At 35.5% G+C, this 51901-nt stretch overlaps 1 protein-coding gene across 2 annotated transcripts; it reads right to left on the reverse strand.

Moving 5' to 3' along the window:
* Positions 1-2018: 2018 nt before the first annotated feature.
* LOC136031512 (chitobiosyldiphosphodolichol beta-mannosyltransferase-like) lies at positions 2019-38505 on the reverse strand. 2 transcript variants are annotated; one of them, XM_065711191.1, is made up of 7 exons: positions 38264-38505; positions 30978-31275; positions 28071-28419; positions 20068-20318; positions 13856-14029; positions 4611-4725; positions 2019-4256 (listed from the first exon to the last, which is right to left on the reverse strand). In XM_065711191.1, the coding sequence occupies exons 2-7, from the start codon at positions 31246-31248 to the stop codon at positions 4037-4039; spliced, it is 1380 nt and encodes a 459-aa protein (XP_065567263.1). In that variant the 5' UTR covers positions 31249-31275; positions 38264-38505; the 3' UTR covers positions 2019-4036. The 2 variants fall into 2 exon arrangements, with proteins under 2 accessions (XP_065567263.1, XP_065567255.1); XM_065711183.1 differs by lacking the exons at positions 2019-4256; positions 4611-4725 and adding exons at positions 7502-9907; positions 10261-10375.
* Between the last annotated feature and the right edge of the window lie 13396 nt (positions 38506-51901).

Consider the following 51901-nt stretch of genomic DNA (forward strand, 5'->3'; position numbering starts at 1 on the left):
CGAAAATTAAAAGTTGTAGTACCGTTTTCCCCCATATCACCGTTTACCCATCCCAGACGTGCGATCAAAATTTTGATAAGGCTTTCTGATTCAAAATATTTTAAAAATCTAATAACTATGCCTTTGATGATGATATGACCCCCATGGTCCCCGGAGAACGGGCGTAGGTTACGCAATTCGCTCATTGTTCCCATATAGCATTTGTTAATGAGAAATATCTGGAAATTTCCGGGGGAAATTATGTAAAGGAGAGGGTATTTTCCGCGGAGAGGGATGTCTCCTACAGGGATTTTTAAGGAGAAAATTTACAGGGGGAGAGGGAAAGAAATTCTACTCGCAGTAGCTGAAAAACAGCCAGAAATTAGACAAAAAAAAACTTAAAAGTTGCTCAAACACAAGAAACGTTGAATTTGAATGAGAAGTATTCTTAAATTACAATAAGATTTCAACGAAAAGAGCAAGAGTAAAGGAAGGGACAGTTCCCCTCATAAATGAATACTGAGTATTTGAATCGATTAAGAATAAATCAACACAACCATATATATATTAAATACATGAAAAAAAAAATATCTCAGATTCAATTTTTAATGAAAAGACCTCCATCTAGTCATGCTGTTTTTGATGATAACAGGCATCAAACTAAAAAAAAAAGAAAGGAAAAGTAGTAGGTTGCAACATTACTTACTAGCAGTTACTTCCACAGATAGCAGATAAGTTGTTACTAACAAATGCAAGTGAAATTCTCTTAACACTTCGATATGTTTGTTGAGAAAATTGTTAATACGGACAACAGAATGAAAAAAAGAGAATAATAAAAAAAATAAGAAATGTTTCTTAGTTTGAGATTAAGTTGCGTGTGGTTTGTTTTGCGTTTATTTCGAGGTTTAAAATACAGCTTTAAACCTTTGTAACCTTCGAAGTCAAATTTCGAAATCCACCACGCAACTAACACGGTTTTGCGATCTAATGGAAAATCGTTATTAGGAATTGGGACGGCGGAAATAGGCATTATGGTTGTATTCCAGGCTGGAAACCGCAGTAACTTTAATTTAATTGCAGAATATACTTGAAGTTGGCATCCACTGTGAACGGTTGTGAAGTAACTACAGGCTAATAAGTTTTGTAAAGGTATAATGTTCTTGAGTTTCAACTGTCAGTTGTCACAGCTTTCAGTTACTTTTTGTTAAACTTCAGATGCAGCCTATGTTGGGGAGTTTTATATTTGGAGATACAGAAGAACATTATTGTCAAACTTGCTGGAATTAGATGTGCCTCTACAAATACTAGTACTCCTAATAACTTACTGCAGCACCAAACTGCCTGTGGCCAATGCAGTTGTGTGCAGTATTCTCCCTCCCCCAATCTGTTCGGGGCTTCTCCCTTTACCTTTTAAAATGGCATTCCAAGTTCTTTTAAATCATTTCGGATGACTCCTTCCAACCCAATTGGAGATGCCCTGCTTTTTGTTTGGCCCCAGACAGATGGCCAAAAAGCTTAATTTTTGACAACTTGTCATCTGCAAAGATGATAAGTTGTCATTTCAACCTCTTGAAACAAACATTGGGCGAGTATCCGCAAGAGAGATTTTACACTTTCGAAAAATTTGAGACATTCTTTTTTTCTGGGAACAACGATATGATATATCGGTTAAGTTTCTTTATCTAGCCAAAATAAGAGGATAAAAACACTAATCGAGAAATGCAAAATTGTTGGAACAGTTAACTGTTTTTTATTTATTTTTTTTTTTATTATTGTTAAAACAGTTATATATACCTGAAATATTGAGACACCAAGGGCGTGAGAAACGATTTCAATTTCAAATCGAATTCTTGCGAAATTCCCTGATAGAAATTTTTTCTGTTCCATCAATTTTTTTTTAAACAAACACTCCTCTTAACAAAGTACATAGGTAATCTGGGTAACTAGCGTCTATTTTATTATTACCAGTAGTATTAGGCAGTGAGGAGGTAAGCAGTAAGGCTTGTCGATCGTGCCACTATAGTAGAAAAGAAGCATAATAAATGATATCTCTTTTAATAAATTACAAACCTCACAAAATTGAAAAGCTCACGAGTTTGTACTCCAAACACAACAAAAATAAATAGAAACCAAACAAAATCAACTTGAATAGCAACAATATGAAAAATTCTAGTCTCTTCTTGTGAATTTGACCAAATCCCATTTAAAATCAAACACAATATCTGTGAATACCCAAATAAATTGCTCTTTGAGATGGGTACGATATAAGCAAATTGATAAAAATATCGATTTTTGAATCGGGGCATATAGAAACAGAGACATTTAGGGGGTTTACATACTCCGCCAATTGATAAATCAAACGAAAGTTGCAGTATATAATGCATCTCAGCTGTCCTCTGCCAAAACCTAGCACAAATATTTTCCAGGTTTTCCAGCAAAATGTAAATTAAATTGTTTTTCCTTCAAAATTTTGAATATGAGAAAAAGACGAAGGTACCCAATGAATAGTTTCTCCACAGTTTATTTTCTTCCCGTCATTGCTACCCATTTCCTGTTGAAATTAGATACTTAACCTAAAACTCTTCTACAAAATAACAATGATCCAAGAATCACCAAAAATATACAAATTTTGAGAGAGCTCTAGTCTCATTATATTATAATTTTTGTGGCATTTAGTTTACGTTATTTTACACTTTATCGAAATAATCGACTTAAGAATTGTTCGACCAGCGAGGTTCTACAACAGTGAAAATTTCAAGTACTTATAAACTGCCAGAGGTAAAACTGTGTTAAAATGCTTCAAGTAAATGAATGTTCAAATAAAAAGATCCGTTAAGCGAAATATTAACGGTGTTTCATCAAATTTTCTTCATCTTTACAGCCATTTTCAAAATTAAAAAAATTAAACTAGAAAACCTATGTCTGAAATTCGGACTGTTTAAAGTTTTTTACAAAACTTTGTAAAACTTTTGTTTTATAAAGAACATTCTATTACCATCGATACTTAACCTAAAACTCTTGTACAAAATAACAATGATCCAAGAATCACCAAAAATATACAAATTTTGAGAGAGCTCTAGTCTCATTATATTATAATTTTAAAAGTCCAAATATTTCTGTTTGGGTATTTCCCACTCAAAAACTTTATAGGGCTTTCACGGCGAGGCCTGGGCATCACAAAACTCTAGAACAACAGGGTAGTCAGAATAGATGGGTCACAGGTGAAACTAAAAACAAATCTAACACTATTTAGCGTACAACAGTTACAAAACACCTTTGAATAGTTGAATCCTACCCCAAACTAAGTTGAACTCCAATCGAAATGAAATCCTAAGTAAGCTGCCAGTCTTGAAGCAGCAGTCAATACTTACTCCCCATATCTGAAAGAGGAATATCTTGCGGACTGAATTGGAAGTAGACTATATACTATGAAGCCCGAGAAGGAATTCTACATGGCACGTTATACTAAGCCCTGAGAAACAAGATAGGGGTAAAACTTACTATTGTTTCGTGACTTGCACTGTTTGTAACGATTCTTTTTCTGGCTTTGCCAAGTAACTACAAAATGGACCAACCCTTTTTTCCTTCATCTATTGATGCATGCACATCCTTTGAAAGATAATAATTTGCTTGACAAATAATAAAAAAAACATGTACATCTAGTGTAAGTCATGATATCAATACAAATTTTCCCCGCTATGTAACACTCACTTGATCATATGATGAATCGATATCATTCATGTTCTCAAAAATTCAAAATATAATGTACTGAATATTTTCAAAAATAAGAAATTTTCGAATTATCATTTATAATTACAGGATAGTCATTCTAGCTATATCTGCTTAAAAGTTTGACGATATTAATTTACTCTTAAATAAATTTTAGTCACGGTTTTCAGGATTAATTGTAAAACTTTTATTATAAAAATTGGGAAGCTCAAATTAAAAATTTTAATCTTACGTTGGTTCTGAAGCTAATAAATTAAATTATAAACAAAAATAAACTCAAAAGTAAAATAATTATCACAGGCGGGACGATAACATAAAAGATTTCATGTCAGCTGGTCTTGCTGGAATTCGTCAAAATTGGCAAGGCATTTTTCATCCAGTTGTCGTGCCATCGAACTTTTTGAAACGATTCCAAATTTTGACGGAAGTAATATTCACTTGGTGATTTTTCAGGAAAACCCTCAAACCAGTTGGCAATTTGGTAACCAAGCTCTTGACATGTTTCAAAGACGAGCCCATTTTCACCATGCTTGACCAGCTCACCAATGCTAAAAGAAACAAATATACTACAAAAAAAGAAAAAAAGAAGAGAATAAATTTAAGTCAACCAAGGGCACTAAAATTTACTAGAAAGAGGAACAAAGCTCGAATAAGGCACTATACATTAACACTGACGTGAATTTGTGTGAATATACAGGGAAAATACAAGGGATAAAGAGGAATGAGGCCTGAGGATCACAAGCAAAACAAACCAACACCAATGAACAAACAATAGAAATGATCTGCGGACAGACCAATCGTATCCTTTATTTAATTTTCAAATTAGGTTTCGAATAATCAGAAAAATCAATAGACATAATACCAAAATCACCAAAAACTGACCAGATTGAGCTAGTACTTACCAGGGAAATTTGTAGGCAAACACAGGGAGTCCACAGCCAAACATATCAACAACTTTCATGGGAAGATCTAGGCCACTCGATGAGGTATGAAGGCATACACCAAGGTCAGCACTAGCTAAAATTAAATAGAAGTCTAATGCCTATATAATTAGCTTAAAAAAGTAGAGGGTGGCAATAACAGGAAATTACTCGCTGTTTCAGATGAAAATTACGAGGCTCATCTAATGGGCTATAATTTTGCTTTAATACTTTCAATTCTTTCTTCAAATTACTATCCGCCAATTACATTATAAAATTTCATGTTCTATTGAGCAACATTATACTGTCTACAGCGCTAGTGATTTTTACCTAATAATTAGTATTAGAGGTTGCGCGAAACCTCTAAATAACTACAGAAATTCCGGCTACAGCCATATTATTAAGACTTCTAGTATTGTTTAAATTTAAGACGTCTTCTCAAGAATTGCTTGAACGAATAAGATCGTATTTAAACGTTCTGCTTTAGATACTGAGTTAAAATTCCACAAAAAGAGAGTAAGGGAAGGCAAAGTCAAGAAAACATAAATGAGAAGAATATAACCACTCAAAGCCTATGCAAAACACTGTTCAAGCAGTAGCTATTGTCAAAGAGAAACGAATAATTATCAAAAGGATAATTTTGAGTCAAACCGTACCAACATCGAACCATAATCCAGCAACAACAAGCCATTGGCGACTTACAAAAAGACTCATTTCACTTTCACAATAGTCTGTTACAGTTTCCATATATTTCATCTATGTCTTTAATTTTTTTTTCTTTTGGACTCAGCTTTTACGTATGAAACATCTGACTTCTCCAATTCCCTATTTTATTTGGGTTTCTTTTCTTAGGCTACACATTCACGAAAAAATAATAAAGAAATTGGTTAACTTGAACTTTGGAAGACAACGAAATATGCAAGTGAGATTAAGGGCATAATAACAAACTTGGACAGAAATTCGGAGCCTCAAACTACCCGTACTTTATCTAAAAATGTTTCTATGCATCTTTATTTATTTAGCTGCAGATACTAATACTACTTATAAAAGAATTAAAAATAATTGACGTAATAACTGGGAGGAAACCCATCAAAAATTTACCCCCCCCCCTCAAGAAATTGTCTGGAGAGCAACTATAATGCATAGAAGTCCCTGTATGTAGACATTTAGTCACCTTTTTAAGCACCAAACTCCAGTCCTTAGGAAAAGAAAAATTATAATCTCCCAACTATAAGGCCTTGGCTGTGTGCACCTATGCTATAGGAAACTTCAACAAATTAAAATAACAGTTTAATATTAAAGATAAACATATCATAAATATATGATAAAAAATTATATTCCTCCGTTTGATTAACCTTTAATATTACAGTGGACTAATGCACTGCAATATTAACAAAGGTTTCAAGTGAATCATTCTGTATCGAATAAACTTAAGAAAAAATAAAAAAATAGGCCATTAGATTTCAAAACAATAAAGTAGTACAACGGCTTTCACCCAAAATTAAAGAAAAAAAAAGTTATATATGAAGTATGTTGTGTAAAGATTGTCCCCATTATAATAGTGATACTCTTAAGTTTCTCTCGCAGAATAGTATACCGTTTCTTACAAGAAGAAAACAGTCAAGAAATGTTTACGCAAGTAGCGGTGCGTTGCACAAAAAAAAGTAATTATAAATAGAATACTATTGCTATTACTGACGCAAACACAACATCGGTGGACTTTGCTCCACCCCCTCTTTTCGGCTCTTCATTCCTTAATATACCCACAGAAGTTCCTACTTCCTTTGTATTTATTCTTATGAACCTTGCTCGCCTGATTTGAAGACCCTAAAAATATGGCCCAGCCATCTGAGCCTCTCTTTGATCACGAAAACCTTCTTTCGCGATCAGATCGAATTACAATTCTGTACAGCTTATGGTACGGTATACAGTCGTAACAGCACCCTGGTTAGGATTTTTACATATTTGCAGAATCAATCATAACTGCCAGTGTAACATGTAGAACTGTTGATTCGGTCGATTTCATGGTACCTAAGATTACCACTTCCTCATCATTTATCCCAATTTAAGCAAATTAGTCCCATTAACATCAACTTTCAAACCTATTCTCACACACATAACTCTAAAACCTCAAATAGAGAGTAGAATAAGGAAATTTAAGGACTGGACCAAAAAAGAACTTAATTACTTGACACCGTCTTATCACGAATATTTTGTGCAACATTAATAGCTTCGCAGAATTTCACACGAAGATATCCTACCCTTGTAAGAAGCCTTGCAAAAGTACTAGAAGTAATGCTCTTATAGTATCTAAAATGGGGATTAAAGGAATTAATTAATTAAAAATGTCCATTAATTATAATGCGGACATTTTTGACAACTTGTCATCTGCAAAGATGATAAGTTGTCATTTCAACCTCTGGACACAAACATTGGGCAAGTATCCGCAGGAGAGATTTTACACTTTCGAAAAATTTGAGACATTCTTTTTTTCTGGGAACAACGATATGATATATCGGTTAAGTTTCTTTATCTAGCCAAAATAAGAGGATAAAAACACTAATCGAGAAATGCAAAATTGTTGGAACAGGTAACTGTTTTTTATTTCTTTTTTTTATTGTTAAAACAGTTATATATACCTGAAATATTGAGACACCAAGGGCGTGAGAAACGATTTCAATTTCAAATCGAATTCTTGCGAAATTCCCCGATAGAAATTTTTTCTGTTCCATCAATTTTTTTTAAAACAAACACTCCTCTTAACAAAGTACATAGTTACCCGTAATCTGGGTAACTAGTGTCTATTTTATTATTACCAGTAGTATTAGGCAGTGAGGAGGTAAGCAGTAAGGCTTGTCGATCGTGCCACTACAGTAGAAAAGAAGCATAATAAATGATATCTCTTTTAATAAATTACAAACCTCACAAAATTGAAAAGCTCACGAGTTTGTACTCCAAACACAACAAAAATAAATTGAAACCAAACAAAATCAACTTGAATAGCAACAATATGAAAAATTCTAGTCTCTTCTTGTGAATTTGACCAAATCCCATTTAAAATCAATCACAATATCTGTGAATACCCAAATAAATTGCTCTTTGAGATGGGTAGGATCTAAGAAAATTGATAAAAATATCGATTTTTGAATCGGGGCATATAGAAACAGAGATATTTAGGGGGGTTTACATACTCCGCCAATTGATAAATCAAACGAAAGTAGCAGTATATAATGCATCTCAGCTGTCCTCTGCCAAAACCTAGCACAAATATTTTCCAGGTTTTCCAGCAAAATGTAAATTAAATTGTTTTTTCTTCAAAATTTTGAATATGAGAAAAAGACGAAGGTACACAATGAATAGTTTCTCCACAGTTCATTTTCTTCCCGTCATTGCTACCCATTTGAAGTTAGATACTTAACCTAAAACTCTTCTACAAAATAACGATGATCCAAGAATCACCAAAAATATACAAATTTTGAGAGAGGTCTAGTCTCATTATATTATAATTTTTATGGCATTTAGTTTACGTTATTTTACACTTTATCGAAATAATCGACTTAAGAATTGTTCGACCAGCGAGGTTCTACAACAGTGAAAATTTCAAGTACTTATAAACTGCCAGAGGTAAAACTGTGTTAAAATGCTTCAAGTAAATGATGTTCAAATAAAAAGATCCGTTAAGCGAAATATTAACGGTGTTTCATCAAATTTTCTTCATCTTTACAGCCATTTTCAAAATTAAAAAATTAAACTAGAAAACCTATGTCTGAAATTCGGACTGTTTAAAGTTTTTTACAAAACTTTGTAAAACTTTTGTTTTACAAAGAACATTCTATTACCATCGATACTTAACCTAAAACTCTTGTACAAAATAACAATGATCCAAGAATCACTAAAAATATACAAATTTTGAGAGAGCTCTAGTTTCATTATAATACAATTTTAAAAGTCCAAATATTTCTGTTTGGGTATTTCCCACTCAAAAACTTTATAGGGCTTTCACGGCGAGGCCTGGGCATCACAAAACTCTAGAACAACAGGGTAGTCAGAATAGATTGGGCACAGGTGAAACTAAAAACAAATCTAACACTATTTAGCGTACAACAGTTACAAAACACCTTTGAATAGTTGAATCCTACCCCAAACTAAGTTGAACCCCAATCAAAATGAAACCCTAAGTAAGCTACCAGTCTTGAAGCAGCAGTCAATACTTACTCCTCATATTTGAAAGAGGAATATCTTGCGGACTGAATTGGAAGTAGACTATATACTATGAAGCCCAAGAAGAAATTCTACATGGCACGTTATACTAAGCCCTGAGAAACAAGATAGGGGCAAAATTTACTATTGTTTCGTGACTTGCACTGTTTTTAACGATTCCTTTTCTGGCTTTGCCAAGTAACTACAGAGATTTCAGTGATTTAACGTGCATCAATAAATGAAAAAAAGGGTTACACCAGAACGTTGTTCTAGCGTAACTTACAGACGGCAGAACTCTTTCTTTTTTTCCATTTCCAACAAAATCGTAGAACAAATTAGCAGAGCTTGGCTATGCATTGACAAAAATGGACCAACCCTTTTTTCCTCCATCTATTGATGCATGCACATCCTTTGAAAGATAATAATTTGCTTGACAAATAATAAAAAAAAACATGTACATCTAGCGTAAGTCATGATATCAATACAAATTTTCCCCGCTATGTAACACTCACTTGATCATATGATGAATCGACATCATTCATGTTCTCAAAAATTCAAAAATATAATGTACTGAATATTTTTAAAAATAAGAAATTTTCGAATTATCATTTATAATTACAGGATAGTCAGTCTAGCTATATCTGCTTAAAAGTTTGACGATATTAATTTACTCTTAAATAAATTCTAGTCACGGTTTTCAGGATTAATTGTAAAACTTTTATTATAAAAATTGGGAAGCTCAAATTAAAAATTTTAATCTTACGTTGGTTCTGAAGCTAATAAATTAAATTATAAACAAAAATAAACTCAAAAGTAAAATAATTATCACAGGCGGGACGATAACATAAAAGATTTCATGTCAGCTGGTCTTGCTGGAATTTGTCAAAATTGGCAAGGCATTTTTCATCCAGTTGTCGTGCCATCGAACTTTTTGAAACGATTCCAAATTTTGACGGAAGTAATATTCACTTGGTGATTTTTCAGGAAAACCCTCAAACCAGTTGGCAATTTGGTAACCAAGCTCTTGACATGTTTCAAAGACGAGCCCATTTTCACCATGCTTGACCAGCTCACCAATGCTAAAAGAAACAAATATACTACAAAAAAAAAATAAGAAGAGAATAAATTTAAGTCAACCAAGGGCACTTAAAATTTACTAGAAAGAGGAACAAGGCTCGAATAAGGCACTATACATTAACACTGACGTGAATTTGTGTGAATATACAGGGAAAATACAAGGGATAAAGAGGAATGAGGCCTGAGGATCACAAGCAAAACAAACCAACACCAATGAACAAACAATGGAAATGATCTGCGGACAGACCAATCGTATCCTTTATTTAATTTTCAAATTAGGTTTCGAATAATCAGAAAAATCAATAGACATAATACCAAAATCACCAAAAACTGACCAGATTGAGCTAGTACTTACCAGGGAAATTTGTAGGCAAACACAGGGAGTCCACAGCCAAACATATCAACAACTTTCATGGGAAGATCTAGGCCACTCGATGACGTATGAAGGCATACACCAAGGTCAGCACTAGCTAAAATTAAATAGAAGTCTAATGTCTATATAATTAGCTTAAAAAAGTAGAGGGTGGCAATAACAGGAAATTACTCGCTGCTTCAGATGAAAATTACGAGGCTCATCTGATGGGCTCTAATTTTGCTTTAATACTTTCAATTCTTTCTTCAAATTACTATCCGCCAATTACATTATACAATTTCATGTTCTATTGAGCAACATTATACTGTCTACAGCGCTAGTGATTTTTACCTAATAATTAGTATTAGAGGTTGCGCGAAACCTCTAAATAACTACAGAAATTCTGGCTACAGCCATATTATTAAGACTTCTAGTATTGTTTAAATTTAAGACGTCTTCTCAAGAATTGCTTGCTGCAACAATGATCGCAGCTAAAAAGCAACGTGCTAGCTGCATACTTGAACGAATAAGATCGTATTTAAACGTTCTGCTTTAGATACTGAGTTAAAATCTCACAAAAAGAGAGTAAGGGAAGGCAAAGTCAAGAAAACATAAATGAGAAGAATATAACCACTCAAAGCCTATGCAAAACACTGTTCAAGCAGTAGCTATTGTCAAAGAGAAACGAATAATTATCAAAAGGATAATTTTGAGTCAAACCGTACCAACATCGAACCATGATCCAGCAACAACAAGCCATTGGCGACTTACAAAAAGACTCATTTTACATTCACAATAGTCTGTTACAGTTTCCATATATTTCATCTATGTCTTTAATTTTTTTTTCTTTTGGACTCAGCTTTTACGTATGAAACATCTGACTTCTCCAATTCCCTATTTTATTTGGGTTTCTTTTCTTAGGCTACACATTCACGAAAAAATAATAAAGAAATTGGTTAACTTGAACTTTGGAAGACAACGAAATATGCAAGTGAGATTAAGGGCATAATAACAAACTTGGACAGAAATTCGGAGCCTCAAACTACCCGTACTTTATCTAAAAATGTTTCTATGCATCTTTATTTATTTAGCTGCAGATACTAATATTACTTATAAAAGAATTGAAAATAACTGACCTAATAACTGGGAGGAAACCCATCAAAAATTTACCCCCCCCCCTCAAGAAATTGTCTGGAGAGCAACTATAATGCATAGAAGTCCCTGTATGTAGACATTTAGTCACCTTTTTAAGCACCAAACTCCAGTCCTTAGGAAAAGAAAAATTATTATCTCCCAACTATAAGGCCTTGGCTGTGTGTACCTATGCTATAGGAAACTTCAACAAATTAAAATAACAGTTTAATATTAAAGATAAACATATCATAAATATATGATAAAAAATTATATTACTCCGTTTGATTAACCTTTAATATTACAGTGGACTAATGCACTGCAATATTAACAAAGGTTTCAAGTGAATCATTCTGTATCGAATAAACTTAAGAAAAAAAAAAAAAAAAATAGGCCATTAGATTTCAAAACAATAAAGTAGTACAACGGCTTTCACCCAAAATTAAAGAAAAAAAAAGTTATTCCTGATTTCTGTTTGGCCCCAGCTAAGTTACCTTCATCCTAAAAATATGGCCCAGCCATCCGAGCCTCTCTTTGATCACGAAAACCTTCTTTCGCGATCAGATCGAATTACAATTCTGTACAGCTTATGGTACGGTATACAGTCGTAACAGCACCCTGGTTAGGATTTTTACATATTTGCAGAATCAATCATAACTGCCAGTGTAACATGTAGAACTGTTGATTCGGTCGATTTCATGGTACCTAAGATTACCACTTCCTCATCATTTATCCCAATTTAAGCAAATTAGTCCCATTAACATCAACTTTCAAACCTATTCTCACACACATAACTCTAAAACCTCAAATAGAGAGTAGAATAAGGAAATTTAAGGACTGGACCAAAAAAGAACTTAATTACTTGACACCGTCTTATCACGAATATTTTGTGCAACATTAATAGCTTCGCAGAATTTCACACGAAGATATCCTACCCTTGTAAGAAGCCTTGCAAAAGTACTAGAAGTAATGCTCTTATAGTATCACATTTAGTCTTATCACCTGCCAAAAGAGACTTAGTCTATTATGGATGCTATTTGAACAGAAGAACTGTAAGATAATCATTTTTTGCTTCGTGCAATGGACATATCTTCTACGCGGACATTTCATCGCCGTTTAAACAGAATGTGTATAAATGTATGCCATTTTATTAAAATGTAATTCTTGCATAGTTCAGCCCCGACTGTCATTAGAAGCATGCATTTTATAAAAAAAAATTCAAACGAACACATAAAAATTTCTTGTTTTTTTTGGAAAATAGCTTGACGGAAAATAATTCGATGGAGTGTCGCATCTCTACATTACTACAGAAATTCTAGCTGCAGGCGAATCTACCTGAAATTTTCTGTTCTCTCTGTAAATACACAGAAATTATTAAGACTTGGAGTAGCAGCTACATTCAAGATTTTTTTCTCAAAAATTATTCGTGGGATGGCTGCTAAAACACACCTACTAGCTAAAAATTTGATGACGTCGGATCGATTTTAAACGTTCTGCTTTGGATACTGACTTAAAATTCCAAATAAGAGAATACAAAGTCGAGAAAACGTCATTAATAAGAAAAATAGCCACTCTAAGCCTATGGTAAATACTTTTTAAATAGTAGCTATTAATAAAGAGAAACTAATACTTGTTTAAATGATGATCTGACGTTAAACAGTACAGATATATGGTAATCCAGCTTCAGCAAATCATAGATAACATACAAAAATACATAGGTACTAATAGAAAAACTTTTTCCTTAAGCGTACAAGGTCTTCGGTTCCACTCTCCCTTTGCATTTGGAGACTTTTTTTTCCTAGAAATTGTTTTCTCAAAATTTTCTTAGAGTCTGTAATAACAACCTTATATTCCAACTATGTCCTTTGTCTTTTCTTTCGGATTGAAATGAAAACTTAACACGCATGAAAAAAAAAATAACAAACCAAAAAACACATATTTAGTTTTTATTATTGCTTTTTTATTTTCAAACTTAGGTAAAATTTTTTACTATTGATCGTATTTTCTCAAATATAAGAATTACTGTCATTTACTGTACAAACTTTTGTCCGTAGGTAGAAGGGCACAAGGGATTGGTCTACCTTTCAAAGAAGAAAACCTTTTGTGTCCCGCTAGAAGATAAGACGTGCTTAATCTATTACCGTAACATACCACGCTTCGTCAAGTACGAAATTAAAGATGAAACATAATCCACCCGTATTCAAAAGTGTAACAATTAAAATATAATAGCAATAACTTTAATTATAATTAACAGAGGAATTGAAAAATAATTTGGCTGAAATAACTTTTAACTAATGAATTTTCAAAAGATAAGTGTAAGCGGTATTAGAGTGGTTATGAATGAAAATTTATATACCAACACATTAAGAACGGGGTGGTGGCATATTAATAAATAAAAAGGAACAAAAAGAGAAGCAGTTAACATGTTTCGAGACATCATCCCGTGTATAGAAAACGACTAGCTTACCAAGTAGCTTGGGGTAGTCTTCTGTCTCAAGCCATACTGTGCAGACTTCTACATTTTGCCAATCCTTGAGCATAATCAATGCCTCATAATCAGCTTTCAATGGTCCTTTTCCAGTAATAACAACCAATAAAGGTGGATACTTATTGGAATCATTATTTCTTTGCTCGTTATAGACTATAAAAAAGGGAAAATACTGATCAAGCAGCATATACCTTTCTATACTAAATAGTAATTAACAGTTTATTAACAGAAAAAGGAGCAGATTATGCGCAAAAATGGCAATTTTTCCACTCTCCAGACGATTTAAGAATATTTCAGCACTGAATGATTACGTTTCAGCTTTATCATCTAAAACTGTACTATTTTTCACAAAATTGGCTACGTTAAAGTTTTCTACGTATGTTTTAAAACTTAACTTGAAGGAATCAATAGATGACTTTGGTGGTGCAGCACCATTAAATAGTCAGTTCCAGAAGAATATACAGCAGCAGTCAAAGCTGTTCTCTTCTTCTTCTAAATGCAGCGACAGGAAATAAAGTTTAAACAAGAGAAGGTAAGAAAGAAAAAAAAAAAATATTTGTATATTTTGAAGATGCTCATTGAAAAGAAGGCTAAAAAAACTGTTTCACGGACGCAAATGGATGTCAAATGAATACGTACCCAAAAGGTAAAAAGAGTATCATTTTCAGGTAAAATTATTCAGACAGTACCCATGCTCCACACGTTCAAATTGAAAGATAGTGGAGTTGATGGAACACAGTGCAAATTATCTTGCTGAAAACGAAGAGGTTCACTTAACAATATTCTGGGCGCGTTTAAACGTAGCTCCTAGTTGCTTATATTTCCATCATGCTCAAGATATTACTGATTCCTACGTCAAATTATACAAAAACTTCGTAGACAAGGAACAACTAAATCTTTATAAAAGTCCTTAAAGAAACTACAATGAAGATCTGAAACAAACAAATTTTTTTTCTAGTTCTAGTACGTCCTTCGGTACTGAGCAAAATCCTATTTTTGAAAAAAACACCAGTGTCTATGCTCACTTTGATCGGAGGTCGTTCTAGAGTTAAAAAAAACTATAGTTTCAGAATATTTCTATGTGGATGATAAAAAAGAATACTAGAAGTGTTTGTGTCCTTATCAGTACTGGGATATTCCAAAAATTTTTTGCCAAGCATTTATTACAAAAAAAAAAACCTAGCTTCTTTTACATTGCACAATCAGTAGCTTGAGACAGATGTGAATAAACACCAAAAGCTAGATTGATTTTATTTTCTTTTTTGTTGACGCCACTGCATCTCCACTCTTGTTCTTGGAAGTAAGAGAAAAAATGTCTGTTCCTAGCAATAAATTCAAAGTTTACACGTGGGCCCTGGGGAAGCTCGGGGTGTGTCTCTCTCTGCAATTATCGTTATCAGAGGTTTTGTAACGATTGGTGACAAACACAAACAAGTTACGCACTTTATCATAAACACGTGACAGGATTATATCCGACCTAGTGGAAATGGTTTTTACCCCTGAAGGAAATGGTTCTCACATCTTAAGAAACTATGACTTGTTCGTTTTTTTTTTTGTTAAATATTACATTACCTACAATTTTGTTTGGTCTTTTAAATCATTTCTAAGTGGAATATGACCTTTTTTCTACAATGGAATGAAATCAATTGACTCTTCAATTTCCTTCGGGGTTACACAAGTCTATAAAGAAAAAAAAACTTAAGGACAACGATGAGAATTTGACTTCAGCAAGCGACCTGACAAATTACTCAACTCTTTTCTTTTGGTCTTAGCATCAAAGCAGTTAACTGACTATTAGCTTATTTTTTTTACACTTCGTCGTTTACCTTAGCTTCTATTACCAAGTACTCTGTATATTTTCTTTTGTGGTTGTTAATGATTGAGTAATCAGTCCCTGATATTGGCTTTATATTTAATTCAAGGATCATTATTCTACTTAATATAATATGAAATTGGGATTCCATCAGAAATAAACTCACATATCCTTTTTACAAATGGTCTTCAACCTAGTCATAGTCTAAACCCGAGGAACAGTCAAGCGGCTGAAATACCCTTTCAGTACAATATTAAATCCCAAACGTCCCTCAACTTATTGAATGGATATTAAGAGTCCTTAAAATTCGGATGAGGATGAGTAATTACTTTTTTAACAAATTTTCTTTAACATTTTAAAGAAAGTAATAGAGCCAGGTGAAGCCAGGAAACCTGAAACTATTTTAAAGTTTCATTCACCTGGCCTCACTACTTTCTCTAAATATATAAGAACTTTTTTCAGGAAACCCGTCGTTTAGTCTATTAACTTGTTCTTAAAAATGAAGAAATGAAGCACTAAAGAGCCTCCTTATATACATGGGGGATTACGTGGCAAAGTAAAAAAAAATGTGAATATTTCCTGAATAGTAAGACTTAAAAAGAAAAGATTCAATTATTGTGCAAATCTTTCTGTATCTTAAAAGGCCTTTTCTCTGTTGGTCTTTTAGGATTTGTAACTTCAGGGGTATCAAATAATAGAGCACTAATGGCCCACGAATAAATGTAGAAAGACGAATGCACATGTTCACGAGTGTAACCAGCCTCTCCCCCATCCGAGCTCTCTCGTTTTAAAAAATGTCCTAACACTACTTAAAGCTTTGTATTTTGATAAACTTATTAGTTTATTTTCTTGTTTTTTTTTTGGCAAAAAAGCTGAAAAATGCTTCAATATGCTGTTGTAAAATGCGTACTTGAGTATGGGTTGGAATTTCGACGACTTATTTTCTGCTTAAGAGATTTGTGTAGAAAATCACAACTATCTAAAACATTTATGCAAATAAAAAAATGAAGTATTTCTCCCCCTCTAACATTTTCTTTTTTACCTTTTTTGCAAACCAAGATTAGAGTATTGGAAGCTACAGTCATGACAATGGTTAAATATGGCTCTTAAGCATGGGCGCTCTAAAAAGCAGATGAAAATTTACTAGATGTTTTACAGAGAAATTGCCTACAGATTGTTCTGGGTACCCGGCTGACTGACCGTATTTCAAACAGTAGGTTATACGAAAAATGTGGTTCAATCCCTCTTTCTAGGGCTATAATGAAAGAAAGGTTGAGATGGCTAGGCCACATTCTGCGGATGAAGGATGACAGATTACCGAATATTTTCCGTTTTGGCCAACCGTCTGGGGCTACATGGAAAGCAGGTCGTCCTCGTCCGGGTTGGGAGGATGTCATAAATAAAAATTTAAAGGAAATGGGAACTTCCTGGGAGGGTGTAAAGAGGGAGGCCTTAAATAGATTAGATTGGAGGAGGAGCGTGCGTAGCTGTGTTGGCCTCAGGCGGCTTGGTGCTGCAGTGAGTTATTAGCAGTAGTAGTAGTAGCTATAAAAACTAACTGCAGTACCAAGAGGCCAGCACAGCTACACGCACTCCTCCTCGACTACAGACTATTCAAAGCTTCACTATTTACATCCTCCAGCAAAGTTCCTATTTTCTTTAAATCATTCCTAATGAACTCTCCCCAGATCATTCGGGGAATACCCTACTTTTCGTTTGGTCCAAGATGGTGGACAAAAGGAAAAATTTATGGCGATCTGTCATCCGTAACACGTGTCATAGCCTTCTAAACCTTTCTTTTATTATCCCCCTCAAAAGTGGGATAGTACTACATTTTTCGTACAGTGTCGTCTGACACAATATCAGTCAAACAAGTCCATGAGGGTATCAATGGACAATTCCTCAGGAAAACACTTGACAGATGTTCCTCTGTCTTTCGCAAGCGCCCACGTTTCAGAACATACATGAACACTGTTATTTCCGCTGGGACTAATATTCTAATCTTGGTTTGCAGACCTAAACTTTCTTTCAATTTTTTTTCGACCATGAAAAAACACTCTGGGACGTGACTATTCTACTTCTTATAACTTTACTGCATCCCCCATCTTTGCTAGTAATAACACCTAGGTTAGTGAAACTGTTAACTTGATTGATCTTTTTCTTGCCCAAAATCACCTCTTAACCTTCATTTGTTCTGAGTCTAAGCAACTTAGTCTTCTTAACAATAATTTTCAAATCTATTCTTGTACTTGGAACTCTTAACAACTCCAAAATTGGTTCATTTTGCCAATATCTTTATCTAAGACACTCAAATCGCTTGCATCACCTGAGGCTAGGAGAGTTTCACCTTCCCACTTGATTCAATGCTCTCCCATAGCCTTTGCCGTATCCCTTAGGATAAAATCCGTCAAAATAATCCATTTATGCGTCGACAGGACACAGCCCTGCTTAACTCCTGATTCAAGACCAAGCCAGCTACTAACTTACTTGTACTTGCTATGGGACCAGACACGGACGCATCATTCAGTATCCAGAAGACTACTCATGGTTGATTCCCACTTGTCGTGATCTTGCGCCAGCTCTTCAGAGAACCATAAGCAGCAGTTCTTCCAATCTTCGCCTAACTATGAAATTCCTCCAATGGGCTCAAAGTCGTTTTTGATAGTTGCGCACCAATTTTTCAGTTGACCGCCAAGTCGCCTGCAAAAATCTGGCAAAGATTGTTGTTCTAGCTTAAGATAGTGCTTTTTCTAGCTACATAGCGCTTCTAGCTGGAAGCATCTAGAAGCACTGGCTTGATGACGCATTCATTTGGTCTTTTCAGGACATGGCCAACCCAGCAAAGCTTTCTCTGTTTGAAAATCATGAGCAATTGGACTGATGTTATAGCAAGGGTGGTGGATATCAATATTTGAGATTCTGTCGGAGTATCGAGTCCTTAGGATTTCACGCAGACAACGGTAGTCAAAGACTTCCATACCATGGAGATAAATCACCTTCAGTCACCAAATCTCAAATGCATAGATCTAACAGCGGCTTTACAGACATACATTTTTGTTTTCATTCTGTTCTCTTGACAGTTCCACAAATGGAAGCACAGCTGTGAAACGATTGCTTGGGCTTTGTTGGTTGTATTACGCACATTTAGTTCACGGCCTCCACGAGAGAGTCTGTTAGTGAGCCAAGATAATTGAAGCTATTGACTTTTTGTAATTCTCGTCCATAAGGCGCAAGCTGATTAACCGACTGTATATAGATCTATGTCTTTAGTTTTCGGCCCTGTAGATCTTAATAACCGTGTATAAAAGAAATATGCTATAACGTTTAGCATTGGCTAGTAAATTGGTGGATAAGCGGAAAGAGCGGTGTTGTCATCCGCGTAGTCCAGGTCATACACGTTAATACCCAAAGGTGCGACAACACCATCATGATTCGAGAGTGCTCTTTCTAGAATCCAGTCTGAAAGGGGACAATATGCACTCCTGTTTTACACCACATTTCCCTTTGAAGGGACCAGCTTCTTCGACCAGCACCTACCCGACTAATGGCCAAACTCCCTACCTTAAGCACAGCACTATTGTTCCCGTACATAGTACTTATCACTTAAATGTACTTATCTGGAACATACAAGGACAAGACCGTCACATAAACTCTTCAATTGGCAGAATCAAATGTCTGTTAAAAATCTACATAAATGAGGATTAAAGATGTTTGATTATTCAGACACCTCTCAATTATTAGTCTAAGAGTGAAAATTCTCCATCACACCCTCTCCCCTTTCTGTACTCTTAAACTTCTAAAATATTCTTTAGTCAATTTAGGCCACTCTTTATTTATCGTCACATATTGTTTTACTGTCCATTGTTTGTATCTACATACATATCTTATCAAGTAGACGCTTTGTAACCTTTTAGTAAGTTTCGTAACATAAATATGATAGATTTCTCTTTCAAGTTTAAAAACGTAACATATATTGACACAAAAGCCTCTTAAACCTTTCCAAATGAAAAATAATAATAAGTTTCCATTATCTAGCGAGTTTCTTTTTAGGATTGCAGAATTTTTAATCCTCTTCACAAATGGTATTAACCTATGATTATAAAATGGAATTAACCTACGATTATACATATAATGTAATAATGCGGGTGGTATATACTGTTTTACGATGTAAATAAAGGAAATAAATCCACCAGAGCCACTTTTGACACGTAGGGCGTCCAAAATTATCGAAGTTTCTGCTAAAGTTTTTTCTTTTTCACAGGGACAGATGACAAGCCTGCCAGCAAACCTTGGGGCTCCTAGGATGAAACCTTGGATCCTATACTGCCAAATAGAGATCAATAATGTGAATAACGAAGAAGGAAAAAAAATACTTTACATTCGAGAGCATCCAAAAGTAGGTCAAAGTTTTCATCCTTGGTCCATGACGTACTTGAGACTATAAGCCCTGGTCGATCTTGCCTCAAATGAACACGCCCATCAGCAAATCGTTCTGTTATCAAATTGGTATCTGGCCCTGTTGAAGCTAATACTGGATAATGTTCTCTCAACCGCATAAACAGAGCATGGCGATCTGGCAACGGTGCAGGCCGAAAAATAGATGCCGGGCGGTCATATAAAACAGTGGCACTGCAAAAAAAGAAAAGAAAGATGGAGTTTATTTAGATTCACAATTGAATTGCAGTAGGATGAAAACACCGACTGTTCAAGAACCCTTCTTCAAATTAATATTCCCTGGAATTTTTCGTGTGGTGGGGAGTCCAGATTAAGAAAAAGGAACAGCCTTGTGCCCTTATAATTCTAGAGGGCAGGTATGTCCTTGTATGCAGGTATGGCCATTATAAAAAAAGAAACTTAATGTAGAAGTAGCATGTTTATATAGATGCATACTTTTTGATTCTTTATGAAAGTTTATTCATATATTTTCTTATCAGTTATTTTGATTTTTGTCGAGTTCTATTCAACACGTTTTATTCTAATCAAGTGATTAGCTGTTACTCTTCGCACGGTTTTTATAGTCTTGAAACAATTACGCATCTATTGTTTAATACACGATTTACACTAACCAGTAATGACTTCCTTCTCTTTTCAAATTATGAACAAGCCCTACAATAGTCTAACTTTAGAATAATCTTTGCTCTGATTGGTCAACTCTGAAGTTTGATATTCATTGGCTTCAATCTGCGTTTACCCAGAGATTGGACTATTATTTGGCTGGCACATTCGACACACTTCCAAATTTTTTTTTGAAATTAGCAAATGCGTGGTTTCTGCGAAATTTTTTTGGCCAGTTCATCATACTGCATTTTGAACTAAAAAAATAGCGACGGATTATGAAATTTTAGTTTTTCCTCGAACAATCTTCTGACCTAGAATAATAGCATTTAGTTATTACCAACAACATGAAAAAAATTAATAGTAGAGTGAAATATATGCATATATATATATATATATATATATATATATATATATATATATATATATATATATATATATATATATATATATATATATATATATATATAAAAACAAAAAAAAACGAAGTGACACTAACAAAATATTTGCAAGTTCACTATAAATAATATACATGAATCTTAGTTTTTCTTCATTTATGTTAGAACTACATACACGATCATCATTGTCATAATCTACTTAAGAAGAGGTCACCTGTCATTAAAAACAGAGTCAAAATAGTTTTTAGTCAGCTGTAAACCACTTATTAAATTTCTTCCGAGGGGATTCCTTGCCATTACCAACATTTTTCGAAACTCTCATCTCCAAATATCAATTGTAAGTAGATTTCATAGGGTGGGTATAAAAATTTGGAGCTGTTCCAGTGTTATAAGATGATTTGGGGCCTCTGTTCCGTTATAAGCTTCTTCCTCCATCCCTATCGCTAAGAGGGAAATCCTACTCTTGTGCCCTCGTAATAGCCAAAGGTTGAACGTCCAGAAAATTTGCCTAACCAGAATCTTGTATACAAAGGACACTACAGACAGCCTTGAGGAGCGGTACCCCTTAAGGAAATAATAGTCTGGCAAATGACACAACATTTGCACTGGAATCTGACTGATGGATATTTTATTCTGGTTTCATTTTGTCTTAGTGGGCCTTTTTTGAGCTCAAAAACACCCTTTTAACTAAGTTATCGATTACCGACTGCCTCCCTAAAGTAGCATTGTATTTGTAGGATGGATATATAATGAGTTGGAGATAATAGGCTTAAAATTGCATGTGCACGGTTTCAAATCTTGTTGATAAAAGAGCATCGCCAAGTGTGGAAAACCATGTCCTGACCAAGTTTGGCCCACGATTGCTCAAAGCCTCCATTTCTACTGGAGGTCCCATGGACTTTGTGTGGATTTGAGATATATTACCTTACCTTAAATCGCAACTTGGAGCAAATCTAAGAATTTTCCATCCTTGTAATGCTCCGTTATGACTTTTGTAAGTTTTTTGATGCAGTTGCTCGCTACATTTGGGTTGAGGACTCAACAGCTTCCCAGTTGTACAGGAACTCTTGCTGCAGCCATTCTTTGTCAAAATTTCACTTGAATGCACCCATCGAATCAGCAGCTATTGCATCTTCAGAAAGTTGATTCCACAAGTTTTTTACGCGCTGGCTGACGAAATGGCTTCTTTCTCGGATTGAAAAGCATTTCTTGAAGATTTTCTTGGCATGCCCTGTTGTCAAAGAACGTTCTGGGAGGGGGGCAAGGAGACCAGGGAGAATATTTTCGGAAATAATTTAGTGGGCCATAATCATGTCACCAAGTTTCCTCCAGTATGTGAGGGTAGGATGCTTCAAGTGACGTAAACGCTTTCCGTACGGCATTTATTTGAGGCCTGCGACCGTTTTGGTTGCTCTTCATTTTACTCTTTCTGGTACTTCTTTATCCTTCTCAAAACAGGATGACTCCATGGACATTTCGACCTCTAAGTGCGGGCGAACTACCGAACTACCTTGTAGAGCTTCATAAACAAACTTGGGCGTCTAGTTGAGGTAGTTCTTTTGATCGTTCCAAGAGATTGGAGGGCAGACAACGATACAGATTTTGTATGAGTACTGAAATTAAGTTGACGATTAACAATGACTCCAAAATCTTTTTCTTCAGAGACTGCAAAACGGGGGTTACCATGGAGATGGTACTGTTGAGGTTATTATGATTGCCGAAGCGGATTACATGGCATTTGTCAGCATTGAAAGAGAGGACCCATGTATCAGCCCTAGTCCCAAGAATTCCAAGGTCCTTTTGAATAGATTGAAGGTCAGACGGTGTAGCTGCTTTACCGATAAATTTTGAATAGTCAGCATAAATAGTGAGGAGGTTCGAGAGAAGATTGGGGCAAAAGTTGAAGAGACTCGGCCCAAGAATAGTCCCCTGGTGAACACCGGTTAAAACAGTTGAAGACGAGGAGAAATGATGGACACCTTGAGATTCATGAGCTCTTACAACTTGTGTTATCTCTGAAAGGAAACAATGTATCCACTGCATAATAGCATCATCAACAGCTGCTGCTTTTTTTTGGGGGGATGAGTAATTAATAGCGAACCCTGTCAAATGCCTTTGAGAGGTACAGGAGCACCATATAAACAGGGAAATCTTTATCCAACAATGTTGCAACATACTCGTATGTCTGTACTAGATTAGTATCAACAGATCTTAAATATCTGAGGCCGTGTTGAGTGGAGGTGAATGTTGTTGATTTCAAAATGCTGAATTGCAGCTCTATTGACAAATCTCTCGGGCACCTTTACAACCGCAGAATTGATGGTGATGGGACGATAATTTTCTGCACGATCTTTGGGACCTTTTTTGTGAGTTGGTGTGATATAGGATGTTTTCCAATTCAACGGCAGTTCTCCATTTAGTTCGGACAGCTGGAAGAGTCTACACAGGGGAGAACTGATAACATCTTAGCACTCCTTGAGAAACATTGGGTGCATCCAATCTGATCCTTTGGATTTGTTAAAATCAAGTTCATTAAAGCTAGTTAAGACTATTTCTCCAATAATTTACCATTTCGGAATTGGATCAGACATAAAATTTGATGGTGCTGCAAGGATAGTTGGATAAGGTCGGATGGTGAAGGCAGAGACCAACTGGGCATTCAATAAATTAGTCTTATCTACTGACGATAAGTGGGTAACGCCATTATGTTTGAGGTCAAAAATGGTGTAACAGTAAGGATTTTTAGCAGAAACATGTCTCCAGATGGATTTGGGGCTTGCATTGATATCTGTGGCAAGCTTTTCCTCACGCTGAAACTTCAGTTTCAGAACTACATTGGAGGCGAGGTTCCGCGCCTTCGCGTACCTCTGCCAATTTTCTGGTATTTTCTCCTAGTTGTATTTTTTCCAAACTCTGGCTTTCCTGTTGAGTATTCTCTTTGCATCCTTAGTGAGAAACGGAAGTATTTTCGGCAGACATGGGAGTGCTTTTTCTCAGTTGATAGGAGGGCTTCCTTAACAATTACCCATTATATATTAATATCAGAAATGATATGAATAGTTCTGACCATTATACTGAGGCAAGTTTCTTCTACATTGCTTGATAGTCAATACAAGTTTGAGGATGAAGATTTGGCCGCAGACGACTATTCAAAGACAACACAGAGAGGATGACTGATTGGTCGCTGTTGCCAACTGGAGTAAGAAATTCATTGCGCCACGATGCCTTTTTAACTTGTCAACCATTTGATGAAGGAATATTAGTCCAAGTTCTGCATTGGTTTGGGATCCATTCCTTTTCCTGGCCATATTAATTTCAATGAATTAAATAATACATCAATTGTAACATTGAATGTCACAGCGTTAAAAAAAATCATCGTAAAGACAGCCTGACTGACGAATTCAGAAGTTTTGATCTGAATTTGTTAGGAGTTTCAGAAACTCATATCCCAAAAGTAGGAATTAGGTGATATAGACACATAATCCAATAGACAACTGGAATTAGGTGATATAGAATTTATTTCCTCAGGTACGAAGGATATAGACAAGAAGCAAGACTCATGATTAATAAGGAAGCTGAAAATTCTTGCTTAGATTGGAAAGGTAATGATAATTGAACTTAATTGCTCATTTTACGACAAAAAAGAGGAGAAAAAAAAAATCAAGGTACTAGTCATAGTAGTATATGCTCCTGTAGAGCAGACTGATGGTGATAGTAATCACTTAGACGAACTTATTAACACCTACAGAAACAAATAGACAAAATCCCTGATCGAAATAAGGTATCTTCTTAGAGGATTTTCATCCCTAAGTTCGTAAAACAGGGATACAGGGCATCTTAACCTAGGTAAATTTGGTATATGAAAAGAAGGTTATAGACAAATGGTTATAGACTGTTGCAATTTTGTAGGTATACCAACCTAGTTTTAACCTATAGAGTATTTGGTCACAAATGGTCAAGTCAAGTAAAGGAAAATACTTGACGCAGATTGTGTCTTAGGGAGGAAAGTTAGAAACACAGCTAAGAATATTTCTAACAATACTTCAAAATTATTAGAGAAGACGAGGGACACAAAAGTGTTTGAGTGATAGATCGCATGAAAATAAGAGGGATGTAAGGAAAGTAGACAAAACAAACCTTAAAACACAAATTAACGTGTTGGGTTGTGGAGGCCACGGATAGTATTGCTGAAGATGTGGAATATGTAGGAAATATTGCATTAGTATGCTAAAAAATTGAGAGGGAACAGTCAGTCCGAACTTGTCCCAGTTAAAGTTAGAAACGGGGCCATAACTAGTTACAAGGAGAGAATTAATGAAAAATGGGCAGAATATTTTGAGAATGTGCTAATACCAAATGATATAGAAAAGAATGAAAAAGTTGACACGTTGTGACGCATAGGAAGTGAAGCAAGGTTTATTTTGTGAGGAAGAATTGACCCAGCAGAAAAAGACTAGAAAATAACAACACCACAAGCGGTGATAGTTATGTGGTTAATGAGTTACATAGTCAAATGGTTAGTTTTTGTTTAAATATGGCGGCTGCGAAGTTAGAGATAAACTGCTAAGAATGTACCAACAATAGAAGGAAGTAGCGATCTATTCGGAGAAAACTCAAATTGAACCCCTTTGGAAGGTAATAAAGAGTGAGTGTGGTAATAACAGAGGTATTACCTTGGTTTCTGTAGGAAGCAAATTATTTAGTATGATGATACTTTTTAGACTTTTAGAAATGCCGTAGATAAAAGTTTTAAGAGAAAAAGAGTGTAGTTTTATGAAGAGGATATGGTGCTGTGACCAAAATTTCAAACTTAGATTTTTAACTGAGAAGTACGTGAGTAATAGGACTCCTTTATCCTTTAGTTTTATAGATTATAAGCAAGCGTTTGATTCAGCTGATAGAAGCAGTTTAGCAAATATACTTTTCTTATATGGCACGCTATATAAATGCGATTAGTGCTATATACTAAAATAACATTACGGGAATAATGTTTACAATAACGTTATAATATCCCTACTTATATGAATCATCTTGATAGACTTTGTCCCAGTAACTTGACATAATCTATGGAAGAGCGTAGAATTAAGTGGGAAAGTAATACTCTCCTAAACTAAAATTACGCCGATGATTTGAGCCTCCCACATGAAAATTTTAGCGAAATAAATTATTTTTTGGAGGTTTTGAGATTTCAGGACACAAGAAAAGGTTGAGAAATTACTGTCAAAAAAACTAAGTTGCTTATACAGAGAACAAGAGAAGGTGAAGAGTCCAATAGCGAGAAAACCGATCAAGTAGATAGATTGGATAACTTCGAAGACCACACTGCCTTTCCATGACGAAAGTAAAACAGTTCAAAATAGGGATGATACCTTTTTATTGACAGTGAATAGATATAGAATTATTTAACTGGATATTTGGAACACATATACAGTGTTCATCATCAGCAGTAAAATTTCGTTACTGCTGATAATGAACACTGTATATGTGTTCGAAATATCCAGTTAAATAATTTTATATCTGTTCACTGTCAATAAAAAGGTATCATCCCTATTTTGAACTGTTTTACTTTCGTAGTAGATAGCTTCACTTACCTAGGCAAAATTGTTAGTAAAGATTATGCCTGCAGTGAATATATTAAAAGAAGAAGGCCCAGGGTTTCGTTTCGCAATTGAAAAAGGTTTGGAATATAGAAAGATAGATCTGCAAACCTGTGTAGGAAAAATATGTGGCTGTAAGTACAAAATTGCAGCAGTCTATAACCATTACCATCTTCTTTCCCTACACAAAGATTAGAATACTAGAAACTACAGTGATTACACTGGGTTTCGTTTCGCAGTTGAAAAAGGTTTGGAATATAGAAAGATAGATCTGCAAACCTGTTTAGGAAAAATATGTGGTTGTAAGTACAAAATTGCAGCAGTCTATAATGGTAAGTCTGAAATGGTAAGCTGTATGAAAAAGGTCGCTCCATGCCGCTTTTTAGGGCTACAATCAGAGAAAAATAGATATGGCTAGGATACGTTCTGTGGATGAATGGTGAAATTTTACCGAAGATCGTCCTTATCGGCAAAAAGAGGGAGGTTTTGAATAGACTGGAACGGAGCGGGAGGAGCGGGCATAGCTGTATTAGCCTGAGGCGGCTTAGTGTTGTATTGAGTTACAGTATTAATTTCAGGGAAACGTAGGTATTTTATATTTTACAATGTAGGTAATATTTTATATTTAAATATTATATACAAATATAATGTATGTAGCTTACTTCTGAATGTTTAATGCTAATACGTTACAATCAGTCTGAATAACACTAGTTCAATACTCGTAATGTATAGGTAACAACGGCTACAACAAGTTACTATGGGTGCTTATCAAAATTAAATTTAGGATAAATGACGTTTAGGGAAAATAAAAAACAAAAAACGCTTTATTGTTAATCATTGTACATACAGTAGAAATTGAGAAGGAACCTAATAAAAACAATGGCCGTCTGAAAGTGAGCAACAAATAGAAAGAACAAAATGCCAAACAAACATTATACCGTATTGAATTTTGCAGCAAAAGTGCTACGAATTTTTTCCAATCAAAGAATGAACAATCTGAGAAACAGAAAGACCGTGAAAAAAAAACTTATTTTAGATATGTCTTTTCTTCAACAAAATAAAATTAATCTGAAACAAAATAAAATTCAAATCCAAAAGGCTATTAAATGCGAAGACTCAATTTTTTGAACTGAAGGTTTGTATAAAGCAGTAAACGTAAGATAATTAATTAATACTTCTCAGTACCTCTAAAACTGACTTTCAAATTTTCAATTTTCAAGTTGCTTTTATTGAATTACTACATTTTTATTTTTAAATACAAATTTTCTTCGGCAGTGGTGTGTTTGAATGTGATAGGGACCCTAATAAACAGAAGAATTGAGAAAAACTACCTAATTTTCCAGTTTTTTTGTAAGTCTGATTTCATAGCTTCTGTGACACATAAATTTGCAAATGCTCTTCTGCCAAAATTCTCTTCTATGACCTTTGACATTCTCACCAAAAAATTATTTGTCCCTAAATTTAGAGCCAAAATTGAATGACCATAGTTGTGCCAATCCACAATTAGATCACATCGCTTTACTTTACATGCAAGCCAAGTCACAGGGAGCATTGGCACTGAAGGCGGATTCTGTACAAGAACTGCTGATGGCCGACTAATAAACATCAAAGCAAAGAAGAGTGTCACCGTTTGCCATAGCACTTTGAAAGCATAGGAACATATTCGAGGCAGAAATGGAACTGAAAGCAAAAGAAATATGTGTTAAAGATGAGCACCAAATGGTTCGTTGTTTTTAGGTCATCAGACTATTAATACCTCAATTCTTTTATGCAAAACAGGAAAAAAACTGAAGCGTGAAAAAAAATTAACAATAGGGATTAACTACATCAAAAAAAAAAAAATTAACTCAAGAGTTCAGAATTAAAAAGCTAAGTTTATTATACAATTTGAAAACACAAGAAGGCATCTCAGGTAGAAATGGTAGTGAAAGCGACAGGACTGTCTATTGAGAATAAGAACAGCGTAATTCATTTTTGAATGTCGTCAAACAACTAATACCTTCCTTCTGTTATCCCAAAAAAGGGAAAAAAAGTGCAAAAACAATCCTTCCTATATTCCGTTCTTTATTCACTGTTTTGTTTATTTATTCTTTTTTTTAATCTGCAACAAGAATTGAAAAGAAATTAAAGAAAAAGAACTGAAGCTCATAAAAAAAACTCAACATGTTACCTGTCAGAATTATTTTGATCTCAAATTTATTACCATTCATCTCCACTGTTGATGCAGGATATAGATTACCGACATAATTTTTTTTTTTGTAATGATTTCAGAAGACTCAAAAAAGAAAAAAAGGAAGATAAATCACAGGTTTTACAAAGAAGTGAGGCCAAGGAGTTGGGCGAAAAAAAACAACAACAAAAACAAAGAAACCAATTACATAAAAGATCAAATATAGCTTATTTGGGTATTGTTGTATATTGTCTTTGCCATAGTATTTTGTAAGCGTGAGAACATATCTGGCGTAGAAATGAAACTAGATGATAAGATAAAGGACAAAGACCCTTGACAGCCATTTCTGGTACACAGGGCATCAAATTGACATTTTAGTTTCTGAAATATACACAGCAGAAGAACATGGAACTGACAGCAAAATAAATTTCTGTTAAGAATAAAAAAGAGATTATTCATGTTTGTATGTCACCAAACTACTAACATATTACTTTTCATAGTTGATAGAAAAGACTTAATTTTATAGGAGAGCTAAGATGCTATTTCTCATTCTTTAAATCTTCTCAAATTCTTTACCCTTCTTCACTTTATTATAATTGTCCCTTTTTTATGTAGGGTAACGGCTAGGAAATATAGTCTGAAATACAAAGAACAAACAAAAAAACACTTGACGCTATATGCTTGAAGTTTTAAAAAAGAAGCAAGACCAAGTAGTTGGGCGACTTAAAAACAGTAGTGGGCTGGTTATAAATAAAATATGAATAAAGAGGAAAAAACGATCCTAATTGAGATTTTTACAGTGAATTAGTAGATACAAACAGTTTTTTTCATGCCAACAGTTTCGACAGAATTATTTTTGCTCAGTCTTGTTTGTGTCATAAAGGTTTTAGATGTTTTTCTGTAACTGGTATTTGAAATAAGGCTTGAGTTTTCTAATGAAATTAACACAAACTCAAAAATGCAGTAGATTTTCCCGGTAACTACAATTTTTAGTGTTGCTGTCTGAAACACCAAGAATTCAGCATAATAACTTTGAAAACGCATTATGAAAAACAAAAAACACTAAAATTCAATAATGCTGTTGATTTTCGCACATAAAACTGCAAAACACTTCCTTTTTTTTATTTATACATTTTTTTCTGAAACAAGCATTATATGAAATTTATAATCAATAGCTTCAAGCGTGCTAACAAACAATATTGAGGTTGTTCATTTGTAAAAAACTAAAACACAACATTTCAACAGAGCTTCTTATGCTCAATCCAAAGACAAATTTACAATTTCCCTGTCTTCCAAAGTCCAATAAACAGGAACTGACAACATAGAATTAAGATAGAATATGAAAACCAATGCTGTATCCAGGGGTAGGGGGGGGGGGGGGTTTGAGTCCCCCCCTCCGAAATGTTAGTCTGACTTGTAGAAACGTAACAAAATGGATATAAACAATTTTTTTATGCGTTTTTTTGTCTCCCCCTCAAAAAATTCTCGAGTAATATACCCCCCCCCCAAAAAAAAAAAAACGTTGTATAAAACACCAAAAAACAACAATATATCTAGATATAGCCAAGATGGCAACCACAAAATTTTACATGCAAACCAATAAACCATCCAAGACATGATTAATATACATAAATATGTCATATAGAATAAGGAATTACATCATAAAATTCACCTCCTTCACATGCCAGCTACATCAAGTTTCTCTTGTGCAAAGGCTCATATGCTGAATTAGAGGTACTGACATCAGGAATGCAGCTTTTGCTTTGACTTTGGAGGGGGGATATAAAGATTGTGGTGACAAAATCGTCCAGCCTACTAACAAGAACGAACACATAAGATAAACTAGACTAAAACCATAAGCTAAACACCAAGATGTCAGCACTGTGAACCAAGACCTTGGCACTTGGAGGGGGGGAGCCCCACCACAACTCCCCCCCTTAACAGTGCTCCTGATTGGTGCTGTGTATTTAATAGTCCCTTGGCTAGTAAAATATCGGTTATCTAATTTGTTGTGTCTTGAATCACTCTAACAGAACAATTACAAAAAAAAGACAACAAACAGACAAACCTTTTTCAAAGGCAGGAGGTGGTTTTATATAGTGCGTTGCTACATTGTCATTCATTAGAATCTCATTTGTTGGCATACTTCCCCCATAGCCAATAACATCAACTGAATATCCTTCTCTAGCCAAAGATAGGGTGTGATACTGCATTCTAGGGCTTCTACCGAAATCACCTAGAACCAAGACGCAGACTCGACCCTTGGAATGCTCATTCTCTGGAACTCGACTGCTAGTAAGTTTCAAACTACTAGGTCTCCTCTTTCTACCATTTTCCATTGTTTTGATGTGACAGACAAGGGGCAACTACAAATGAAAAAAAACAAAAACAAACAACTAAACAACATTTTCCTATAGGCCTATTGACACATCACTCCAATTACTTTTTGACAAGGCAACATGACTACTTAAGACCACTTTTTAGAAGCTCCATTTAGCCAAAATAAAAATTTTTCAAATGAAAGTGAAGAGCAACATAAAACAAAAGTGAAAAAAAAAAAACATTCTAAATATTAGGGAGTTCTCTCTCGCAGAGGTGTTACTACAAACAGAAAAAAAGAAGTGGAAATCAAAGACAAATTGATGAGCTAGAACAAAATACAAGTTTTTGTACTTTGATACTTCAGTATCAAAGTACAAAAACTTTTAGCAAGTTTTTTTTGTGTTTTTGTTTAATTGTTTTGCAATTATTTTTTTGGCAAAAAAACAACAAAACAGGAAAGTAAAAAAAAAGTTTATTTTAACCCATAACAGCCCATTCTACTTTTTATAGGACAACTGATTTGAAATCTTTTATGGCCAAATTTACAATGAGAATAATTTGCTTTGAGTGATAATGCCTTCACTGGTGATCAAGATACCTGGGCTAATTTTTCTAGGTCAATTGATCATTCATTTTGAAATCAGTGAGGTCATTAAGTTTATAATTAGCACAATTGTTCAACAGTAGTTTTCAAAATTTGGTAAAAAATATTTAGTGTTCCCCCAGACAGCAGTTGGACAACTTTATATTTCACCATATTCCTGGATAATACCAGACCTGCCAAGCAAGTTCAAAGTTTTATGGCTGTTAGACTTGGTGTCATATTTATATGACACTGTTTCTCTTATCATTAACCAGTTTTTTTCCCTTTTTTGACTGAGTATAAGTAAAATAACACTGTAAAAGTAAAATTGTGGGTTCTTTATCAAATGTTTCTACACATTTTTCATGGTCTTCCAGATTTCAGACAATGAAGACAAGAATTGACAAGACAGACAATGAAGAAATTCAGGTTGTGGTCCTACCTCCTGATCCCAATGAAGCATGTGATGAAGATGAAGAAAATGATGACAACATGGCGGATCCTAATATAACTGACATCCAGTGAACTGTTGAAGTAGGTTTCAGACCAGAACTTCTTGAAGAAGAACAATTTGAAGGCATCAACAACATCATCCCCACAGAAGATGAGGGTGCATCAACTTAAAGAGGTGGGCCACATAAAGACATTTCAAAGCTGTGAACCCTAAATAGAGGAAGCAAAAAGGAACCTATTCTAGAACTTTGGGGAGGGAGTGGTTTAGGCGCATGGGAAAACCCAAGAAGCAATAGAAGAAAAAACACCAGTAAAGGTTTTGGCTTTAGTTCTAGACAAAAATTGTTTTTACCCTCTCTAGTGAAACACTTAGAATTGCAATGTATAAGGGAAACTCCAACTTCACTACATCAGCTAATGAAATCCATACATTCATGGGAGCACTATTTTTTTAGGCTATAACGTATTGTATTCCCAAAGAGCTTATCGTTAAGTTGATGAAGATCTTGGAAGTGACCTGGTCAAGCAGGCAATATCCAGAAATTGATTCATGAGGATAAAAGAGAACATCTAGTTTGTGGACAATGATACAGTTCAAAACTTTGGAGATCAATAGGATTTCAGGGTGAAACCCCTCTTTGGCACAATCCACACAAACTTTAAGCAGTTTGGAATTTTATCAGCATCTATCCATTGACAAAATGACTGTGAATTGTTACAGGAAACATGGCCCAAAGCAAGTTATCTAAGGGAAGCCTATTTGATTCTGATTTAAACTATAGGCTCTATAAACTTCAGATGGGTATTGCCTTCAGTTTCATCTCTACTCAAGGAATGAACCTAGTGCTCCACCTAGGGCTGCTAAAGAAGGCTTAGGGTGTCCAGTCATGAAATGACTTCTGGAGATTGTTGAAGATGGCAACAACCACATCATGCATTTTGACAATTCCTTTACAAGTCATCAGTTTTGTGTGGTCTTATATGAGCTGGATTTCAAGTGATGGGTACAGTTAGAGAAACCAATTGGCAAGTTGTCCTTTCCCCTTCCAACAATGATTTTAAGAAGGAGAAACAAGAAGCATATGATTATTGGTTTGATGTAGCCAACAATATATTGGTTGTAAAATAGTAGGATAACAACATTGTCTCTGTCGCATCCAACTATCTCAACCTAGATCCATGAAAATTGGTTAAATAAAGAGTGAAGGGACAGATGGGAAAGATGCAGTACAGCAGCCAAATCCCTGCAGGCTCGACAACCAGCACATGGGTAGAGTTGATCTACAAGACTGACTTGTCAGCAAGTAGACACTTGCTGACACACTTTACTAATTGATCTTGTCAGCTAAAACTAATAAGATTGTGTTTAGTGAACAAATTCAGCAATCCATACCCAATACTGAAAAGAATTGTTATATATTAGGTTACAAGACACTATTTGCTTCAAGAGCTTCTAATTGATTGAAAATTTTCATGGAATGATCAAATTAATTTATATAAGCTTAATCTAATCTAGAAAATAGCACTCCTTGGAAGGCAGCCAAACTGTTAATGGGGATCAGTCCTAAAGATAGTAGTTGAAGAATTAGCAACAGTACTAAAAGGATTGAAAAATAATAAGGCCCCAGGTGCTGATAGTATGAATAATGAGTTTCTTAAATATGGTGGCTCTGAGGTTAGGAATAAGCTACTGAAGATTATGAACATGATTTTTGAAAAAGGGGAAGCACCCAATGATTTTAGGAAAACCTTAATTAAACCACTGTATAAGAAAGGTGACAAGAGTGAGTGTCGTAATTATCAAGGCATTAGTCTGGTCTCTGTAGGTAGCAAATTACTGAGTAATATGATACTTTTTAGACTGAGACATGCTGTAGACAAAGTTTTAAGGGAAGAACAATGCGGTTTTAGAATAGGTAGAGGATGTGTTGACCATGTTTTCACTCTTAGGTTAATAATTGAGAAGTCCCTTTGTTGTCAACCACCTTTGGTCCTCAGTTTTATCGATTATGAGCAAGCTTTTGATTCTGTTGATAGAACAGCGTTAACAAAGGTCTTATCATTATATGGTATACCTGAAAAATACATTAAAGTGATTTGCACTATGTACGAGAATAATACTGCTGCAGTTAAGGTAGGAAATGAGGTTAGCAACTGGATTTGTATTAAATCAGGAGTTAAGCAGGGTTGTGTTCTATCCCCCTTTATACAGATCATTTTGATGGATTTTGTCTTAAGGAGCACAGGAAAGGCAATTGGAGACCATGGAATCAAATGGGGAGGAGTAATGCTCCTGGACTTAGATCATGCTGAGCATATTAGATGTAAGTGTGAGCAAAATGAATGAATTTTTAGACGTTTTACAAGTTCAGGGTGCTAAAATAGGCTTGAAAATTAATGTTAAAAAGACTAAGTCACTAAGGCTAGGAATAAGTGAAGATGAACAGGTGACATTAGGTAACAAAAAGATTAATCAGGTTGGGAGCTTCAGTTACCTTGGTAGTATTATTAGTAAAGATGGTGGGAGCAGTGAAGATGTTAAAAGTAGAACGGCAAAGGCTCAGGGTGTTTTTTCACAGTAAAAAAAAAAGTTTGGAAAAATATAAAGATAAGTCTACAAACCAAGATTAGAATATTGGAAGCTACAGTGATGACAATGGTCAAATATGGCTCTGAAGCATGGGCACTCCGAAAAGCAGATGAAAATTTACTAGATGTTTTCCAGAGAAATTGCCTACAGATTGTTCTGGGTACCCGGCTGACTGACCATATTTCAAACAATAGGTTGTACAAAAAGTGTGGTTCAATCCTGCTTTCTGGGGCTATAATGAAAGAAAGGTTGAGATGGCTAGGCCACGTTCTACAGATGAAGGATGACAGATTACCAAAGATTGTCCTTTTTGGCCAACCATCTGGGGCTACACGGAAAGCAGGTTGTCCTTGTCTGGGTTGGGAGGATGTCATAAATAAAGATTTAAAGGAAATGAGAACTTCCTGGGAGGGTGTAAAGAGGGAGGCTTTAAATAGATTAGGTTGGAGGAGCGTGCGTAGCTGTGTCGGCCTCAGGTGGCTTGGTGCTGCAGTGAGTTATTAGTAGTAGTAGTAGTATGTTGGAGTACACATAGAATTATGACACCACTATCTTTGTTAATAGCTCATCATGTTTTTTAATGCTTGCCAGACATTACAATATTCCACAGTTCAAAATTGAAAAGAGACTGCACAAACACAACTCAATACACAAAACTAGGATCCTGAACATGAGTTCTATGACTGAAACCTGAAATTTTCTTTGAAAAGACATCATTCAATTAGATAATAGTGACAGCAAAATTTAGATCCTGTCTGGTTATCACATATTTATGATTTAATTGATAAGGCCAAATGACACAATTCCATTTGTAGTGTCCCTATCATTGGAATTTGTGTCAGTGAAAAGTCATGCTGATATACTCCAATGGAGTTATTATGGTATCCAAATGAGGAATTTCATAGTCTTTTGCTCTAACAAGATTAAAAAAACTGACACTACTGTTGGTAAAATTATCTTAGATTTGGATGTCCTCCATCTTCCTGTGAATTCTTTTGTACTCTCTACAAAATTATATGTACTAAACCATGCATTAGATGCTGACAAAACTTCAGCATAAAAAGCAAGGGGTTGGGTACTCCAAAAAGCAGATGAAAATTTACTAGATGTTTTCCAGAGAAATTGCCTACGGATTGTTCTGGGTACCCAGCTGACTGACTGTATTTCAAACAGTAGGTTGTATGAAAAGTGTGGTTCAATCCTGCTTTCTGGGGCTATAATGGAAGAAAGGTTGAGATGGCTAGGCCACATTCTACAGATGAAGGATGACAGATTACCAAAGATTGTCCTTTTTGGCCAACCGTCTGGGGCTACAAAGAAAGCAGGTTGTCCTTGTCTGGGTTGGGAGGATGTCATAAATAAAGATTTAAAGAAAATGGGAACTTCCTAGGAGGGTGTAAAGAGGGAGGCTTTAAATAGATTAGGTTGGAGGAGGAGCGTCCATAGCTGTGTTGGCCTCAGGTGGCTTGGTGCTGCAGTGAGTTATAATTATTATTAGTAGTAGTAGTAAGGAGGGGGACCATGCCCCATATTGGATATACATTCTATTTGTTTTAGGTCTTAATGATGCTCTTTATTTTCATCAAAACCACTTGTTTTGAACAAATCCAATATGTAACAGGAATCATGACCAGAATAACATGGCTGAACACAGGCTCTGAAAAACCTGAACAAGGGTACTCAAAACAATAAACTGAACAATCTTTTTTCAACTCTGCATTGGATATGGGGTGGCATGAAAACAGGGCTTTATCTAGTAACTTTAGAGCTAATTTTGAATTACTACTCTCATGATTTTAACTAAACTTCTAATTTCAACTTTTTCTTTATTTTGTAAGCAACAGCTTCAAGTAATATACAGTATTTTTGAATATATCAAAAGGTAATGACTGAAATTCTTTCAGGATTTTTGAAAATACATTATGACAGCAGAAAATTAATTAAGTTTGTATATTTGAAAATTCATAACCAGCTCTCCTCTTCCTTAATGGCCTCACATCACCCTGGGCTATGTAAAAAATAATGCAATTTATGAAAACTACAAAATTCCAAGACATAAAATGAGAAAATACAGCAAAGTATGATTTATTTATTCTTGTTATATATTATAAAGTAAGGGTACTTGTGTATTGCCACTTACTAAAGTGCTTCATTTATTTAGGACCTGTTTCTTTGATGCTCAATCCCAATAAAATCTCACAAAATATGATTAAAATATAAGACTATAGGAACAAATTGAGTAAGATTTTTTTTGTAAAATTCTAGTTTAGTGACTTCTTGCTATCTCAAAAAGGGGTTAGGTTAGGAAAATTAAACTTTTGGGGATGGGTCTACAGGCTAAAGAATATCCCAGGTATTTTAAAGTACCCACCTCTACTCCTTCTACATTTGACAAAAAAACATTTTACCTTAGTTGTCAGTTACCAGTTACTTTTTCTCTACCTTTAGTTCTGAAAGTGCAATTCATGTTATTTGAGTAGAATTCTGAGCCATATCAATGTTTTTCTCAAAATTTAGGAAATGTATTTGTATATCTTTAAAACATTATAAATTGGGATTGAGCAAAGTTGTGAAGCTGAAAACAATTTTGTTGTACCTCATTCAAGCAGAAGATCTGTTTTGCAAGATTTCACTTTTATAACACATATATTTTTAAAGGTTGAAAATACCTTCCTGGAACACATTTTAGCCTGTAGACCCATCCCTGAAAGTTTCATTTTCCAAACCTAACCCCTATCCAAGATAGCAAGAAGTCACTAAACTAGCCTAGAATTTTACCTTTATTTCATTTTATTTTTACATAGCCTAGGGTTGCACAAGAACTTGGGAAGGGGGGTGGAGGGATTAACAGAACAAATTGTCAAAAATGTAAATCAGACCAAAAAAAATAAACATAAGGTTTACAAATAAAAAAGTAAATCCTTTTTTGTTATATCATGTGTTCTTCTGAACAGCTTCTGGTATATTCAGCTGTTATTCCAGACATTTACTGCTTTTTAAGCTAGGTTACTATGACTTAACTGTTGAAATGGTGAATAGTTGTCAAAATACTAGGTATCTTATCCTATTGTTTTTTTTTAGTTTTCAAGTTTCCTGTAGCCTGTACATGGAACCATAAGAGAGAGGGTGGACATTAGCAAGTTAATTGATTTTCTGTTTGGAGAAAGCATAGCCCACATAAAAGGAAGTGAATGAACAGTATATTCACCTCGTTCCTATATCAGTTCTGGAATCTCGTTGACATTGAACTCATTCTGTTACTAAAGCTTGAAGTAGGCAAGTCAAACTGCCTAGGTCATGGCCTAACCTGGGTTGTGGATTCATTCCTGATAGCTTCTTTTACTTGGCTTAATAACATCCCAAAGAAGGCAAAAAGCCAATTTGTGTATCCTATAAAGTATCTTACCTATGGAAAACTCTGACCAGTAGAGTATTAGCAGCTTATAACAGACCAAGGAGATTCAAACTGCAAAGAGTACGTGAACACAATTCGCTTATCCTGCTTTTCAAGACTTCTTAGCCAAAATTTCCAGAGTTGTCAATCAGCAGAACAGAATAAATAAGCGTGATTAGGAACAGAGATCCTTTGCTCTAAGGCTACCAAATGGCTTTCAAGATTGTTAAAACTGTATTGATAGTATTATTTGAGCATTAACCAACACCAACTAGTTCAGTTTTAAAAATTTTGATTCCTTTGAAACAAGTCTTGCGTAAGCACACGCTAACATTTATTCTTTAGCCTTCAAACCTTCAAATATTGATGACATTTCGAGACAAAATATTTACACTCGCTACTTTTGGCTGATCCGTCTTTTGTATTGGTCTTTCATTTTACAGTCTTTGGCCTTTCGTTTGTCAATGAACATTATATCGAGCAATCGACTGACCAAAAAAGAAACATAAACACTGGTATACATGGATGGAAAAAATTGAAAAGTAAATGCTTTTGTAATAGTGAATATTTAGACGATTAGAAATATAATGGACGTAGGAAACTGAAAGTGAAACTTTTTAGCATAAATGACACGTAGAAAAGACAGGAACGTTTAATTTTGATTTTACGATTGGCTGAGAAAACTTGGGCATCATTAGTCCTGTTGTGGCACAATGGGTTTGACGTTAGCTTAGTATTACGGGAACAAGAGATAGAACCATGCTTTAGTACTCCCAGTGCAAGGCTTACACAGTGACTTTAGTAGTCAATAAGCATCGCAAATTCAATTACTATACCATACTTTTGGATATTGTTTGCTAAGTTAAGACTTCCCATAACCTCCCTAGGGTATGCTGCAAGAACAACACGTACGACCATTAAAACCAATAGACGTTATTAGAAATGGAGTTTTCAAAGTATGTAACGTTAATAATTTTCGGAGCAGCTTAGGGAATCGAATTAAAACCTTTACGTTTCTACAACGTCTTGCAAATACCTTACAGTGTTTACATTAGACCCGGTTTGGAGGTCTAAGCTACGACACAATTTGAAAAGTAGAAGCTGCAATGCCTATAAAAGCAAGTGTATGCTTTTTCCTCTCTCTATTCTATCAGCCAGGGAAATCGCAATGAAAAGAGGGGCAGCATTACCATTAGTGGTGATAAATGCAATAGTGACAATACCTCTTATCTTGTTTCCAGAGCTTTCCAAACTTTCAAAAAACCTAATAATTTTTTTTTACTTATGAGTTATTACCTGCGTCTTTGATCACTGTTTAATCGCCATTTTGCTTTAAAACAGTTTTTGATGGCCAGCAAGTTTACCGTTGTTCTTATTTCTGTTTTTCTTGAGTAAAACTCTTCATAGATACCGGTGATGTCAAAGTCTACGACGAGATGCAATAGAACGTCAAAATTTGATTAGAAGGCTGCTGAAAGTTTACTTTGGAATCAGCCTAGATATAATTTAGACAATAAAATGGACAAGCATGAACTAGGAGTCTTGCATTATGAAATTGGCTACTTTCAAGTAAAAAAGAACGTTTGGAGATACTTTTCAACATGAAAAGTATTAGGTACAAGACAACAAAAGGATTGGCCCTTGACTTAAAGAGAGAGAATTTAGTTTTGAAAAACCTTATGGCTTGTGTGGCTGTTCTTGAGATGGAAAAACCAATCACTTACCAATGCATTTCCCTAAAAAACAAAAGCAAAAAATCACCACTTGAGACCCAGTACTATAGTATTCTAGCATAACAACATTATTATAGATTATTTCCCTACTTTAACTTTACATAAAAAGAAATTATAAATCATAAATATCTAAATAATGATCCCTAAGCAACCTTCAAAAAAGTCGGCCTATCAGTCTCTTAAACAGGTCTCTTGACTTATAGAAAGAATTAAGGGTATCTGGTTGACTAGCCTATAGGCTGCCTATTGCATAAAACGTGCCTATTGCATATAATGACTTATTTGTTTGCTCGGAAATTAAAGTAGGACATTGCGTGATTAGCCTAGTATATGATTCAATATGCAAATGAATTAACTTTGCAATCAATTAAATGTGCATGCATTAGTCAAAATTTGTCTTATTATAAATATCCTCATGAGTTTCAGCTCATGGTAAGGTAACTTATATTTGATTGTAAGTTATCTTTTTTCTTCAGTGGACATTACGTCAAGAAGAGAGAAGCCCCGTTTGACCTAAGCGGAGCTGAAGACTCTGATGGGGACTGACAGCAGCTCTGAGAACTTAATCCACAATTCTTCAGGATCAGACCAATTTCCCAAAAGTGACGACGAAGCTGAACCGCTTCAACTGGTACCAAAGAACTCTGAGCCAAAACTCAAGGCTGTTCAGTCTGTTTCGAAGAACTTATCACAGCAATCAGTCTTAGAAATGCCTGAAGCTAGTTCTTCGAGTGGTGAAGGTACCAGCAATGAAGCCTTTTACTCAGAAAGTAAGGAAGCAGATACAAATGGGCTACAAGAATTAAGAGAGGCAACCTCAGACGAGGAAGAAGCTCCTCTTCCAGACCAAGTGTCTGAATCTGCTTCAGAATGTGAGTGAGGTCTTCCACTTAAAAGAGCGTGTAAATAAAAGCAAGGAAAGAAAAATCTCGAGAGCTTTAGCAAAATAATATGAAAGAGAGCCGAGAAAAGGTGACGAAAAACTAAGGCAAGAGAAATGAGGCCAAATCCTTGTCTTTCAGACAAATCAAGGTTTTTGCAAACCTTTCTCAGATGAACAGAGAAATAATATCTTTGAGTTCTATTGGAAGCTTGGGCATACAATCAGACAGAAAGATTAGTTGTGTACCCACTCTCATTGTGAACCTGTTTCAGAGCATACTCTAAAAGCAGAAACAAGAAGAAAGAACACCGTTAGGTGCTTCCATAACAATGGAAACAAGAAGAAACTTGTCTGAAATTATTTTGTGCAACTCCCGGTCTTGAGGATTTTGGTGTCAGAAATGCAGCTATGAACAATGATCTGGGATTTTCTTGAAGAAAGGAATAGAAATCAGACCCTCCCAATAAGATACCCAGGGATGTCTACAAACATGCAAGAAAGTAGATAAAAGACTTACCCGCGGTGGGATCTCATTACTGCCGTTCTTCTAAAACCAAGAAATATCTGCCTCAAAACTTCAAAAATAAGTCGAGCCTGTTCCGGCTGTACACCGAAGACTCCAGAAAAATCAAAAAGCCCATCCTTTTGTGTGGAACCTTCATGAACACCCTCAACGAGTTTGACTTCAGCTTCCATAAACCGAGGAAGGATAAGTGCGTGCTCTGTGAAATGGTGCAGTCTGCCCAGGATATGACAGAAAGTGAAAAGCTGGTTTACACGAACCACATAATAGATAAGAAGAAGGCAACTAGGCACTATACGGAAGCCACCCACCAACGTGCTGAAAATGACCTCTCTCACGTTGATGCTTGCTTTGATTTAGAAAAAGTACTTAACACACCACATGGAGAAGGAATGTTGATTGGATTCTCTCGAAAATATGCTTGCTACAATTTCAGTTTACGAGAAAGTGACTAAGAATGGATATTGCTTCTTCTGGGAGCAGAAGAACGGACACCGAGGGGCAAATGAAATAGCAAATTGTCTTTCACGGTGGATTAGAAAAAATCATAGTAGAGGTATTGTCAAGACAGTAAGCCTGTCCTGTGACTGCTGCGGTGGTCAAAAGAGAAACCGCCAAATGCTTGCAATGCTCCAAACTGCAAGGAAAAATCCAACTCCCTATATTGTCAAGGCACTAGCGTTCAAAGACTTCGTGGACTAGAAGGCAGCTCAAGACGCCATCATCCCATCTGCCATGCGGGATACAAACAAACGTAAAATTCCGTGCTGATGTCAGTAAAGTTAACAAGAAACTCCTCAGTTGTAATGTTTCACACTGACTTCACAGAAACAGATGAGAGGCAAGCTGAATTCGGCCGAAAGAAGCAAGTGCTAAAGGCAGCTTACGCTAATGAAATCTCTGTTTCGGAAGTGAAAAAGACAGACCTTGTGGGCCTTGGCAAGAAGAAGGTAATCCCACAGTCATTTCATCATGAATACAAAAGTTTTAAAACTTCGAAGGGTGTGAAAGAGGTCTTTCATGAGACTGATGAAGATGAAGAAGCGAGAGAAGAAGACGAATCATCTCAAGAATATCTATCTCAAAATTTTGATCCGTTGACTTTGGGAAAAATATGAGTGGAGGATGGGACCTAGGTGCCCTTCAATTCTTTGGTCACTTAAAAAGGTCATTGTAACTTTTAGTTTCCGTTAGAATGAGCCCTCTTGCGACGTTCTTGGATAACTGGGTCGATACGACCACCCCTGGAGAAATGAAACAAAAAACAACAAATAAACACACACCTGTGATCGGTCTTCTGGCGAAAAATACGAAATTCTACGATTTTGTAGGTAGGAGCTTGAAATTTCTACTGCAGAATTCTTTCATACGCTGAATGCGATGGTGTTATTCTTACGATGACTTGAGGGGGTGTTTCCCCTATTTTCCAAGATATGGCGATTTTTCTCAGGCTCGTAACTCTTAATGGGATAATGTTTGATACATTTAAAATCAGCATAAAAATTTGATTCTTTTGATGTAACTATTGGTATCAAATCCCCATTTTTTAGAGTTTCGTTTACTATTGAGCCGGGTCCCCCCTTACTACAGTTCGTTACCCCGAACTGTTTGATAAGAATATTACATTCAGATGGTTACTGGTAGAGACATTTTAGCCCACTACGCCACTGTACGTGTGGGAGGTTCTAACAGACATCAAGCTCAACGTAATCGATGAAATCAGGTTCCAATCTGGGTTTTTAGCCTGTTGTTTAAATATGTTTTGACCATAACTGATTTGGAGTGGCCAGTAACTGATGTAGATACTTAATTTGTGCTGATAGGTCCATAGTAAAATATTCCCACGTTCGTTCCATTTACATTCTTGCCCACATTAACCCCTGTTATTTCGCTTTTCGGAGGAATTGTATTTAGAGTAAAATTAGTTGGATTTAACATTTGGAGAATAAAAATGATTTATTTTCTACAAATCTACAAGATTTTTCTCTGAACCCTGACAGGGTAGAAAAAGAGTTCATAACTCAAATATCAACAGGATGATCTGTTTACCCTCCAAAAAGATAGTTGGAGAGATATCAGTGGTGACACAGATTGAGGCATCTTGGGCGTAGTCGTTTGGCCCTTATCTTCTGCAAAGGTAGTATACTTTTAAAAGCCCACATTGGTTGTAATATCAGTGCGGAAAGAAATTGTAGAGCCCTTGTAATCCCTCGATGATACCACTATATCGTACTACTCCAGAGGCACCGCCAACGGCATAGGCGTGGCGTTAAAGATCAAAGACTGGTGACCGCGAGGCTTCTTATCAAATAGGGCACGTTTCGGATTCGGGACCAAGGACCCCTATTAGGGCAGTTTAACTTTACCGCCGATTATGATCGGTTTCTGTCCTATTCTGTGTTAAGCAGGATTTAGCAAGACGACTTTTTTGCTAAAATTAACTGTGAATCTTATATCTTGCAACACATATTTAATATTTTCTGGGTCCCCATACCCACTTAACCGGGGGCACACATCACACCCTGCATGTATAATCTATTTGTTAGCTTTGTTCCAATATTCTAATTAAAATGGCCGCCTTAAAAATTATGTCTGTTACATTAGGAGGGCGCTAGAGTAAAACAGGCGCAAAGCCCGTTGCTGGATTGCCCCTGATCAATTCTATTCCATAAGAGAGGCACTAAATCAAAGTGTTTGTGATCAAATGAAAACTCTTCCTCCGGCCTGCCAAGATTATTATTTTACATTCTAAGACCAAGGGAAGGGGAGGGGAATAATGCATTGAAGACATACAACTCTTTATTAAGTCTGCACCTGGACATTGGGATTGACCCTACAAAAGTTTTTAGCTGATTTAGGAACAATACATTGTCAGTGTCAAGCAAAAACCACGTATCTGGTCAAATTTGTGATTTCCACTTTTTGACACAGTTCTACTCACCGAAAGATTTTGCTTTGAACGCTGCGCATCTCGGTTGCCTCCGACTCGTAGTTCGGGAGATACAACCAAGCTGGAAACCACGCATCACGGATTAACATAGGGGCGGTCAAGCGGAAACAACGTATCTCACAGCTTCCTTCAAACGACATAAGTTGCGTCCAGAAGAAAAGAGTCGTTAGCAGTGAAACAACAATAAAACAATCATATATAAGATAGTTATTGGTCCTACTGAATTACTAAAATTAATCAACACCTTTTTAGGCAAGTGTGTTGATTAGGGTTTAGGGTTATACTATAACCCTTGTATATTTTACAGGTTGGTCGAGAATAGAATTCTAGGCTCATAGTATAGACTTGTATTATATTTCCTGCTAGAAATAGGGCATTTAGTCTCTCACAGATTTTGTGTTCAGAGAAAGCTGAATCCCTTAACGACAAAAGTGGTTGCGGAGCAATCACAAATGTAATCACAAAAAGTTTCAGGGCTTTGGCTTCTGAAATAATACAGATGAAACTTGATTCTATAACTTGTTGGAGTATTACTCCTGGCCTTCAGCTGAATTTTAAGGTTAGAATTTAGACTAAACAGGTTTGAATGCGAGATGATGGCCATTTTACTATTTTGGAAAGTAGTTGAGCCTAATGAACACAAATTTTAGGTTTAGATTTAGAGTCCAACATTGGCATCAACTAAAAAGAGGACACCCCTCTACCTTGAATTTTGAAAAAAAACCTTTTGGGAGATATTATCTTATGAATAATATATTTTTTGGTATTTGTCTTGAAAATTTTTTTTTACCCCCTGTTGACTACAATTTAAAAACCCACGCTACTTTAGCCGTCCATTCTTAATTCTTATTTTTGCCGAATAATAGCGAAGGATCTCATAATCCACAAGAGTAATACTCTTAAATTTTAGTTACTCAAAATAAATCAGAAACTGAACGTTTCTAATGTCATAATGAATGTTCAATATATAGCCAAACACATTGGGAAGAAATTGTATATTTTATACCCCCAGGTCAAAAAAGTTTTTAGATGCTAGGAAAAGTCAATAATCAACATTGAAGGAATAATTGGAATTATTTACAAGAAGATTCCGCTGGGATAAAGGAGAATAAATTTTGAACGAAATCCATGGATTGCTTTGGACTCAAGCCATCCGATGAAAAAGTACATTAGATGCTAAAGAGTGCATTGACAAGGCCTTTGGGAGGTTTGCACAAAATTAATCTAATTTATTTTCGATTCTGAGCATTTTCAGTTTTTCTTAGGAATTGTACACCCCCCTCCCGAAAAAAAAATCATACTTTCAAAATAGGATTTTTGGAATTAAAACGTTCTAATTTGTGTAAAAACTAAAATTTTATGACCTGCTTTACTTCACTTCAGGATCTAAAAGAAAAATAACTCCAACTAACATTAAGTAATTGATATCATCAATTTAACTTTACTTGTGGATATAATACCTTCTCAAATAGTTAAAAGGGTGAAATTTACAAAATTTTTCAAGTTTTGTTATTCAATGGAAAATAATGAGCAGTATCAAAACTTAAAATATAGATTTTAATATCTCAAATGGTGTTCTAAATTGAAAATTTCTAGTGGGACAATAAGACAGTTCAGTATACAGTTTAGCAGATTCTGACGACAAGCTTCCAAATCTAAATTACCATGAGCAAAAGAAGAAAAAAAATGCATAAAGAACTTTATGTACTTTATACCTTCATTTTGAATGTGCTTTTTGAGATGAAATTTCTAAGAATGTCAAAGGGGTGATGTTTAATTAAATCTAAACTTTTTTTAGTTTAGGCATTCACAGAGTAAAAACCAGTATCAAACCCAAAATGTGCATTTTATTATTTCCAAAAATGTTGTAAACTGAACATTTCTAACGGTAAAAGAATATAGTTTAACATTCTAGTTAGCAGTTTCTGACAAAAACTCCCAAATTTAGATTACCATGGACAAAACAAGGATGTATCCATGAATATCATTTCATAATGGATAACTTCCAATTTGAATGTACTTGTCGAAATGAAAATATCTCAAATTCTTAAGAGGGTGTACGTTGAATTAAATCCATAGTGCCCAACGACAAAATATTAAACTGAAGATCCTAAATTATTAGTTTTTGACAACACATTTACGAAAGCCTGAGCACCAAGCTCAGACAAGCACTCACCTACAAAGGGTAGAGAAACCGAGCTCAGACAACCGTAGATAAGCAAACTAAACATAACAAATCATACATTACAGATATAGTCAAACCGTGAATCATCAAACTAAGTATCCTAAATAATAAGCTTCAGTCAACACACACCTATGAAAACATGAAAAATCTAGCTCAGACTCAAAATTGCAAGTTAAATGGCCAAAGTCATAAGTTTCAGATAACACACACCGACGAAAGGATAAGAAACCTAGCTCAGAAAGCCCCAATGAAAGCTAACCATGAACATCTGACATGTCAAACCACAAAACAACAGACTAAACTCCCCCAAGTTAAAAGTTTCGGACAACACCCACCTACAAGAAGATGCGGAACTTAGCTCACAGCAAACTTGACATCCAAATTCCCAAGTTTCAGACGTTGCTCACTTACAGGAGGCTGAGTGTTTGGGCCTCACGCCCTAATTATCTGACCAATATCATTTTTTTTGTAACATTCATTCATACTTTAGCATTCTGTGTTTCATTCCCCACGTTTACTCTATAACACAACGCAATCTTTCTTTTGGCATTTCCTTTATAACTTCTTGCAGCATTTTTTTTTAACTGACTTCCAGTTGAGAATAGCGCTGCTGGTGATGAGCCACCTCTTAGCCAAAAATAGTTTCAACGATTACATACTGACGGGAAAAAAAGGAGAGAAGGTCTATTTATTCAAGGGAAGACCCGTGGCCAGGGTCTCATTATTTTACACATAGGATTGGTTGGTCTCTTGAATTGTGTCTCCTCTAATATTACCAACCTTAGACTTAGTTGGTTTTTAGCTTTTAGTTTCTGTTGTTAATTCGAAGCAGGAATAGTAAGCTTTTTAACATTTGTTCTAAATAGATTTCTTTTATAATCTTTTTTCAATTGTGTAAGCAATCTCTCCAGAAGGAAGGCTAGCAGAAAAGTTTCGATAGAGGAGAGAAAGTCCCATATTATTCAAAGTTTCTTTCCTGAGGGGAAGTAGGAGTTTTTAGTGGAGAAGAATCATGGGATATGGAAAATATACCTCTTGGAAAGTATACTTATCATACACATATAAATTATAGCTGGGTCAAGACCATAGCAAGAATATTAACAAGAGCTAAGCTTAAAGAACACTTGGCTCTTTCTCTCAAACCTACTTTTTAAAACAATAAAAACTTTAGTGCAAAGAGTGTGGTGTTAAGGAGGGAACAGCCCTTTTCACATATTGAGTAATTTCTTTTCGTTTTAAGTTTTAGTGTCGCTCCTTAATTTCAGTTAAAAATTTTTTTTTTTTAATTTAATTTCTGAACGTCTTTGAATTAATGCTTGTTTTGATTTTGGCTCTCCGCAAATGAATACTCAAAACAAAATTTGTACATTAGTTTTTTGTTTGGCTAAATGGCTATCTCTTAGTTTTGATCGGACGATTTTGAGAAAAAAAGGGTTGGGAAAATAGGCCTAGTTTACTCCAATCTTTAGTTACTTAAAAAGGTAACAGTAACTTTTAATTTTTTACGAACATTTTTATTACTATAAAATATATATGATGGAGAAATGAAAACAAAAAAACAACAAATAAACACGCACCTGTGATCGGTCTTCTGGCGAAAAATACAAAATTCTACGATTTTGTAGGTAGGAGCTTGAAATTTCTACTGCAGAATTCTTTGATACGCTGAATGCGGTGGTGTTATTCTTACGATGACTTGAGGGGATGTTTCCCCTATTTTCCAAAATATGGCAATTTTTCTCAGGCTCGTAACTCTTAATGGGATAATTTTTGATACATTTAAAATCAGCATAAAAATTTGATTCTTTTGATGTATCTATTGGTATCAAATTGCCATTTCTTAGAGTTTCGTTTACTATTGAGCCGGGTCCCCCCTTACTACAGTTCGTTACCCCGAACTGTTTGATAAGAATATTACATTCAGATGGTTACTGGTAGAGACATTTTAGCCCACTACGCCACTGTACGTGTGGGAGGTTCTAACAGACATCAAGCTCAACGTAATCGATGAAATCAGGTTCCAATCTGGGTTTTTAGCCTATTGTTTAAATAGGTTTTGACCATAACTGATTTGGAGTGGCCAGTAACTGATGTAGATACTTAATTTGTGCTGATAGGTCCATAGTAAAATATTCCCACGTTCGCTCCATTTCCATTCTTGCCCACATTAACCCCTGTTATTTCGCTTTTCGGAGGAATTGTATTTAGAGTAAAATTAGTTGGATTTAACATTTAGAGAAAAAAATGATTTATTTTCTACAAATCTACAAGATTTTTCTCTGAACCCTGACAGGGTAGAAAAAGAGTTCATAACTCAAATATCAACAGTATGATCTGTTTACCCTCCAAAAAGATAGTTGGAGAGATATCAGTGGTGACACAGATCGAGGCATCTTGGGCGTAGTCGTTTGGCCCTTACCTTCTGCAAAGGTAGTATACTTTTAAAAGCCCACATTGGTTGTAATATCAGTGCGGAAAGAAATTGTAGAGCCCTTGTAATCCCTCGATGATACCACTATATCGTACTACTCCAGAGGCACCGCCAACGGCATAGGCGTGGCGTTAAAGATCAAAGACTGGTGACCACGAGGCTTCTTATCAAATAGGGCACGTTTTGGATTCGGGACCAAGGACCCCTATTAGGGCAGTTTAACTTTACTGCCGACTATGATCGGTTTCTATCCTATTCTGTGTTAAGTAGGATTTAGCAAGACGACTTTTTTGCTAAAATTAACTGTGAATCTTTTATCTTGCAACACATATTTAATATTTTCTGGGTCCCCATACCCACTTAACCGGGGGCGCACATCACACCCTGCATGTATAATCTATTTGTTAGCTTTGTTCCAATATTCTAATTAAAATGACCGCCTTAAAAATTATGTCTGTTACATTAGGAGGGCGCTAGAGTAAAACAGGCGCAAAGCCCGTGGCTGGATTGCCCCTGATCAATTCTATTCCATAAGAGAGGCACTAAATCAAAGTGTTTGTGATCAAATGAAAATTCTTCCTCCAGCTTGCCAAGATTATTATTTTACATTCTAAGACCAAGGGAAGGGGAGGGAAATAATGCATTGAAGACATACAACTCTTTATTAAGTCTGCACCTGGACATAGGGATTGACCCTACAAAAGTTTGTAGCTGATTTAGGAACAATACATTGTCAGTGTCAAGCGAAAACCACGTATCTGGTCAAATTTGTGATTTCCACTTTTTGACACAGTTCTACTCACCGAAAGATTTTGTTTTGAACGCTACGTATCTCCGTTGCCTCTGACTCGTAGTTCGGGAGATACAACCAAGCTGGAAACCACGTATCACGGATTAACATAGGGGCTGTCAAGCGGAAACAACGTATCTCACAGCTTCCTTCAAACGACATAAGTTGCGTCCAGAAGAAAAGAGTCGTTAGCAGTGAAACAACAATAAAACAATCATATATAAGATAGCTATTGGTCCTACTGAATTACTAAAATTAATCAACACCTTTTTAGGCAAGTGTGTTGATTAGGGAAAAGGGTTATACTATAACCCTTGTATATTTTACAGGTTGGTCGAGAATAAAATTCTAGGCTCATAGTATAGACTTGTATTATATTTCCTGCTAGAAATAGGGCATTTAGTCTCTCACAGATTTCGTGTTCAGAGAAAGCTGAATCCCTTAATGACAAAAGTGGTTGCGGAGCAATCACAAACGTAACAAAACACAAATGTAACAACATTTGTGTTTTGTTTGCTTTTATTTGAATTAAAATGGAATAATTGTTGTCATTAATCCCCCCCCCCTAACTCGGATTTTATAAAAATGATGCTAGATCATTGTTAATAGATATGTTTCTATTATCCGTCCATGTGTCATTGCTAGGGCAGTAGAACCAAAGTAGATAGTCATAGAGTCATGATACAACCCATAGTTTTCCAAGTGTTTGGTTAACTTGCAACGGGGAAACGGCGGGAGTAAGTGTGCCTCTCTTATTGAGCCAATATTTCCTTGTTATCTTTTTGCAAGTCATGTCTGCCTAGAGTCTCAGGCAGGTTGACCAAGAATTAAAAATTGAAATAGGACCATTAGATTGCCTAAAATGAGGGGTAAACAAGGGACGCCTACCAAGGCCTAAACAAGGTAGATAGTCATAGAACTATGATTGTGATAGAACCTATAGTTTTCCAAGTGTTTGGTTATTTAGGCACGGTAACTTTTATTTGATTATAAGTTATCTTTTTTCTTCAGTGGACATTACGTCAAGAAGAGAGAAACCCCGTTTGACCTAAGCGGAGCTGAGGACTCTGATGAGGACTGACAGCAGCTCTGAGAACTTAAGCCACAATTCTTCAGGATCAGACCAATTTCTCAAAAGTGACGACGAAGCTGAGCCGCTTCAACTGGTACCAAAGAACTCTGAGCCAAAACCCAAGGCTGTTCAGTCTGTTTCGAAGAACTTATCACAGCAACCAGTCTTAGATATGCCTGAAGCTAGTTCTTCGAGTGGTGAAGGTACCAGCAATGAAGCCTTTAACTCAGAAAGTAAGGAAGCAGATACAAATGGGCTACAAGAATTAAGAGAGGCAACCTCAGACGAGAAAGAAGCTCCTCTTCTAGACCAAGTGTCTGAATCTGCTTCAGAATGTGAGTGAGGTCTTCCACTTAAAAGAGCGTGTAAATAAAAGCAAGGAAAGAAAAATCTCGAGAGCCTTAGGAAAATAATATGAAAGAGAGCCGAGAAAAGGTGAGGAAAAACTAAGTCAAGAGAAATGAGGCCAAATCCTTGTCTTTCAGACAAATCAAGGTTTTTGCAAACCTTTCTCAGATGAACAGAGAAATAATATCTTTGAGTTCTACTGGAAGCTTGGGTATACAATCAGACAGAAAGATTAGTTGTGTACCCACTATCATTGTGAACCTGTTTCAGAGCATACTCTAAAAGCAGAAACAAGAAGAAAGAACACCGTTAGGCGCTTTCATAATAATGGAAACAAGAAGAAAGCTTCTCTGAAATTCTTTTGTGCAACTCCTGGTCTTGAGGATTTTGGTGTCAGAAATGCAGCTATGAACAATGATCTGGGAGTTTCTTGAAGAAAGGAATATAAATCAGACCCTCCCAATAAGATACCCAGGGATGTCTATAAACATGCAAGAAAGTGGATAAAAGACTTACCCGTAGTGGGATCTCATTACTGCCGTTATTCTAAAACCAAGAAACATCTGCCTCAAAACTTCAAAAATAAGTCGAACCTGTTCCGGCTGTACACCGAAGACAGCAGAAAAATCAAAAAGCCCATCCTTTTGTGTGGGACCTTCATGAACATCCTCAACGAGTTTGACTTCAGCTTCCATAAACCGAGGAAGGATAAGTGCGTGCTCTGTGAAATGGTGC

The sequence above is a fragment of the Artemia franciscana genome, chromosome 1 (genome assembly GCF_032884065.1).
Source record: "Artemia franciscana chromosome 1, ASM3288406v1, whole genome shotgun sequence".
In the NCBI taxonomy this organism is placed as follows: domain Eukaryota; kingdom Metazoa; phylum Arthropoda; class Branchiopoda; order Anostraca; family Artemiidae; genus Artemia; species Artemia franciscana.

Excerpts from the sequence above, each read along its gene's own strand:
- LOC136031512 (XM_065711191.1), bottom strand. The coding sequence starts at position 31,248 with ATGGAAAATGGTAGAAAGAGGAGACCTAGTAGTTTGAAACTTACTAGC. Across the intron at positions 4,726-13,855 it reads AGACTACCCCAAGCTACTTG|CTAGTGCTGACCTTGGTGTA; the intron begins GTAAGCTAGTCG and ends ATTTAATTTTAG. Across the intron at positions 4,257-4,610 it reads TTTGCCTACAAATTTCCCTG|CATTGGTGAGCTGGTCAAGC; the intron begins GTAAGTACTAGC and ends TGTTTCTTTTAG.